The 60,417-nt window shown below is 37.3% G+C and overlaps 1 protein-coding gene, 1 non-coding gene and 1 pseudogene across 4 annotated transcripts; all 3 read right to left on the bottom strand.

Annotated features, from left to right (window-relative positions):
* Positions 1-10,021: 10,021 nt before the first annotated feature.
* LOC104889373 (protein PLASTID TRANSCRIPTIONALLY ACTIVE 14) lies at positions 10,022-43,984 on the bottom strand. Of its 3 annotated transcripts, XM_010674572.4 has the most exons (13): positions 43,808-43,977; positions 43,309-43,542; positions 43,096-43,233; positions 41,626-41,751; positions 40,961-41,089; positions 37,057-37,146; positions 36,800-36,950; positions 36,505-36,614; positions 24,206-24,277; positions 21,272-21,377; positions 20,984-21,181; positions 10,913-10,955; positions 10,022-10,550 (listed from the first exon to the last, which is right to left on the bottom strand). In XM_010674572.4, the coding sequence occupies exons 1-13, from the start codon at positions 43,829-43,831 to the stop codon at positions 10,472-10,474; spliced, it is 1,500 nt and encodes a 499-aa protein (XP_010672874.2). In that variant the 5' UTR covers positions 43,832-43,977; the 3' UTR covers positions 10,022-10,471. The 3 variants fall into 3 exon arrangements, with proteins under 3 accessions (XP_010672874.2, XP_057249144.1, XP_048497586.2); XM_057393161.1 differs by lacking the exons at positions 10,022-10,550; positions 10,913-10,955 and adding an exon at positions 12,695-13,558 and having other exon boundaries at positions 43,808-43,982; XM_048641629.2 differs by lacking the exons at positions 10,022-10,550; positions 10,913-10,955; positions 24,206-24,277 and adding an exon at positions 12,695-13,558 and having other exon boundaries at positions 43,808-43,984.
* Positions 17,458-17,571, bottom strand: LOC125496167 (small nucleolar RNA R71; annotated as a pseudogene).
* On the bottom strand, positions 26,779-26,885 carry LOC125496162 (small nucleolar RNA R71). Its single transcript, XR_007272864.1, has one exon. It is a non-coding gene; the product is annotated as a small nucleolar RNA R71 (small nucleolar RNA).
* Positions 43,985-60,417: the final 16,433 nt, after the last annotated feature.

The raw sequence follows: 60,417 nt of genomic DNA, 5'->3' as shown, positions 1-60,417 counted from the left end.
CCCAAACCCAGCCACCATATAACCCCACCCCTACCCCCCACCCAGAAAATTCCAGCCCCCAAACCCAAACAAACACCAACCTAGCAACCCTCGGTGGTGCTAAATCCTTTAAACAAGCCATTGTCTCTAGCCCTTTGGTAGGTAAGGAGATTTCTATGTCGGAAATGGCCGAATTACCGCCGCTAAGCCTGCCTTTTGCGACTTCCCGTGAAAACCTGAAGGAAGGGGTGGAAATCTTCATCCCAATTTCAGAACAAGAGTATAAAAACATAGCGCAGCCATGGGAGGTAGCAATTATAGTCAAGGTTTTGGGAAGATCATTCTCAAAGGATTACTTAAAACAGGAACTCCAAAGGTTGTGGGTGTGGAAGGATAACTTGGAGATGATAACCCTGGGGAGAGGGTTCTACAGTATTCAATGTCCAAGCCAAGCAAAGAGGTCCGAAATTCTTACAGGTGGGCCATGGACAGTGCTAGGGAGTCACATTTGGGTTCAACGATGGAAAGCGGGATTCCGACCGTCAATGGCGGAAATCACCGAGTACCCTAGGTGGGTGGCATTGCCAGAACTACCCATAGAGTTTTTCAATAAGTTAATCCTTGAGAGAGTGGGAAACCACCTTGGTAAAACCCTGAAGATTGATGCACACACGTTAACCGGAGAGAGAAAAAGATATGCAGCCTTGTGTGTATTAATGGAAAAAGAAAAACCCTTGCCGGAAGGAGCATGGATTGGAGGAACATTCCAGCCCCTCATATTCTGTGAAGGGCCTTGGTTCTGTGGAGTATGCAATAAATTCGGTCATCAAAGCAAGAATTGTGGGCAGTCACCAAAGAATCTTGATCAGGGAATAATCGATGGTCAGTTGAAGGAGGGAGACAAGGTCAGCCATGGTAATAAATGGGAGAAAGTCAACAGGATGGAGATGGGGAAGAATTTCAGTGCGGGCCCTCAACGCCCAAGAACCCGCTGGACCCCTAAAAAACACATGGAATTTGAAAGCACACATAAGCATAAAAAAGGAGCTGAGGAGATTTCAGAAAAAGAAAAGGAAGTGAGAGAAAATCCCTCCTCCCTTGACTTGGGGAAAAACAATTACACACTTTCCAACTCTTTTAGCTCGCTTCAGGGATTGGGGGATTTGGAAGGATTTCCTTCCTCTGCAAAGGACACTTGTCCAGCCGAGGACTGTCAAGCCTCCCCTAAGACGAAAAGTGGCAGGGCTATATCCCCTACAAACCCCACCATGTCCCATCAATCTACTTTGGGTATGTCTTGTACCAAGGAAAAGGAAACATGCCCCCAAATTTCAAACACAACATTTCGAACAGAAAATAGTGCAAGTTTTGTTTCTCTCTCTGAAAATGGAAATCCCAGTAGAAATTTACCCCTCATCCCCACCACCATCATCACCCCCATCTCCCCCATCACCCCCATCTCCACCAAAAATCCTAGCCACCCGTTACGATCACCCAGTTCACTACAATCGCCCGGTCCGGCCAGTGATGGCCGAATTCAACCTCGGATATGCCGATTACCTGATACCAGAGGGAGAGGAGGGGCTATTCACAGACTTGACGTGGAACGAAGTCAAAGCCCTGGTCCTAAACCCGTTTCCGAGCCCAGAAATTTTCAACAATATCTTCCTCTACGTGAACTCAGACATTGCACCGATGCACATCCCTCAACTTCAGGATGCGTGGCATCTCCCAAAGAAAATATTCCTGTTTTTGAAGTGGCTACTAGAGAGAGAGGAAGGAGTAGAGAAACAAGAGAGGGATCTCTTCCAAAACATGGGACAGTGGCTCGACCCTGCCCCGGTTCTACCCCCGACCCGAACAATGATCATGATGAGGAACGAACCGGTGCGGCTCCAAGCCATGAGCAACACCGATGCGTTACTCCTAGCACGTGTAAGCAGGCCCTTAAGGCAGGTGGGAGTAACCCTGAGCTAGGTCGAGGCAAAAGAGTTAAGGTTCCCATGCGAGGCCGAGGTATGTCTTCACCCCCACATGAGTCATATAACAGACGTGGAAACGGGAAAGGAAATTCAGCCACGGGCACCGGGCAACGTCGCAGCGTTAGCCAAGTTTCTCGGAAAACCTCTCCTGCCGAATAATATGACGATACTGTTCTGGAACGTAAGGGGGCTGGGGAGGCCCTCTTTTAAACCAAATCTCCGAATGCTAGTTAAACAACATAACCCTGACATGGTAATCCTGGTCGAAACCCGTATCTGCCGCCAAGCCACCACCAAAATCCTTGAAACCGTGGGTTATGATTCCTGGCATATTGTGGAACCGAGGGGTTTCGCGGGGGGCATTGTCCTCCTGTGGTACGAAACAAACATAAAGTTTCATGTGGTTGGAGGCAATGCTCAAGGCGTGCATGGAGTGGTCGAGGTATGTCATTCTACTAACTCTTTTGTTTTGTCTGCAATTTATGCAAGTCCCAAGTATGTTAATAGAAAGCTTTTATGGAAAGATTTATGTAATATGGCCGGTTCTATTACTTGTCCTTGGTTAGTTGTAGCCTTGTAGGCGACTTTAATGAAATGATTAGCCAAGACGAAAAATTTGGGGGCCAACCAATCAAGAAAAATCGTGCTAGTCTTTATGCATCAACTATGAACTCATGTAATTTGTTAGATATGGGTTACCATGGTCAGAAGTTCACTTGGTCTAATATGCGGAAAACAACGCCAATTTTCGAAAGGCTTGATAGGGGGTGGGTGAACCCGGAATGGATGACCTTGTTCCCCAATTCGAACCTATGGAACTTACCCCGGGTAACGTCCGACCATTGTCCTCTACTTATCCACTTTGATAACCCTACCCCAAGACTAGGAAGTAAGCCTTTCCGTTTTGAACCCATGTGGTTATTAGATAGTACGTTCAAAGATAATGTAGGAAAAACATGGCCCGAAGGTGGGGGGGATATAGGACCGACTCTAAGAGAAATGCAACATGTCCTAACCGACTGGAATCTTAATAATTTTGGGAATATATACCAAAGGAAACGTAGGGCGCTGGCAAGGTTGGAGGGATCCCAGAAAGCTCTACAAACCAAACCTCATTCACAATTTCTTCATAATCTGGAAAGTGAGTTGCGTGCTGAAATAGTAGATATTTTAATGCAAGAAGTGTTATGGGCCATAAAAAGCAAAATGGAGAGAATTAAAGATGGGGAACGAAACACTAGATTTTTTCATCGGAGTGTAATGATAAAAAGAAATGCGAGCAGAATTATGTCTATGAGAAATGAAGTAGGAGCAGATATTCAGGACCCCTGCCAAATAAGGACGCACATTTCGGAGTTTTTTCACTCTTTATACACTACGGACCAGATGAATTGCAGCTGGACCCCTAGTATAAGCCAGCACTTAATCGAAATTGCCTACACTCCGTCAAACGAGGAAATAAAAAAGGCCCTGAATCAAATGAAACCCATGAAAGCCCCGGGGCCTGATGGATACCATCCGGTTTTCTTCCAAAAAATGTGGGATATTGTGGGGGAGGACGTGTGTCAAAACATTAGGTCGTGGTTTAGTCAAAGGAAGTTACCTAAGGAGATGTGCCATGCTGTCATTTGCTTGATTCCTAAACAACACCCGCCTGAAACAGTGAAACACATGAGACCTATTAGTCTTTGTAATACCCTCTATAAACTGGCCACAAAAGTGTTAGTTAACCGACTGAAACCCCTAATTCCCTACTGGATTTCACCAAATCAAAACAGTTTTATAAAAGGGAGGGGGCCGGAGGTTAACATTGTGGTAGCATCAGAAATCCTCCATTCAATGAGAAGGAAAAAAGGTAAAATGGGGTGGTTTGCCCTAAAAATCGATCTCGAAAAGGCATACGATAGAATTGAATGGAGCTTTGTTAGGAAGTGTCTTCAGAATCTGGACCTCAGTGATGCTTCCATTGAATTAATCATGAGCTGTGTGTCACAATCCTCGTCCTCTATCTTAATTAATGGTCGGAAAACTGAAAGTTTCAATCATTCGCGAGGGCTCAGACAAGGTGATCCCATGTCACCATACCTTTTTAATATATGTCTGGAGGCTCTTTCCCAAATGATTAATCAAGCAACATTAGACAAGAAATGGACTCCGTTTTGGGTAGGCAAAGACAAAGTCCCCGTATCCCACCTAATGTTCGCTGATGATCTGCTGATATATGGGAAAGTAGATGAGGATACGGCCTTTGAAGTCAGGAAAACATTACAAGAATTCTGCCGTATTTCGGGACAGAAAATCAATGAAAGTAAGAGCCGCCTCATATTTTCTCCCAACACACCAAGGGACCACAAAGAATTATTCCAGCACACCTTGAACATCGAGGAGAATGAGGACCTGGGGACTTATTTAGGTCTCCCGCTATCACACAAAAGGCCATCACGTAGTCAAGTCCAGTTTGTGGTAGATAAAGTTAAAAAGAAACTCGCAAATTGGAAAACCAAGTTTTTGTCTAGGGCGGGGCGCCTATGTTTGATTACTTCTACGCTTGCCACCATTCCCGCATATTACATGCAAGCCACGTTCCTTCCTGCAACGACACTTCAAGATTTAGATAGAGTGTGTAACAACTTTCTATGGGGGGGGTCAGGATGGCGAGAATAAGATTCACTTAGTGGGGAAGGAGAAAACCTTCACACCGAAAGAGCATGGAGGTTTAGGAATTCGTAACCAAACGTTAATGAACAAAGCCTACATGGCCAAACTAGGATGGAAGCTGTCCCAAGGTCCGGACAATCTTGCACAGAAGTGTATTATATCTAAGTATGTCCATAAAAACTATGTCACTTCCTTCAGGAAAGGTTCGCCATTATGGCAGAGTGTTGGGAAAGGATGGGAGTTACTAGCTAATAATAGCCAATGGATCCTAGGAAATGGAGAGAATATTAACTTTTGGGGGGATGATTGGCTAGGGATAGGTCCCATTAGAGAGGTATGTGAGGGACCACTAAACAAGCATGAAAGTGAGCTCAAAGTGAAAAACGTAAGTATCGACGGGAACTGGAATTTATAAAAGTTATCTATTAAACTCCCCGATAGTATTATAAATAGGATCCTAGACTTAGAGGCCCCAAAGGAGCAAGATCAACAAGATACCCTCACCCCCCTCTTCCTATCTCCAGAAGGTTTCTCTCTTTCCACCGCTTATAAAGCTCAAATCCTTGGCAGCGGTACCCCGGACATTGCTTGGGTATGGGACATCCACACATCCCCGAAAATCCAGTTCTTCTTCTGGCTTGTTTGCCAAGACCGGCTACCACATGGCCAACTCCTCAGTGATCGTCACATTAACATCTCAAATCAATGCACTAGGTGCACCCAAGAGATCGAAAACTCTCATCATATTCTTCGCACATGCCCTCACTCTCTTGAGGTATGGGCGCTCGTGCCACCCTGTACTAATCAAAGGAATATGAATTCATCCCAATGGATAAAATCAAATCTGGGAGGAAACTTGGAATTCCGAAACATAGCTTGGCCCATCCTCTTCCCCTTCTTGTGTTATGAGATTTGGAAAAGCCGAAACCATAGGGTCTTTAATCCGAATGTACCACCACTATCGGCCGCGACAGTGGTTGCTCAGGCTTGCCGAAATGCAAGAGACTTTGTACAAGCGAATTCTTCTAGTCGCCAACGAAAAAAGGAAACCCGAGGACCAAGTTTAATGGACCACACGCCTAATTCCTGGACCATGCTCAACGTCGACGCATCATTTCATAGCCACCTGAAACCTTCGGGGATGGGGGGAGTTTTTCGCAACAACATAGGAGAATGGTGATTAGGCTATACAAAAAATACATATGCTAGGGACGCCCTATTGGCTGAATTAAAGGGTATCCAGGCGGGGCTATCAACCGCCCTTGATCACGGCTTTAAAAATCTGGTGTTGTTTTCCGATTGCAAAAAGGCCACCCAACTTCTAGACCAAGTAGTAACCCATGCTAACATATATGCTAATGTGATTGGTAAATGCAGGGAACTAAGCACGAAATTTGATAATCTCAAGGTCCTTCACTGCAGCAGGAAGCACAACCAGCTTGCGGACATGATGGCCAAACATTGTAGTAAATCATTGGAATTGGCGCCATATAGCGGAGCAACCGAGTTTTTCACTTCACCACCTTCCTATTGTATGAACAAATATTTAGCGGAATGTATTATTAGGGAGCCAAGTATGGCTAGTTCTTATGAGATGTATGACTCTATTGCTTAATTATTAATGTAATTCCCCTTTTCACCAAAAAAAAAAAAAAGAAAAGTTATTGTAAAATGATCACCAAATTATTCCATGACCACGATCACCACATGGATATAATACACCTCAGCTTAGTACCTCACCTCCTTAAATTTTCATCAAAATAGTACTTCACTACTCAATATCACCACTCCATCTGTCTCCTGATTCCTCCATAAATAATTTAAAATAAAAAAAAAAGTTTCCTTCAACAAAATAGATCAACACATTTCTTTCCACCAAATATATCAATTTAAATCCCGCAACATATAAAAGCTTCCTACTTCTTCCGTTTCATGTTACTTCCTCCGTTTTTTTTTATTTGCTACATTTTGGTTTACACAAGAATTTAGGAGATGTCATTTTCATTCTTTTTTAGTGTACTTTTTGACCCCTTTTTACAATTAAATAGGGTGGGAAAAGAGAAAAAAGTAGTACTTTTTGGTGGAAAAAGAGGAAAAACAAATATAATACTATTACTTTTTGGTGGACCAAGTCTCCTAATAAGGAAATGTAGCAAATAAAAAAAAAGCAACCATTTTTGGAAAATGTAGCAAATAAATAAAAGCAGAGGGAGTACTTGCTACACTTTTCAATTCACGGACTCCTAGGCAATTTTTGGAAAAGATAGAGGTAGAAAGTAAAAAGAAAAGGGATCCATGTGAGAGGAGAGAAATAGAGAGGGGTCGTTTGGTTCAAGATATGAAATGGAAAGGAAATGGATACAAATAGAGGAGGGAAATGGTTACCTTTATTGAGTGTTTGGTTCAAGCCAAGGAATGGAAATGAAGGGTAACCATTAACTTCAAGTAATGAATTTTGTTACTTGAGGGAGAGGGAAGGTAACAAATTGAGGGAATACATTACCATCAAGTAATGGTAAGGGATTGATGAAGGGTTGAACCAAACAAGAAGAAAGAAAATTAGTAATTGATTCCGTTTCTTGAAACCCAAATATAGTGAACCAAACAACCCCAAAGAGTTTATTGCCCAAAAAAAAAGTGTAGCGAATAATGTGAAACTTCCCACAATGAAAAGTATATCAAGTATTATAAAACGGAGGAAGTATCTACTTTAGTGATACTAAAATGAAACAATTGAGGAATAAAATTGGTGACGGTCTTGAAGGCAATAATGAGGCCTTGATCGGGGTTAGACCTGCAATTCTACAACCGCCTCAACAACGACGATAAATAATCTCTTGTAGTACCATTGGGCTTACATATATAACAGTGGACAACCCTCCATCGGATAGCAACGGATTGGTTAGGCCACCAACATGTACCGAGTCATTATCATTCGACTCGTTCGCAAATGTTCTCCGCTGAAATGTTTCGTCGATCGAGTATGATTGTAATACGAGTCTGCAATCCGAACACACCGTATCACCCGTCGAGTGATAGAAAACCACATGTGTATCCTTCTTACAGTCGCACAAAACGCATCCCTCATTCCTTCCTCTGTTTTTTCTCCCCGAAAAATTGTCAAATTAAAACCTTAGCAATTCAGTAATTCAACAATTGAGCATGAATTATTCAATTGATTTGATTCAATTGTTTCGATTCGATTGAATTACGAATTATAGGGTTGTTCAGAGTGCGGTCTGGACCTCACCAAATCGCAACCCAAACCATTTTTTCACGGTTTGGGTTGGTTTGCGGTTTTAAAATTGCGGTTTGGGTTATGATTTCAAGCAAACAGTAGTTTGCGGATTGGGTTGGGTTTTAATTTTTGTAAACCAAAACCACACCGCAAATCGCAATTCTATATGTTTTTTTTAAAAAAAAAATTTAAATACACTTGACAAGGTGTCATATAAGTATAAAACTGAAAAAAGAAGTTTGAGGTAAAGAATTTTAACACTTTTGATAAATCATTATTTATGTTTAATTATGAAGTAAACTTCATATCCATTGGGACTCTTATTAACATTTTTTTTTACTATTAGATTACAAAAATAATATCGCGGAACAAAAAAATGGTTAAACCGCAAACCAAACCGCACCAAACCGTTTTCCGCGGTTTGGTTTGGGCAAAAGTGCAGTGCGCTTTGTTTTAAAAAATATTTGCGGTTTGGGTTGAGTTACATCCCAAACCGCACTAACCCAAACCGCGAATACCCCTAATGAATTATGAATGATTTTCTTGGTTTTTATTTTTCTCTCTCTAAAATCGGTTTTCTAGGGTGGGAAAATGGGAAAAAATGGAGGCATAACCTGGAAATTGAACGGGGTAATGGGGTACTTATAGAGGGAGCAGTCAGGAGATGGTGTGGGATTGGTTGGTTTGTTGGGTAGTTAGGAAAGTCACGAGAAATTAATGTGTGTACAAAAATTTTTACTTCCTCTGAATCATTTTAATGGTTACACTTTAAATTCTATCACTATTCACAAATTTATGTTTGACTATCATTTGTCATTAATGGGTAAGGAAAAATCTAGTCACGTAAGATCTTGTTTGATTCGAGTTGATATGTACTTTTGGAATATCAACTTTTTGTAATTTTTACAAATGCAAATTTAGAGATATTAATGTTTAATCATTTACATTGACAAGCGTGAAAAGGTAAAGGGTAACTATTAAGAAGAAAAGGAGAGAGTATTAACAAGACGAATATCCTCTCTCTCGAAAGAAAGGATAAGACCTTCCTCGAAAGAAAGGCCAACCTATACCTAGGTGTTCTTTTATTGGGCCTAATGGACGGTGACCTGCTGGAAAAGTGTCAAAATTTATGTATCAATGAAGCGGACAACAAAATTCTAGACACCAGAGAAATTAATTCTAGGAAAGATACTAAACAAGTTTCTCTTTTACTTGTTAACATGTTGGAAGATTGGCGATTGAAAAAAACTTTAATGTTGATGCATTCAAACGTACAATTACTCAAGCATGGACGTTCTTGAAGAGGCTAGTTATTCAAATGATTGGTGCCAATCTCTTTGCCTTTCAATTCTTCCATTGGAAAGATAAAGAAAGAGTTTTAGAGGGATGACCATGTTGTTTGATGATCAATTGCTTTATTCTTAATGCAATTTCTAAAAACGAGCAACCAACGGAGGTAATCTTTTCTCACTCACCTTTTTGGGTGCGTATTAATCTCATCCACCTCTTATTTTTAAGTGAAATATTCAGCGCCAAGTATAAGGGAGACACGTGTTGCATCCACATTTCAAGCCCTACGGGCTCTCGTGTGATTGGCATGATAGAGTATAAAACTATTCCAGTGGAACTCCAACCATATCAGACAGTTGCCAATTCAAGTAGCGCCCTTCCTTACTCTCTTGAGTAAGCAAGTCAACTACATTCATCAGTTTAAGCTTTCGATTAAGTTGGTCATTTGACATGTCGAAATATTACATGACACTGAAAGATGAAAGCATTTATTAGTATAAGGAAAAAAAATTGTACCAATCTAAAGATGTGTTAGTTAAGAATTTAAGATCCATAATATATTTGTGCACTATTCCTCATATACATAATTTTTTTATAAAGGTAAGACAAAGAAAATTAGGAGACCTTCAACACGACGGAAACTCCTAAATCCTAATTGATCATTTACAAGGATATTATTAAGATAAGAAACTTTACAAACATCAATATAACAAACAGGAAGTAACTAAGTATCCAACATTTAGCTATTCAATCCACTGCTTTGTTGGATTCGCGATAAATATGCTTTGATGGACCATGAATGAAAGTGACCGAGATATATTGTATGTCTAAAATAATATTTGCTATTTGCCTTGGAGAAGACCAGATTCCTTGATTGTGTTAATAACTAACATGTTGATATATTAAAAGGTGTCAAATATTATTTTGTATATTATACACATACTATTACATAGTAACACTAGTCTTACCCTTTGCACCGTACCTAATACACATACCATTAGGAATTCTAGAGTATTACCCTTTTCTTCACAACCCCATTTCGCATGGCAAGATACTTTCCCTCATCAACACAACTGCAACCAAGAATCCCTGCAGCTCACATTAAAAGTACCATTCGAACCCCCAACGCTTAGTGTGCCTAATCAAGTTTCTGATGTATCATAATAGCGAATGGCACATAGAAGCCCTGCTAGCTTATTCGATGGCTAGTGCCAATGCTCCCCAAACAATTTCTTCCTACAATAGAGAAACTCTTTTGTATGATGTCTATATGTTAGCACCAAGTAGAAAAAGCTCTTACCAAAGCTTTATCAAAATTGACAACTTAAAACAATATTCTTCCCTGATAAATCTCCAAAGCATCAATGACCTTCTCTATAAACAATTTTCTATGCAAACGGTACCTACGATCAACAAGATTCACTTAGTATGAAGTATACAAGATATTGCTAGACGTATTTCAGACAGCTTTGTGAGGACTTCGGACCACAAGTGTAAGTTTATTCAAAATTTACAAATCATCGGGTAACGGCAAAAGTAAAGTGTGTATGTGCGAGTTTATAGTGATGTATCATGACAATGTCAACATTTATATTTCCCCACCTCTATGTATATGTTTTTTCATTAATTTCCTATACAACCTATCACAATTTTAGAGGTGGCATCAACTGCTGATAGAAATTGATTTTAGATAGAATGATAGTATGCAGTTGACATTTGGCTGAGATAAAATTTAAAGCTTTTAAAAACAACTAACAAAACATACTTGATTGCAACTTCCAGTGTTCTGCGAGGATCCGTTGTAGTATCTGTGTCATTTGTAAATAATGTTAGAACTCAACCCTAACTATTAACAAAAGTCGATTGCAATTGTCAGAATGATAAATGAAGCATTATATTGCCTAAACTTCTTCGCGTTGCTCTCAAGGCGTATGTTAAGGTGAAAGTTATCGTGTGCTAATAGACCTCAATGGGTCGAAAGAAGAAGTCGGCGGCGCCGATATCTAGTTCTCGGGGACCGGAAAAACCTGGGATGAGATTCGTAGCAATGAGAAGGCAACCCAAGCAAGTGTTAGTGAGAATCGCAATCATACAGTAACTTCTAGAGCTGAAATCCCAGAAATTTGTCCTACTACTCCGATTGCCGAAGCGGTTGTAAATGATGCTATGCAGAAATGGTACTCTTTCACCTCTCATAGTAGAATCTCTGACAAAGGTATGAGACTTAAACTCATTGCTCCTGTCTTGTTGGATGGTCAACCTATTGCTAAGCTAGATAAGGCTGAAGTTTCTAAACTTAGTGATATCTGGATTAACTCGATCATTGTGTATGTAGTTGGCCAAAATCCTACATAGCTACATTAACAGCTATGAAGTCTTATATAAAAAGCCCAATGGAATTTATCAGTTGCACCTAAATTCTTCAAACATGAAGAAGGGTATTTTGTTGTTAAAATAGAATCTGGGGAGGATAGAGATGCCATTCTTTTTGCTTGACCTCACATGTTTATTAGGAAGCCTATAATAGTGAAACAATGGTCACCTAGTTTTAATTTTCACAATATCTGAAGATCATTCCCATCTGGGTAAAGTTTCCTAATCTTCCTCTGCATTGTTGGAGTAGTGACTCTCTTAGTAGGATTGGTAGCCTCTTAGGAGTACCAATTTATGCACATGAATGCACATCTAAGGCTCTTAGGGTCTCTTTTGCTCGGGTGTTGCTTGAGATGGATGTAACTAAGAATGTTCCTTGGGAAATCCATATTGAAGAGCCTAATGGTACTACTTTCACTTAGAAAGTATCTTATGATTGGTTGCCTCCATATAGTGCAAATGTCTAAAGGTGGGTCATAAACTACTACTGGACACTACTAGTAGATGCTCGGGTAACCAGTAATCCTAGTATAATTGTAGTATATCCAAGTAGTGATATGACTCTTGTAGCTACTCTTGAGTTGTGCAGTGCAAAATGTTACCCAACCTATTGATGAAGAAGAGGATTGGAAAGTGGTTACTAGGAAATCAAAAGACAAAAGGGAAACAAATAGCTTTTCAAAATGCAAGGGCTGTTAGTTTCTATCATAGTGGTCAAGCTCAGGTGCTCCTGATGTATAGTTTCATATAGAGTTTTCTCCCCTATTTATAAGCTAAAAAGGATGTCAATGGTGCTCTTAGGAGCTATTTTGTGCTAACTTTCTCCATCTAGTTGTGGTTTTCTATTTTGTGTTGAATTGCAGGTTTTAGGAAATTATTTCCCTATTTTCTATTATTATATGACCACTACTGATACATAAAGACTTAGACAACCAGAGCATTCAAAATTGAAAAGAACAAAGGATAGAACAATTGTATCAAACCGGTTCGAATGAACGAACAACCACCACTTCCACATTCCAATGTACCACCAATCAAGACTAAAACTATAACAGTAAGCTTCTAGTTTAAGTGTACTTTGAGTTTTAATCACTAATTCAACGTTTAGATGATCAAATTAAAAAGACCTTAAGAGTTGGTCGAAACTGACCAAAAGTTACACTAGGCACTCAGCTTAGTAAACTTAGCATAAAAGTTCCAATATTCACTGGAATGATCTGCTTCCAAAAGCATTACAAACTAGACATATAAGGTTACAACATGTCCAAAAATCAGCCCAAAAGGGCGTCATTTGCTATCCTAACTAAAGCAATAAAATAAGAGAAACGGAAAAGAAAACTGTTTCACCACACCTTCTAACGATTAGCTAAGCTATTCTAGAAGACGTTGCAAATCAGAAAATTAGCCTACAGGAAATAAAAGTACATATCTTAAACAAAATATCTTCACAATTCATTTGCAGAAGGGAAAAGTATTGCCCAAAACTGAAGAAAAGAAGGGTACTGGGACGCCTAAAACTGCAGAATAGCTTAGCATTCTGCACCATGAAGCTCTCCTTTCTCATTTGTTGCTGCTTTCACGCCCATATGAAGTTCATATGACCTTACTAGTCATCCATGAGGTCACATTTAAGCATGAGATGACCTTGAATTTTCAGAATTAAGCTTCCTTTAAGGCCTTACAAAAATCAGATCATGAAGGAGCAAAAACAACTTTGCCTTAATCAAGATTAGCTAAACTAATTACCTTAATTAAGCTAATTAATCACCAACTAAACTTGATTAACAATACTTAATGATGATTAGAGTATTATAAGCATTAATTAACCTTGCTTAAAGGGAGATCAAGAAAGAAATAGCCTAATCAAGGTGTTTAACAAGTGGTTTAGGAAAAACCGTGCTTGTTAAGCTTATGAATTGAACTTCTTTCACCATTTGCTCTTGATTGTCATGTTGAACGAGAAGACCTTGGTGTATAATAGATGCTCCTGCATCATTCTCTCCAGGTTCGTAAAGGTCTTCTTGTATTTCAGATTCATCTGCAACATAGGGAGCTTAATCACCAACATTGAATGTTGCATAGATGTTTCCCATTTCATCTGACAATTCTATCTTGTAGGCATTGTTGTTGATCTTCTCTAGTACTTTCAAAGGACCGTCACTTCTAGGCATTAGCTTGTTCTTTCTTTTGGGTGGAATTACTTGAGTCCTTTGATTTGGTTTCAAAATATAAAACTAGAGTTTCTAACATTGTTGCAGATGCTTTATCAAGGAGGCATTCTATGCTTTCTTTAATGGAGGCTCGTGTTCTTGGCTTTAGTCATCTTAAAGAGTTATATTATGAAGATCCATATTTCTCTCTATTATTAGAAGCATGTAAAGATGAATCTCATGGAGCTTATACACTTCAAGATGGCTTTCTTTTTCAAAACAACAAGCTATGCATTCCTCGGTGTTCATTAAGGGATTTGCTTATCAAGGAGGTTCATGGAGGACTAGCAGGACACTATGGCATTAACAAAACTGTTGATGTATTGCAGGAACATTTCTATTGGCCGAAACTTGCAGGAGATGTTCATTCAGTTCTAGCTCGATGTTCTATTTGTCAAAAGGCTAAAAGTTCCTTTCATCAAGGACTTTACACACCTCCTCTTGTTCCAGTTCAACCATGGGAAGATGTGAGCATGGATTTCATAGTGGCTCTACCTAGAACTCAACGTCAGAAAGATGCACTTATGGTGGTGGTAGACAGATTTTCAAAGATAGCTCACTTTATTGCTTGCAACAAAACAGATGATGCAATTCATGTAGCTGATTTGTTCTTCAAAGAGATCATTAGACTTCATGGAGTGCCAAAATCTATTGTATCTGATAAAGATGTCAAGTTACTAATGATGCAGGAGCATCTACTATACACCAAGGTATTCTCGTTCAACATGACAATCAAGAGCAAATGGTGAACAAACACGGTTTTTCCTAAAACACTTCTTAAGCACCTTGATTAGGCTAATCATTAGGTGTGCTGAAATAATTTTCATCAAGTTTAGTTAATTAATGCTAATGATACTCTAATCATCATTAAGTATTATTCATCAAGTTTAGTTGGTGATTAATTAGCTTAATTAGGGTAATTAGTTAAGCTAATCTTGATTATGGCAAAACTGTTTTTGTTCCTTCATCATTCGATTTTTGTAAGGCCTTAAAAGAAGCTTAATTCTGAAAATTCAAGGTCATCTCATGCTTAAATGTGACCTCATAGATGACTAGTAAGTTCATATGAACTTCACATGGGCGTGGAAGCAACAACAAATGAGAACGGAGAGCTTCATGGTGCAGAATGCTAAGCTGCAGTTTTAGGCGTCCCAGCAACCTTCTTTTCTTTAGTTTTGGGCAATACTATTCCCTTATGCAAATATCTTGAAATTGTGAAGATATTTTGTTTAAGATATGTATTTTTATTTCCTATAGGCTGATATTCTGTTTTGCAACGTCCTATTGAGTAGCTTAGCTAGTCATTAGGTGTGCTGAAATAATTTTCTTTTTCGTATCTCTTATTTTATTGCTTTAGTTAGGATGGCAAATGACGCCCTTTTGGGCTGATTTTTGGACATACAGTAGCATTACATGTCTAGTTTGTAATGCTTTTGGAAGCAGATAATTCCAGTAAATATTGAAAATTTTATGCTACGTTTACTAAGTTGTGTGCCTAGTGTAACTTTTGGTCAGTTTCGACCAACTCTTAAATCTTTGTAATTTTGATCATCTAAACGTTGAATTAGTGATTAAAACTCAAAGTAGAGTTAAACTAGAAGCTTATTGTTATAATTTTAGTCTTGATTGGTGGTACATTGGATTTGGAAGTGGTGGTTGTTCGTTCGTTCGAACCGGTTTGATACAATTGTTATATCATTTGTTCTTTTCAAATTTGAATGCTCTTGTTGTCTAAGTCTTTATGTATCAACTACACTAGATTAGGGAGGTTTGGTGCTGAGTTCCAAGGTCTCGAGGACACCTCCTGGACCCTTGAGCAAAAGAAGAGTTGACGTCTTGACACTTGGAGTCAAGAACGAAGAAAAGTGGTCAGGCGTGGTCCATCGGGCGGCCTAGCCCGATCAGGCGCCCACGAGAGACAGCAATCAGTTTGGTTGCAAACCCGATCGGGTGCTTTCGCCCTGTCATTATTTGTTATTGAAGCCCGATCAGGCAGTTCGGCCCGATCCCATCGGGTGTGCTTGAGAGTACTGATGTTTGCGCTGGTGAGGACAGTTAGGCGGCCCGATGACATTGGACCCCGGTCATTTTGGGCGGTGATGCGTTTATTGATCCCGATTTCTTCGGGCATGCTTATCCCGATCGAGCGGTTGACCCGACACGCATTTAATAATTTCTGAGCTATTTTTATAATACTTTTTTTAATTGTTTTAGGTGTAGTATACATAGCAAAATCAGAATATCTTTTATTCATCTTTGTTTTAGCCCTTGTTTTTCATAATCTTCTCTAGAGAGTAATTTAAGAACCCTAGTTTATTGCTTTTCGGTTTGGATTCAAGATCAAACCTTTGGATTATTCGCAAGTTCAATATAGTTCTTCAGTTTGGTAATCTTCTTTTATTGCTTTCTCTATTATCGATTAGATTAATCTCTTAGTTAATTGCAATTATTTCCAAGTATGAATTTTTATATTGATTTTGTTATTGTTTTCATAAATATGAGTGAGTAGTTCTATTTCTAGGATTGTGAGGATCTATGTATGCAATGAAGGATTGATAGATTAGTCTAATTGCCTTGTATTTCAATTGTTTCATGTGGTTGAATTGTTCATGCTAGATGTATAAATTTGGCCTGATTTCTATTTTTAATATCGCAGAATCTGCTTCGAGAGGAGAGATACCATATAGACTTTCAATCATTAGACAGAGTGATCCTTGACCATACGAGAGAGGTTAGTTGATCTTTGAGGGAGGTAATGTTCGAGAGAAATTACATGGACCCTAGATAAATTGACTTATTAGGTAGTTGTTATTCATCCGTGATTTCTCGAATTGTATGCATAGTGATCCATAATCCTAGTTCTTTATTAATTGATTCATTCCCTCGTATTTAATTCTGTTATTTGCTTAGTTTAGTAATACAACCATTTTCATCTAATTTAGTTAGTTTAGTATTATAATTCAGATACGATAGTATAACTTTCTCCGTGTAGATTCGGTCCTGACTTCCCTGAATACTAATTAGTGGACCTTAGGTTATTTTTGATTAGGTGATACGACTTTCGTCTGTCAAATTTTGGCGTTGTCGGGGAGACGTTTTTTTTTTTTTTGTCTGAATTATAGTATTACACTAACCTCTACTTTGAAAAACACGTGTTCTTTGGAGCATCTCATGTTTGCTTTAGTGTTTTTGGTGTACGAGCAGGAAACTGAAAGCCCTAAATCTCATTCCATTTGATCCGGAGATTGAAAAGACCGCTCGTAGACTCAAAAATAAAACTAAGCAAGCAAAGTTGTATGCAAGGACACCCACCCAAAAGACACCTTCTCCACTATCTTCACCACAACAAGAATTCTCCGTTCCACCTATTACTCTTAAAATGGGTGACGAAGTTAAACTAACCTTCAGAGATTATGCACAACCATCTCCTGATAATGTGTCCACTGGGGTACGGATGCCCACTATCGGTACAACGAATTATTCGAAGACCCAAATCAACACATGCAACGGTTTTTACAATGTTGTGCTATTCAAAAACAAGCTAGTTACTGTTGTTGAGATGAAACTCATCTTATTTGATGAAACTCATCTTATTTGATGAAACTCATCTTATTTGGCTTCGATCTGTGTGACAAAGCTCTGTTTTGGTATAATAAGCTGCCTTCCACCATCACCACCTCGCCAGAACTATCACAGATCTTTCTCATCAAGTGGTACCCTTACCAAAAGACTGCAGATATGTGTCATGCCATAGTAACTTTCACCCAAGATCCTAGCGAGTCATGTATGAAGCTTAGGAGAGGTTTAAGGATCAGCAACGTCTTTGTCCTCATCATGGTTTGGACCAATGGTATTTCTGTCAGATTTTCTACATTCGAGTTAGATGCGGATACAAGGCGGGTAATTTATGGTGCCTCTGGTCGGTTCTTCATGAATAAGGCCATTGATGAAGGCTATGAACTTCTGGAGAAACTCGCTTCTAATCAAGCATCTACTATTCGTTCCTCTATGAGAAAGGGAGGTAAACATGATGTTGAGGCCATTTCTTTACTGTCCGGGTAACTAGTTGCTCTAACCAGAAGATGGATTCTTCGAAGTTAGGTAATGACCCCTCCCACATGAGTGTTAACGCGATAATTAATGCTTCTAATTACCATATTCTAACACTTACAACCTAAATTATCCAAACCTCTCATATAGGAGCAATAATGTGTTGAATCCTCAACCTCAACAACCATATGTGCTTTAAAATCAAGTTCAACAATATCAACCTCAACCACTAGCTCCTCCGAGGCTTATAGAGAAACAAGCTCTTACAACCGACCCAACCATGAGAGAGTTGAAGAACATGATGTTTCAGATGGAAAAAGGTTTTAATGCTTTTCAAGCAGACACAAAAGCGGAAAAATTTAGGTACACATAACAAGATGTTGGAGACTAACGAGCTCAATTGGCTAGTTCTTCTGCTGGGCCACCTGGGTCATTAGCTTTACAACGAATGCAACTAAGATATACTGCCAATGCTATCACTCTAAGGATGTCATCTTCATGTCGGAAGAGCAGCGCGAAAAGCTTCAACGCCTAAAGGGCGCGAGGTAAGTCCTACCCATTTTCTTGATATTCAATTTTCAAGTAAATTGAGTATTTCATCTGAATTTAAAGATTTCATGAAAATCATAGGGATAGAATCATTTTTTTCCCGTGCATGTTAATACCTACCAGGTGCTTTTTTATGAATTCTATAATAATCTAGCGGTCACCAAACCCTGCACTAGACCCGTCTCCTATGTGTCGTATAGATTGCTTAATTAAGACTTCCGCCTAAACCTCCCGGAATTTGCAAGAATCCTCCGAGTCCAATGTCGGGGGAGATTGGGCAATCCTCTAACTACCACCACCGTGATACCTACTATGCTATCACGGGTGATGAAAATGACTTCACCTTCCAACATTGTAACGCCAAATTCATCCACCAACCCATCTTCAATTTGGGTAAGGTTCATATCTGAGCCACTGTTTGGGCAGGTGGAAGGGCAATTGATCTGGGGGACAAACTGTACTTAATAAGAAGATATATGCTTAGAGGGATACGTCGCCGATTTCAATATAACATCCCTCACCATGTTGCGCTTCAAATGGAACGTATTGCTACCGCATTCCCTAAGAGACGAGCCGATATACCTTGACCTCTCGTGTCGTAATGAATGGGGGGTTGGTGACTCTTTTTGCTAGGAAAGTCCCTGGGTTTTGATGAGACCCGCTACCAACCGGTCATAGGACCTACCCTCATGGACTATGCTTACCTAGATTGCCTTTAGTGGTTAAAGTGGTTAAAGCGGGTTGCGGGCTGGGGACACATACCAGTCCATTGAGTTGCCTAATCCAGTAGCAAAAATCAGACCCGGACAACCATATTACCACCTTCCCATTGCCGGTACTGATTTTCCCTCCCCCATCCCAAAGATACACCCAGTGCACCTTTCACCGCCGCCCACCCCATTCTGATGATATTGCCTATACTTCTGATGCTCCCCCTCCCCCATATTCTGTTGTTCTTCCTTCTTTTGATTTTCGGGATATGATGAGCATGCTCCAACGAATGGAGTCTGGCATTATTGCCAGCTTTGCAGCCATCCAGAGCATCGTCCAGCGCGAGCTCTCCAGAGCATTAGCCAACGTGTTGATACATTTTCTTATCATGCCATTTCTTTGTGTTTAAATTGTGTTTACCATAACCCTTTCCATAACAAAACAGTTCACGTGTATATCATATGAAAAAGCAGGATTATGCTCTTTAAAAGGTTGACAACTAGACATTCAACCCAGGATCAAAGTCCCCTATACTTAAGCCTCTAGCGCCACTAAAAAACATACTCAGTCGCATAACTGCTTGATCTCTGTCCACATTCCACAAACACCAATATACCACAACATAATTGAACCCTCCTCTACCCGACATTTCTTTCCACCCCTACCACCTAATTGATATATATGGATTATGGACTTTATACTTCGCTATCACGAGGCGACTGAGGGAAGTATATGAAGATGTACATTAAACAAGAATAATAGAAACACTATATACTCCCTTTGTTTTATATTAACTTGTTTTACTTTGGTTTTTCATGTTTGCCAATGCATAACCTTGACCTTTAATATCTTTAATGTTCTATTAGTAAAGAAGTCGAAAATTTAGATGTTTGAAGATAAAAATTATGGAAAGGAAAAACTGATAAGGTCGGTCCCAACTAATGGTAAGGTTCATATTTGATCCTCATAGGAAAATTGCTACACTGAACATAAGACAACTTTCAGTGGAATTATAACTTAGGTGCCATTTTTAAGCAAAAAGACTAATGTGAAATATTTTATATAACCATAACCTAAAGCCTATGTTCCATGGATTTGGGTACTCGTAGAAAAAACAGTATGTATCTAAGTGTACGCCTCAGTTATTCTATGAAAGGATTCCATGATTTTGGCCCAAAATTAAGTGTTAAAGTATCAATACCTATGTTGAAGTGTCGAGGATCCAATACGGGTACCTAAGGTTAAATGAAGAGTCGAAGTGTCGAAGTACATAGTAAAAGTATAATCTTAGTACTATGACGACAATATATAACTAAATTGTAATACTTCCTAAATGCCTATTATAACTCATATAGGAAGAATAAGGTGAGGAACTATTCCTTGAGCCCACGAGCCATTACCAAAAAAATTTAATTCATAATTCTCTGGTAAAGGTCCTATAATCCTTTTCTCTTGACTTTGGACTTAGAAATCTATGGTTGGGTGCGGATCATAAAGTCTATTGTTTTCCACCCATTGAAAGTGGAACTTCACCTTTGAACAAAAGAAAGTATAAGATCCACTAGACGTCCACAACCGATAACCAAGAGGATGATGAATAACAGAAGTCTATATGCATATGCTTCATATGAATAATATCATATTAGGCCCAAAAAAACATCATGAGCCTACATTCCAAACAGTCAAACAGAACATCCCAGAGATCTGATTCTTTCACTCAACAGAATATTAAGAAGTTTAAGAATGAACAGGATGTAGTTTAGAGTACACATAACATTCACCAAACTTAATACAGAGCTGTTTCGGCTTATCACAATAGTAAATTTAATTGCATTGCTTGTTTTTACCTAATCTCCTTTACTGCCTTTTTCTACACTCGAATGGTAGAAAATCAATTTCAATAAACACACTGGGATTAGGAGATAATTTGAGTAGAAAGTTACCTAGAATCCGTTGATCCTGCTTCGATGTTGTCGGATATTTGGCCAGGCATTCTTGGCATTGTTCCTGTAACTCCTTTGCTGCCTTTCTTTCTATGCTAGGAATTATAGGCACATCTCCATCTGACCAAGTGGGCAATGTTCTGGCTGCAGCTATGACGGCTCCATCAACAAAATTATCTCCTCCTTTTGCTAATTGACCTGTTTGAGACAGAATATACAGTACTGAGATCGCATAAGTCCGAAATATGCACAGTATGATTTTCCACAATTAGAGTCTTAAAATCTTACTACTATGATAATATTCTTCTCGAAGACCGGTAATATTGAAGACAGACAAGAATGTATCCAAATGTATCCGGGAATCACCAGAGAAAGACAAATCATCCCAGGGATTCTGGAAATGATAAAAACAATGTTAAGGCCACATTAATATGGTTAAAGTGTAAGTGTTCTATGATTGATGCATGCGAAATTCATTTTACTTTACAAAATCCAGAAAGAGCCTTTGAATGAGACAAAGTATATGCCAAAGTACAATATATTGACGATGACATTACATTAATTTGAACTCAATTGTCATGCAAATTTGCAAACACCTTGCAAATGACTGTTGCATATAAGATCCAGGTGTGACAAGAAATCGACTTAGAAGATATGGAACACAAACATTTCAATTTAGTGGCTGTCCAATATATTGGAACAGTTATACATTTAAAAGAATCAAAAGAAAAATGAAAACCCCGCCTAAATCTCCTTAGACAATGAGAGACAAAGAGAGGAGCTAGGTAATGTCCTCATTACCAAAGGGCCAACATGTAAAAATTATAAAGTGAGGGAACAATAGCAGAACTACGACACATGGTAAGGCAGCATAATTCTCACATTTCCTCTTCATCATGCTATTGAGTTGATACATCCTCTTCATCATGCTATTGAGTTGATATATCCTCTTTATTATGCTACAAATTCCCAGCTTGCAACTCTTATTGCAGGAAAAAGTAAAAGGAAAAAAGGACTACCCAACCTCACTAAGGAAAGATTTCAAATCACATTTTAGTTGCTAGCAATCAAATGATCATATTCTTTATATTGCTTACGAGAAGACGAAATAGTCTCAAGTGGCAAAAGTCACTAGCTCATTAACCTATCTAGAATTACCTCTCATGTGAAAAGAATTTTTTCTCAATTGATTCACTAGGTACAAACTACAAAGTGAATGAGTGAGAATAGTAGCACTAAAAACAGAAAACAAGCAACCAAATAAATGAAAAGCTTATGAAAAAGGAAACACCATATTTAAACGAGAATTGCATGTTCAAACATGAATCCAGACTCTCAGAGGCTCCAATTTAAAACTTGTTTCCCTTGTCTCTGATACTTCGAGTTTCAATTTGCTTCTAAGCAACTGTCATGTGTTGTTCGGCTTTTGAGGAGCCTTGACGAGTTCAGTTGCTAGTTTAGTGGCGTCGATTTTAGATTACGTAACTTCAGCTTGTTAATTCCTTTCTTAGTACCCAAATTTACAGCACCTAGTCAGGGTTGGAACGTAAATACATATGGGGACCTGGACTGAAAATGGCCAATCTAGAAATTCTAGAAACAATTACTAGGAAACGAAGAAAATTTTAATCATTTACATAAAAAGTACATATTTGAATCTACATAAGTGTCCAAAAGTAGTATGTAGCAACTAATATGATATTTCCATTTTAGGGAAATGTAGCAAGTAAAAAAAAAAGAAATATATAAGTAGCTCCTACAACTTAAAGCAATCTCTAAGCATCAATAAATAGAATACATCATTCATTGTCAACACCCTCGAAAATCAAGTCGCCCTCCAACACCCTCAGAAACATAAATCAGTTATGAGGGGACAAGCAATTGAGAGTTTGAGGAAGTTAGAGAACTAGAGAGTCGAGAAGAAGCGGAGGAAGAGTTCCCCAAAGCCCCTAGGTTTAAGTTAGCTGCTGACTACACTTATCCTCTTTTCTTTCTTTCTTTAAGAAAATATGGTTATATAGGTTGAGGACGCACATGATGCTCAGCTGTCCCAAAGAAGTAAACTGCTGTCTCCGCGACATTTTAGAGATGTTTCAGGGAAGTCTCCATGCCATCCCCTCCCTAGTCATCCCTGGTATGTGTGCGAGGCTGCGGAGCACCTACTAGGCACCCGCATGCTTCATAGCTTAGGACACTAACCACATAATACCAAAATCAAATCCATTAGGTTTTACATGTGGGCTATTGGTTTATAAAAGCCAAATAATGCTATTTAAGGTTCACCGCAGTTTGCTTCGTTGATTATTTGTTGTTAGAAGGTTGTGAGGAGTCCACATGAAAGAAGTCATGAGGCCGGTTGTGTTAGTATGATGAACAATATAGGATCACACTCATTTACGCTACTATGATATTGAATACAAAAAATAGGTGTCTTTATTAGTGATTCACAAACCTCATGGAGTAGTTACTTTATGTTCTTTATATGGATTTGCTCCTTTATTAGTTCCGTAGTATTCTCTTAAGTAAAATCAAGATCCAAGCGATGTAAATGCTTAGAATTTGAATTTGTCTGTTAAATTTCTCTTCTGCATTTCCCCTCAAGTACCCAAGATCTAATCTTTATTTGAGAAAACCTAGTTTTTCAGAAAGCTTCATCGAAGGGCTAACCAAGATCCAGATCAACATGGCACCACAGCTTGAGATTCCAGCTAAGAAGACCAGCCAAAAACTTGCTGCACCAGTTCTGCGCTATGCTAAAAAAAATTCATTGATTATATTGGTGTTGTTTGATTCAAGGTCTAAACTTGTGTTTTGGGATCTAAAGTGTGGGGGAATCAGTAGAGTTCCTTAGCATAACTTGCTGGCAGTAAGGCAAAGTGTTTTTGGCAGCCTTTGTTAGACAATCCTATCATTCATGGAAAGAGTTCAGCTTGTTGTATCTCTGATTGGGTACACCAAGATAGTTTAAGTATATCTATCAATTCCTCACAAATTTCAGAGCAACAGCTAAGTATCTTTGTTTTCAAAATAATTCTGAACGTTGACAGTAAAGAATACCATACATCTTAAAATCATCTAATTTCAGCATCTTTTAGTGATTTAGTGTAAGGCTTATAGTGTTAAATATATATATATATATATATATATCCAGGCACAAATAATTGCAGCAGAAACACCAGAAAGTCAATGAATCAATGGACTGGTAAAGATTTCAGAATTTACCACAGGTGAGGAGAATCCATATCTTTGCATAAGCATACTGTTCTGCTGTCCACCCAAGTAGCTCACCGTCATCTATAACGATAACCCACAGCATACATTATCCTATATTTTGGAATTGTACAGATAAGCACCAAAATGAATGAAGAGATTTCTAGGAACAGTAGACAAAATAGGATGATTAGGATTGGTTAATATCACATCCATACAGGTGTATGGTACTATTGCACTTTACATGTATTGATGATGAAATCTAAAGGAATACTTTTTAAAGCAAAAACTCAGGTCATTTTGCTATCCAAAATTCTTAGAGACAGCATAGGATAAAGGGTAATTACATCCTATAAGCTAAAAGCATATGGAGATAAAAAGAACCTTATATCTATATAGTTGCTACATCCATCCCACTTTTTTAGTCCACTTTGAAAGATTTGACTCTTATATATCTAGTGAATCACAAATTTATTAGTTAGAGTGAGAAAATGGGATGGAGGGATTATAATGCTACATTGTTACAATATCCAACCAATCATGATACCCACATTTCTATCCTTGGATATTGATGTGTTCATTATTCATCGATTATTTACTCCAATCCCCTTAGTTTGATAGTCGATTTGGGCTCTTTTGAGCTCGTTTCTTCTGGATTTGATGTCTTTGGAGCTCTTGTCGTGTTTTGCAGGTTTTGAGGCAGAATAGGCACTTTTTACCTTTATCTAAGTCGCGACACGAAAGTCCAACAATCCACAAGGTCCAAGGAGTATCCGCGAGACCGCACAAGCATTTCGGTTGGATTGCGCGAAGAAAAAGACAAGGAAATACATTCGCCCGGTCGACCGAGCGGTGTGGCCCGACCAGGAGAACCACCAACTTGAGTTGCTGCTGCATCTTCACTTCGCCCGGCCAACCGGGTGATCAAAGAGAGAAAAGTGTTTACGCGCCCGACCGGGCGGATCAAAAACTCCCATTCTCCAGCACTCATTTCGCAAAGAGGAAAACTTGCTTACGCGCTAGACCGGGCGGTTTTGCTTCTTTGTCGTACTTTCTAAATCACCGTCGCCCGATTGGGCGGTTTCTCGGGACGCGTTTTTTTCGATTTTTTTAGCCGGTTTTGTAAAAAGTATAAATAGGTTTTTAGTATTTTCGATTAGACGATCTTATTTTCTACGTTTTTAGGGCTGAATACTTAGTTTTTCTCTCTGGAGTTTTGTTTGAACTTTTACATTACAAGATTATAAAGATCGTTGATTTCCTTTTCATTGTTCTTCAATCATTCGGTATTCTTCTTTACTTTCTTTAATTTAATGAATTCTTTTACTTTGATCATGTTTATTGAGTTTATTATTATCATGAGTGAGTAGTCTATTTCTAGGGCTTAGAGAGGGAAGCCATGTTTATACCTTTTTGATTGTGGTTTGATATTCTTTGATATTTGGATTGAATTAGAATAATTCCTGTTGATTTGTCATACTTGTTTAATTCATGTAGTTGCGCAATATCATGAGTTATGTTTAGCTAATAAGAATTAGAATCGAAAGATCGTATTCATTAGAGGCTTGTTACAATAGGTAGATTTGATTATGTTGAGCGACCGTATTGGCATATGTTAATCTAAGAGTTGTTAATACCTGACCAAGGATTAACAAAATACTTTATTTATTCGAACCTCAATCCAAATATTGTTGAACTATATTATATTGATTAAATTGGTATAAGCATGGTGAACCGATCGATTGCCCTAGACTTTTAATTATTTGATAAATTTCCATCTTTCAGCGTTCTATTTTATATATATTCTAGTTTAGTTATTAATTATTCAATCATTTCCTCTCTTGAAGTAGTTAGATAATTGAGCACAAATCTGTAGAACTCCTCTCCATGTGGATCGACCCGTATTTGTCTGCTAAACAGACACCGTGCACTTGCGGTATATTTTAAAACTCATCAAGTTTTTGGCGCCGTTGCCGGTGACACGGCTAGTTTCTATAGCTTTCTGATTAATTATTTGATTATTTCTGCTGTCTCATTGGAACTTCAAGTTCTAATTGAGGCCATCTCACTACACATTTTTCTTTGTTTCTTTTATGCCCAGGTCTAAAAGAACAGGTACTCCAGTTCCGACTGATCCTGATCTTGAGAAAACCATTCAGCAGCTCAAGAAGACACAAAAGAACTAATCAGGAAAAACCCACGAAAGAACCAACAGAACCAATCATGCCTCTAAGTCATTGAAGTCTTATGGGGTACCTTCTCTTAGCAATATTCCTAGAGGCCCTACTATGCCTGATATACAAGCAGCCAACTTCGAAATCAAGCCTGCCCTCATTAATATGATCCAGCAGAATCAGTTTGGTGGGCATCCATCTGAAGACCCTGTAAATCATTTACAACGGTTTCAACAACTCTGTCGTACCGTTAAGCACCAAAGGGTCACTCCTGATCAGTTGAAGGTCATGGTCTTCAAATTTTCATTAAAGGACAAGGCACAGAAGTGGCTGAACGATGTCAATGAAACTGAGTGGAGTGCTATATCTGAAGCATTCCTGAAAGAGTACTACCCTCCCACCAAGACTGCAGAAATAAGACATAAGTTTGCCACCTTCCAACAAGAACCCGATGAAACACTGAAGGAAGCATGGAATAGGCTCAATGATTTGCAGAGAGAATGCCCACACCACAATCTGGATAAGTGGTTCATCACCCACGCATTCTACAATGGTCTACAACCTCATATCAAGAGCACGATTGATTCATCTGCAGGGGGTGTATTCGTAGATAAGGGGGTAGATGAAGGATACGATTTTCTGGCCAACTTAGCACCGAATGATCATAGTTCCTCCAGGACTATTACAAAGAAAAAGTTGGATGCTGATGCATATGCCTTGTTGTCTTCACAAGTAGCACAGTTGAGCATGAAGATGGACTCACTGAAATCTTCGCAGTCTAGTATTCCTCCCATGAGTATTAATGCGATGTCTTCCATGGCTCCTATTACTTCCTCCTTTTGTGAAGTGTGTGGTGTTCAAGGCCACTTTGGTCATGGTTGTTGCTACAGTCAACCTAATCCGAATCAGATAGAGCATGCAAATGCTTTTGAGCAGAGACCACACAACCCCTACTCTAACACTTACAACCCAGGTTGGAGAGATCACCCCAATTTTCCTATAAGAACAACAATGTTCAGAATCCTCCACAATCTTCCTACCAACCACCACATCAAAACCCACCACAACAAGCTGCTAGACAACCGTATTATCAAGGGGCTCCTCAGAACCCCCCTCCTGGTTTCAATAGGCCTTCACACCAAGGCTATCAGCAGCAAGCTCCTCATAATACCAGCTCTCAAGAGCATACTATGTCTGATCTAATGAAAATGATGGTTTCTATGCAGAAAAATCATGAGGAGAGCATCAAGGAGCTGAAGAACACCACCAAGCATTTGGAGACTCAACTTGCTCAGGTGGCGGGAAATAATGCACAGAGGCAACTAGGTCATCTGCCGGCGCAACCAATTCCTAAAGAAACTGCTAATGTTGTCACTCTTCGAAGCGGTACACAATATGATGCCCCACCTATGCCTACTGATGATTCAGTACCTCCTGTTTAGAATGATGATGTGGATGACAATGAAGGTGAGGATAGCTCCACAACTGAAATTGAGCACGGGAAAGTGGATGACGCAGAGAAACGCAAGGAGAAGTTTACTGATTCTCCTACTCCACCACTACCTTTCCCCCATAGGATGCAAAAATCAAAGGTCGATCAACAACTTGGTAAATTTATGTCTATGGTCAAAAATCTTGAGGTAACAGTTCCTTTCACTGATTTAATTTCTCAAGTACCTGTGTATGCCAAATTTCTGAAAAATATATGATCACTAAAAGAGAGATTTTGGTGGGTCTGAATGGTGGCTTGACCGAGCTCAAGACGGCCCATCTGTGAGGTAAGGGACTGCTGTCCCTGCTCAATGCGGGTAAGGGCGGCCATCATAGGGTCTACAGGGGAGCGGAGGAAGAGGCTTCCCCAGCGGACTGCCTATGGTAGGTCCTCAAAGGTCGTCTGGCAATGGGCTCCTGACCCCGCAAAGGAAGTAGGTATGAACCTACACCAGGCTCAAGGCGCGTCTGGGCACGGTCAGGAAGAAGGATGGACTCCTTGGCAATGTACCACCTAAACTTATTGGCCGATTGGACAGTTATCCACTTGGCATTGATCATATAATCGATGCCAATCTCTGTAGGGCCAGCTACTGTAATGTTGATGTCAGACACTTAACCAAAATGAACAGCTATAGTAGTGATAAGGCCACCTAAAACGATAGGTTGTCCCCTAACACTACCATCCTCAAATGTGGCAGGCAAACTAGTTGCAGTCCGTTTGAGCTGGGAGACAAATAAGTAGGGCAGGCACAAAGCACAGTCCAACGCGGGAAACAAATAGCTCTGATACATATTGATTAAGCATTCAAGAGCATTCAAAGAAAGAAACAAGAACAAAGAAAGAGAACATAAAAGTTTGTATCAAACCGGTTCAAACAAGTTGAACAACCACCACTTTCACTACCCAAATACCACCAATCTAAGATCAAGTTATAACAATAAGCCTCTAACTTGCATCTACTTTGAGTTTCATCCACCAATTCAACGATTAAGTGAAAGAATTAAGCAAAGATTTGAGAATGGTCTAAACTGACCGGAAATACAATAAGCACACAGCTTAGTGTTTCAAGCATAAAAGCTTCAATTTTCATTCAAATGACTTAATTCCAAAAAGAGTACAAAGCTAACTTATATATCTACCTTGTGTCCAAATTTCAGCTGATTTGGACTTCATTTGCCACGCCAACTAAGCTAATAAACTACAAGACACAAATATTACAAACTGTTCAGCACACTTTCTAAAAACTAGCTTAATTCCCTATTGGAAGTTACAAATCAGACGAACTACCAATGGAATACTAAAGTAAACATATTAAACTATAACTCCTCAAAAGCTTGTACCATTTGCAGCTCAAATGATTGCTGCCCAAAACAGAAGAAAAGAAGCTATGAGGGACGCAGGAGCTGGCAGCAGCTTTCCTTAGCATGAAGCATCCTCATTTCACTTGTTAAGGCTTCTTTCACCCATGTGAACTTCATGTGGGCTTCTCCTCTTCCCTAAGTCTTCAATTCAGTAGGAGGTGGCACCAAAATGCAGCAAAAATACCTTCCTAAGCTTGCTTAGAACCGGATTACAATGAAGCTAAACTAGCTTAGCTCTTAAAACATGATTAACTTAACTTAAGTATGTAATTAGACTACTAATCACTTACTAAACTTGATTACCAATACATAATGATGATTAAGGTGTCATTAAGTATTAACTAATCTTGCTTAAGTAGAGATTAACATAGGATTAGCCTAATCAAGGTGCTTAAGTAAGGTTTTAGAATAAACCGAGCTAGTTAGACTAAGAAACTGAACCTCTTTCACCATGTTCTTCTTTTGATCATGTAGAAGAAGACCTTGATTGTTTAAGCTAGATGCTCCTGCATCAAGCTCCCCACCAGAAAAATCTCCTGTGTTTGACAGGAGTGGGGCTCAGCTCGTCCAAAAAGTGTGCATCCAAGAAATCGCTCCGAGTAGCGAAGACTGGGAAAGTGTAAGTGGTCAGCAGACATGTGTTGGGTGTTGACTTCATCTTCACCCGTAAAGGCTGCCCACAATGTGTTTATGCGAAGGTCGGGAGGGTGGCGATGTTCTCCAGTGAGGGATAGGCCACAAATAGCAGCTAATTAGCCTAGTGTAAGTTCTCGATCCTCATTCATGAGGCGAAAACGAAGAACCTGATTTTGGTTCCCTATTTCTAGGGAACTCATAAATTCAAGGGCTAGGTGCCTAAAGGTCCAAAAGAACATGCCAAACATAGTTCCTAATCCCAGCTTCTCAAATAAAGTCTTGGTATCAGCAAATATACCCAATGTATGCAAAGATTGTGAATCAACAAAACGAGTGGGAATTATATTGCGGAATTTCAACTTTTGAAATTTTTCTTTTTGCTCTAAAGTTTTGAAAATTACCTCAGGGAAGATTGAATCCGATGGAATTTGATTGCTTGATTCCCCACGTGAGCTGTGCCTCCTTTTGCTTGGTCTTGACATGGTGAAATTGGATGAGAAGGTGAATTGAAGTGAGTGGGAGAAAAGATGAAAATTGTCTGATTTTTTTGTGAGAAAGATGAAGAAAAAGAAGAAGGGTGGAGAAAATTTGAAGGAGAAGATGAAATTGGTGAGAGAAGAAAGGTAGGAGAAGGTATGGATATGGAGGTAGTGAGGAGAGAGAAAACAAGGGTTTTGAAAAGGATGGAGAATTGAGAGAGAGTGAAAAGAGCTAATGAAGAAAAGGGGGAGTTTGGGCGAAAATATAATCTGTCGGGGGTACCGCCCAGTCGGGCCAGCCCGCGCGGTTTTACCGAGCGAAAAGATTTTTTCAGGATTTGCTGTTTTTGCTCAAAGTTGGGCGTTTGCGAGCGAAGGAAAACCGCCCGGTCAACCGGGCGTAATCTAGTGTGTGCGGTGAGGAGAGTGTGTGCGGTGAGGAGAGTGTACCCGATCAACCTCCTTCAAATTTTCTCCACCCTTCTTCTTTTTCTTCATCTTTCTCACAAAAAAATCAGACAATTTTCATCTTTTCTCCCACTCACTTCAATTCACCTTCTCATCCAATTTCACCATGTCAAGACCAAGCAAAATGAGGCACAGCTCACGTGGGGAATCAAGCAATCAAATTCCATCGGATTCAACCTTCCCCGAGGTAATTTTCAAAACTTCAGAGCAAAAAGAAAAATTTCAAAAGTTGAAATTCCGCAATATAATTCCCACTCGTTTTGTTGATTCACAATCTTTGCATACCTTGGGTATATTTGCTGATATTAAGACTTTATTTGAGAAGTTGGGCTTAGGAACTATGTTTGGCATGTTCTTTTGGACCTTTAGGCACCTAACCCTTGAATTTCTGAATTCCCTAGAAGTAGGGAACAAAAATCAATGAATGAGGATCGAGAACTTACACTAGGCCAATCAGCTGCTATTTTTGGCCTATCCCTCACTAAAGAACATCGCCACCCTCCCGACCTTCGCATAAACACATTGTGGGCAGCCTTTACGGGTGAAGATGAAGTCAACACCCAACACATGTCTGCTGACCACTTACACTTTCCCAGTCTTCGCTACTCGGAGCGATTTCTTGGATGCACACTTTTTGGACGAGCTGAGCCCCACTCCTGTCAAACACAGGAGATTTTTCTGGTGGGGAGCTATTTGTTTCCCGCGTTGGACTGTGCTTTGTGCCTGCCCTACTTATTTGTCTCCCAGCTCAAACGGACTGCAACTAGTTTGCCTGCCACATTTGAGGATGGTAGTGTTAGGGGACAACCTATCGTTTTAGGTGGCTTATCACTACTATAGTGTTCATTTTGGTTAAGTGTCTGACATCAACATTACAGTAGCTGGCCCTGCAGAGATTGGCATCGATTATATGATCAATGCCAAGTGGATAACTGTCCAATCGGCCAATAAGTTTAGGTAGTACATTGCCAAGAAGGAGTTCATCCTTCTTCCTGACCGTGCCCAGGCGCGCCTTGAGCCTGGTGTAGGTTCATATCTACTTCCTTTGCGGGGTCAGGAGCCCATTGCCAGACGACCTTTGAGGACCTACCATAGGCAGTCCGCGGGGGAAGCCTCTTCCTCCGCTTCTGTAGACCCTATGATGGCCGCCCTTACCCGCATTGAGCAGGGATAGCATTCTCTTACCTCACAGATGGGCCGTCTTGAGTTCGGTCAAGCCACCATTCAGACCAACCTGACCACCCACCCATCCGTCTTGGTATACGCCACACGTACCTGACCCCACTGACCATGTGGGGGCGGATACTTTTGGCAATGCTGTTTTTGGTGCTGGAGGTATTTCTGGTAGCGGTTTTACTGCGGAGATGTCTGATGTGAGACGTGAGTCCTCTCTCTTTCCCTCTTGCTGCAATGAGGTCATTGCCGAGTTCAGCTTGGGGGAGATTTGCTGTAAGTACACCCCCTCCCTTTATTGCTTTTTAGTGTAGTCAGTTTAGTTAGTCTGTTTGTCATAGTTTAGTTTCATTGCTTTCCCAACCAAAAAAAAAAAAAAAGAACAAAAACTAGAAAAAAAATCATATATTGCTGAAAAAACATCAAAAATACGATTTGACTGGATTGGTGTGATTGCTTCCTTGTGCCCCATGATATTCTTTGAAAGTGTATTTGGGCTATTTATCTGGATAGTTGGGACTTGAGATTGTGATGCTGGAATGTGAACTCTAAATGCCTTGACCTCAATGATTTTTGAGATAAAAGCGCTTATCTTGACTCATACTTGAATTGGTTAGACTGTGAGGATTCATTCTTGCCAATGGATTCATCTTGCCAATGGATTCATTTCTATATCCATTCTGTTTTCTTGTGTGTTAGTTCCTCATTAGCTGATTGATCTTGACTTTGACAACGTACTCATTGATATCTAATGACTTGGGGCAATTGTTGTGATAGAGGCGTTCTTTTGTCTGATTCTTGAGCCTAAAGTGATTTTTGTGATATACTATTATCCTCCTTAGCCCCGCTGAGCCTAATGACTATTTCATGTTACTAAACCTCATTACATCCCATGGCCCTTGTTTGATATTAATCCAAGCCTAGCTTGGGGGAGCTAGTTGAGTTAGTATCTGAGATGTTTTTATGAGTTACTTTAGATGGAGATGATTGTATTAAGGTACAAAAGTTGAGAAAAAGAAAAGAATGAACAAAGTGAAATACATGTGATTATTGGATTGGAAAAATGCAAAGAGAAAGAAAAAGAAAGATTGAAAAAAAATGAACAAAAAGTTAAAATTCTTTCTTTCACAAGTGCTTGCAAAGAAAAGAATTCATCACACTACTTCAAGGACGAGTTTATTGAAAATATTGTGATTTATAGAAATGGGACATGTTATTGGCTATATTCAGGTTGATACTTCTAGTGACTTGTGCTCCCTATTCTTGGTTTTTCCACCACATTTCCCATACATAATCCATACCCATACCTAAGCCCCATTACAACCCTGAAAAAGTCCTCTTGAGCTTGTGCTTACATTGTTTATTGGATTGAGTGGAGTCAGTTTGTCAAGGTTAAAGAATACGTTCGCAACTTGAGTCGACATGATTAGGTTGAGTGGCATTATTACCTTTCTAAACACATGAGTGTGTGAGTGGGAAGGGTTATTATGGTTGGAATGGTGAGTGATCGGGCACATCTTTTGCCTGCCACAAAAATGTCGAGAGGAGTGACACCCTAGTGAGTGCCTTTTCGAGATTTGTATGTCATATAAGGCAGCTGCATTTGATTGCTTATTTGGGCGATGGGTAAATAGAAAAAGCTGAACAGTTGAACTTGAATTGTGCCTGCTTGAATGATTTATGAGCCTTTTAAAAGATTTTGATCTCAATTTTCATATATAAAGGAATGAGGCAATCATATTCTTGTTCATGTCATGATTTTGCTTAGGGACAAGCAAAAGGTTAGCTTGGGGAATTTTGATGTATTCATTATTCATCGATTATTTACTCCAATCCCTTAGTTTGATAGTCGATTTGGCCTCTTTTGAGCTCGTTTCTTGTGGATTTGATGTGTTTGGAGCTCTTGTCGTGTTTTACAAGTTTTGAGGCAGATTAGGCACTTTTTGCCTTTATCTAAGTCGCGACACGAAAGTCCGGCAATCACACAAGGTCCAAGGAGTATCCGGGAGACCGCACGAGCATTTCGGTTGGATTGCGCGAAGAAAAAGACAAGGAAATACATTCGCCCGGTCGACCGGCCGGTGTGGCCTGACCGGGCGAACCACTAACTTGAGCTGCTGCTACATCTTCACTTCACCCGGCCAACCGGACGATCAAAGGGAGAAAAGTGTTTACGCGCCCGACCGGGCGGGCGGATCAAAAACTCCCATTCTCCAGCACTCATTTCGCAAAGGGGAAAACTTGCTTACGCGCCCGACCGGGCAGACTCTCCCGGTTGACCGGGCGGTTTTGCTTCTTTGTCGTACTTTCTAAATCACCGTCGCCCGACCTGGCGGTTTCTCGGGACGCGTTTTTTCGGTTTTTTTAGCCGGTTTTGTAAAAAGTATAAATAGATTTTTAGTATTTTCGATTAGACGATCTTATTTTCTACGCTTTTAGGGCTGAATACTTAGTTTTTCTCTATGGAGTTTTGTATGAACTTTTACATTACAAGATTATAGAGATCGTTGATTTCCTTTTCATTGTTCTTCAATCATTCGGTATTCTTTTTTACTTTCTTTAATTTAATGAATTCTTTTACTTTGATCATGTTTATTGAATTTATTATTATCATGAGTGAGTAGTCGATTTCTAAGGCTTAGAGAGGGAAGCCATGTTTATACCTTTTTTATTGTGGTTTGATGTTCTTTGATATTTGGATTGAATTAGAATAATTCCTGTTGATTTGTCATACTTGTTTATTTCAGGTAGTTGGGCAATATCATGAGTTATGTTTAGCTAATAAGAATTAGAATCGAAAGATCGTATTCATTAGAGGCTTGTCACAATATGTAGATTTGATTATGTTGAGCGACCGTACTGGCACAATGATTAACAAAATACTTTATTTATTCGAACCTCAATCCAAGTATTGTTGAACTATATTATATTGATTAAATTGGCATAAGCATGGTAAACCGGTCGATTGCCCTAGACTTTTAATTATTTGATAAATTTCCATCTTTCTGCGTTCTAGTTTATATATATTCTAGTTTAGTTATTAATTATTCAATCATTTCCTCTCTTGAAGTAGTTAGATAATTGAGCACAAATCTGTAGAACTCCTCTCCTTGTGGATCAACCCGTATTTGCCAGTTTCTGCTAAACAGACACCGTGCACTTGCGGTATATTTTAAAACTCGTCAGATATCGCCGAATAAAGTTTTGTCACTGGACATCCCTATATAAGGTTCAGTGACAAAGATAAAGTTTCTTAAATTTTTAAGTCCCTGTGATGTGACACCCTTAATTCTAACCTAAAAATACAAAATCCAAAAAAAAAAAAAAATTGTGATAAGACTCAGAATTCGAATATAAACACTAATGATTTGTAAGATTATAGCCCTTAAACTAGTCAAACAACCAGTCATTAGTTTTTGCAGAAGCCTAATTGGACAAAATTTGTGAGAAGAAAAGCCATTGCCAAGAACAAACCAAATTTTTAGAAGGTCGGGGTCTATATCAGTCAGGGGTAAAAACCAATACCAACAGTGACTAAGATTCATTGCCTCTTGACTCCCCAAATTGTTGACAAACTAGAGATAGTATCCTTAAGGAGGTTTTATACAAGGCCTAGGAGTATAAATAGACTACCTGGTTAAAAGTGCTTCTCTTATCATAAAGATGTGCATGCCTAAACAAATATAATTAAAGATACAGCCATATTTTCATATAGCCTTACATTTCTGATTTTCATACATCATACATGTCCCATCAGTCTAGTGCACAATACTGTTACCATCTTCGAGAATTGATAGTACATGATTTGAAGAAGAGGATCTAACTTAAGTTCTTTCTCCACATCAATTTCACTAACTTTCCCCAAGTCATGCCAATCTCCTACTAAAAAAATTATTGGTTACTTTTCAACTACAATTAACATTATTATATTAAATATAATTAAAGTCATCAGTAATTGATAATCTAGGGGAACTTACAAATGCTATTAGTATTATCATTTATTACTGATTAAATTTATTACCCTAAGCTAAGGCTTATTTTTTTCATTTCACCCATCACTTACCTGTAACCACTATTGCCTCAAAGAATGCCTCATAAGCTTAAGCCTCTTAGCATCACAACCACTCGATAACCAAAGAATCTCCAAAAGAGTAAACGGAGTTTCTAGTGTTGAGTGGCTAGAGTTTCCTCATGAATTGGGATCCCATTATTCCCTTCATCTTATAAAGGTTGTGCCTCCTCTAGCCAAAAATTTTCTCATCAATAAAAAAAATTGAAACAGAACACGCATAAAGGAATATATGAAAGTGGGAAGCTTCTACTACTACATTTAATACCATTAAGAACTATATTTCTGCTTTATGTTTTCTGTTTTGCAAATCCACTTAAATATTTCCGACCAAGTTTAAACATACAGTAAAAAAATCTGTTGGCACTCTGCACGCATAAATGCAACAATGAATTAATCAATAAAATTAACTTAAAAACTGCAGAACGGGGTCTCCTTAGCTTTAAAAAAACTTACCTCCTCCCCTTTCTTTATCTTTCTTCCAGGATTTATCATAACCTCAAGCATCCGGTCTTTAAAACGCCAATGGAAAAAACAATTTGGCTGAAAAGAATGGTTTAACATGTCTGCAATGCATAAAACACGCTAACTTAAACACAAAATACACAACCATAAGAACAACTAAATTAACAAGAGAGAGTAAGAAACAAAGGATATCTTAATAAGCAATAGAATAGGGCCTGTCACAGATCATTTGGCCAAAAAGGCTTCAAATGGAGAAAAAACCAAAATTTTAATGTCGTTAACTCACCAGCATAAGGAACCAACATATTTGCATTCTGTATCAAGGCCCCAACCCTCATCTGCAAGTTTGTGCAACGCGATTGAGCGATAGCAACAGCCCACATAAATCTCTTAGGATCACGTGCCAAACGCTTTATTTTGAGGGGTGCAGCAGAATGCTGAGGAAAATTAAAAATTTCAGAGAAGTAACAGAAGACGTATTAGTCGTCAATGATTACAGTAACAACAAAAGAAAGGCACGAGAAGAAACCAAGTAGTAAGTACCCAGTTCTTTTCCCAGAACTCCAGACAACGATTTTGTTGCTCTTTCATCGTTAAATACAAACTTTGGTCCTGCAACTCCAAAAGGTCCTCCTATGGCAGGTAAAGGACATGTAAGTTTTGGCGGTTCATATCGTCACAGCAGAACAATTGATATAAAGGTTTAGTAAGTAATAACTGATTAATTAATTAATCAAGCCCAGAGTCTAGGGCAGCTCATGATTGCTAGTATAAGGGAGCACTATAAACAAGTACTGAGCCTATTATGGATCAGTATCCAGATTTCAACTATTAGCTCTACACGATCATTCACAGAATAGTATTCAATGCCAAGGTAAATCCACCAATATGTATCTAGCCATAACAAAGAAAGTCACACAAAAGAAACCAAATAGAAATGGGAATAATGCAACTTCAATATGTAAGAAACGTCGGTTGGGGAAATCTTAATTATAATGATTTAAGGAAAAATTGGACCAAAGGATTATTGATGTCTGAAAATAATATAAACTCAAACCAACTACTTACGGAGAAAAGAGAATACATATAGAGAGAAAACTTACCTTCCAAATTTTAAAATTAAATTATTGCAGTTTGGTTGCATTTACCCAGCGATTAAAATCGTCATATTAAGTTCTTAATTTGGTAGTGCGACCCACCAACTGGTTCATGATGGGGGATAAGGGTGTGAGGCACTCTGTCATCCTCAAGGGCATCTTTTAATTGTTCCCTCATCACTCCTTCCAAAAGAATAAATTGTGCGACATCCCCAAGCCATTCTCAAGCGTTCCAATCTATGTTACTTGGACTCTTCACTATATCTCTAAGTACCCATGTCGAATCATCGATATTCTGACATGGATGGGACACTTTCACACTTCATTTTGGGCCATAAATTATGTATATTTTTTATAAAATAGCTAAGTAAGACCCTTGGAGATGTACCGATGTCCGACACGAGTACCCGAATATAAGAAACACGGATCCCCATCAAGAAAATTTCAGAGACTAAGAACACTACCCTTTTGCCATTCCATGCTTCATACCCTATATATTTTGGATTTCATGTAAATATAGATAAATTGTTGATGTTAATTATTCCACGTAAGCCATTTAAGTCCCTAGTTATTGGAAAAGCCGCAAGCTAACCTCCTACCAAATTACATTATTGAACACACCAGATAACCTAATAGTGTGTTCCTGTCTTCAATGATTTATTTTAACCCTAACCATTATTCTATCCCAAATATTTGACCCTATGGCAAGAGGGTGAATTAAGGTGGTAATAAGAGAAGATAAGGAAAAGGAACACCTATCAACTCCTGTGCCAAAGAAACTACTAGGCTTATTATCGAAGATGTGTACCAAAAAGAACAATTTGCCCTTTGCTTGCGTTATGTGTACGATTTCTTGATGTTGTACATGTTCATAACTCCATTACCTTGTCACTTAGTGTAATTGTGACTTTGCTTATGGCTCATTCACTAAATGAGTCTAGAATCCATGGACAAGATTATACCGGGGCTAGCAATATGAGTGGTGAGATAAATGGCCTTATAACTTGGATCATGGATGTTAAAAATTATGTTTACTCTATACATTGCTTTGCTCATCAACTCCACCTGTTCTTTGCATGTATTGTTTGTTAAAGACACTGATATGGTTATTTTTGGCTTTTTGAACAACTTGGGGTTTTGTTGAATGCCATTAGAGTTTCCATTAAACGTAAAGAAATGCTTAACGGTAATTTAGAAAGTCATAGAAGCAATAGAATCTAACAAAATTGAAAGTAGATAAGGGTTGAACCAAAAGCTTGGTTTGGAAAGGCCAAGTAACTAGTTAAGGGTCACACTAAAAACACAAATGTGAATATCATTTATTTGTATTCTATAATTACGGAAGTGCTTGGGATGATTTATATAAAGTGCCTCCAAGAAGGAAGATCGTGTGAAAGCGCATGGAATTATTGCTACATTTGGGTCATTATGTTCATTTTCATAACAAATTTGATGATAGATTTATTTGGGGTTGTGGATGCATTATTTCAAGCCTTGCAAAGAATGGATCAAGATATGTCTTTTTCTTTACTAAGGAGGGATTGCAACTAGTGACGGATGATGGATGGGGTAGTTTTTCCGATATCTTGTCTTCTATTTGTGCTACATGACAATGAAGAATTGAAGATTCTAACATGATGATATGTATGTTCCTTGTCGAAGATCCAAGCTTTCATTGCAAAAGTCACGAATCCCCACCACTTTCATGTTGAATGTTCCTAAGTGTCATTGATTTGCAACTTCAAGAGCTTAAGAATAGGTTTGATGATATGAAGATGTTTACCTATATGGCTTGAGTCTGATCAAATCTTTTGCTTTTGAAAAGCAAAAGTTGCTTTTACAACATATCCAATTTGCTTCTCATGTAACAATATGATAAGGCTTGATCTACAAATTGATTCTATTTGCCAATGGTATGCTAACTTGCTAAGGAATGAAAGGTTTCAAGACGTAAAGGATCCTATTGGGGTTTTCATAATGCTTGTTAAAAAATATAAGAAAAGAATGGTTATAAACTACTCTACTTTCTCCTAAGACTAGTTTGTTCCTTCCAATAGTCACCACGTGGAAAGGTTATTTTCCTCATGACCTATGTGAAGCGTAAGTTGCGCAACAATGTGGGCGATTAGAATGATAATTCAGTCATTTTTACTTAAAGAAAAATATATGTATATCTTTCCTTTCAAGTTAGTGATATTGATGTAATAGATACTTCCAAAAACACGAAAACTCGTCTGAGTACATTTGTAATTTATATTCTAATCTAATTGCATCTCCTTTTTAGGAGTTACAATTTTCAATTTGGACTAAGGTACTGTAGTTTATGTCATAGATAATCGATTTTAAGTGTGTTATGTAGAATATCTAGAGTATGAACCTAGGTAAAGTTTCTAAATCTACCACTCATTACCCCAAGAGAGATAGGGGATTTACTATTTAGGTTTTGGAGAACAATTACCCTCCTTTAAAAGATAAGAATTGTCCTACCCCATCTTCTTCCTACAACCACCACCTCCATGCATCTTCCTTTTCATCAAATTCTCTTATAGCCATCTTGATTATTTAAACTCACCCCCCCCCCCCATCCAAGTATATCCTCAATCATATCCTCAGTGACCAATTTGGTAAGTGGCCATAAATGGATAATAGCATTAATATATTTTATTATAGATTTATACAAAAATTCTTAGGTCAATATTTATAATGATGCTACTTCACCACAAAACATCTAATTCTGCCCTAAATTTCCATTAAGATTCATTACCACTTGGGAATGTGGTATTAGATGGTAATGGAATTTTATGAAGAAAAAAACATGTATGAGGATTAAGTTTCATTACCATAGATATTGACATGAGATTTTCTTAACAATTCATGAGCACCTACCATACGGGTTGTAAGGGGTCAACATTATGGATTATACTACAAAGGTGTTCGAGTTCCCACACCTAGGTATTAGCACCGCTATTTTCGCAGGAGTAGTAGTAGACTATATCTAATCAAATCAAACGCCGAAACAAATTAACGACGCAAAAATAAAGAGGTGGATGGCACATCCTTCCTAATGCTTATACAAGTTTACCATGTTATGTTATGGCAATGAATCATCATATAAACCTAAAAAAGTAATTTATTAGCCAGAATTAAGGCTCAAAACTTGATAAAATTTTGTCACCTCTAGTATAAGATGGATTTGGCACTGATATTCTTAAGAGTAATATATGAGACACTAAAAAAAGATTAGCTTAAATTTTAACTCCCTATACTAAAGTTGTTAAGAATTTAATTATGAGGACACAAAATGAAGATCCGCTAAGACGAGTGATTTCATTTTAAGATCTTAATCGTACCTCTGTTGCTAGAAGCAAGCTAGTGCATTCATCAGCGCTTGGTAAGAAATCGCCATATAATTGCCAAAAGTTGTCCTCTTGATCGAAAGCAAGCAAAAGAAGGCATGCCAACCTCAAGTCCCAGTCTGTCTGTAAGCACAATCGATCAATCAGCATAAAACATGAAGAGGTTTCAAGGAAAATCTGACAATAAATGCATAAACTTCAGGTCATAATATAGAGGACGGCTTAAACATTATACACTCTCACAGTCGCAAAAGGAAGGAAGAACAAATAAAAAAAGTACATCTTCATTTTTGCAGGAATTTTCAAGGTGGCCATGTCGGTAAAACATCTTATCCTCCTTACAAATTTGCCCTATTAAAAGCATTTATTACTCCAGGCCACCAATAATTGAAGGGATATATTTGAGAATACAAATAAACTTATTACCTTGAATATGAAAGAGGAACTTGAAAGCTCTAATGGAAAAAAAATTGGGACAGATGGGGTATAAATCCTATATGCTTTTCTTAACCAGCCTAAACTTGAACAACATGAAATACAAAACACAAGAAAACTCATAAGAGTTGCAATCATAGAGCTAGTGAGTGCAGGAAGTAAAAGTATAAAACAGACATATAAAGTGCAGGATATCAATTAGCATAAATTTAAAGTAAAAGTACCTCAGGATTGGTGGAATTTATAATATCGAATATGGGATGACCAACTGGCACAATATCTGGAAAGAACATCCAGGGGAGCCTTTCGCTTATTGTTAACATAAGCTCCAATGGAATCTCCATGATCATCTGGAATATCGAGTAGAAGACGAGGTGTAATTGATCCATATCACACAAAATGAACCCCAAAAAAGTATTAAATGGATTACTTCTTCAGTTCATAAACGTGTAATGAAAAGCTAAATAAATTGTGTCTACCTGAAATGATGATTAGTATGAGGATTGGCGGTAGCTTATAGCACAAAATAAAAATAAAAAAATAAGTATGTACCCTACCCTAGTTTGTAGCTCTGAATAAGATTAAAGTGGCACTATCAACCAAAGTTGTTAAAATCACAAATCGGAAGTTCAAGATTTCCCAAAACCTAAAGATAATTTAGAAATCAGCAAACAAAATAAAGGTTTTCAATGTATTACTACACCAATTATCTGTCAACATTTCAAAAAGTAATGCTCGGCATTATTATAGTAGCTAACAAACACTACACTAGCAAACACCTAATGAAACAGATTCCACCAAAAAAAAAAAAAAAAGGTTCAACATACAATGCTATATTGCAATTCAAGATCTACAGCTTTGAAGCCCAGGGAAGCATGTTTTCAACTAAATATAAGAATTAAGATGAAGCCGAATACTTTCAGTTTTCTTAAAGATAATAAGAAATTTGAATACTAAGAGCTTCACCTAGTGGCACTACTTGATTTTGTTAAGAGTAGATATATCCTGTACTTGCATGTTGAAGTAAGTTGAACGGCAATACTTCCTTTGTGTCCAGAAATAATAGTCATAAAACTAGGTTGTAAATTCAGAATAAAGTATCCGCCCCCTAGGATACTACTCCATGTATTACGACGGAGTCGTAATTTCTAAAGTAATATGTATAGCTTAACTGATAGAGTTTGGGACAGAGTGACTATAATTCCAAACACATGGTTGTACACGGTGACAGCACATGACTGATCGCTAACTAATGAAACTTTAATGAGCTTTGCCTAGTTCCTAGTGGATAGAAAATTAGAAAATTTTCCCCCCAACATTATTGTAACTTTATTTTGATCCAAAACATTGTACATTAAATCACCACGATAGCATATTGAATCAAAAATATTGCGGGTACAAAACTATCTAAACTAGTTGGTATGTGATAGATTTGATATATAGCATCCGTCATCTAACATACTTCCCCCGTTCCAAAATAAATGAAACATTTCGCTCTTTCAGGTGAGAAACCTTTCATTTATTTCACAACGGAGGAAGTACAACCTTTGCATATACACACAACATTTAAAGTTGAACATACATAATAAAATGAACACTCCTAACCTTTTGGCAGCTACGAAATTTATCAACTCCAATAGCATTATGATTTGCAAACTACTCAAAAACAACAGAAGAATCGAAGAGTAACTCACCCGGGCACGTCGAAGAGGTTCCACATCTTTAGCAGCAAAGACACCAAACCCATTAGGTCCCTCTCTAAACTCAACACCATAAGCTCTAAAACTTCGAACATATCCTATCTTATAAAAGTCTGGGTCTGCTAAATCCATCTAAAAACCACAGAAAATTTCAACACACAGTAACAAAAAAAGCATGAAATAGAACAAGGAAGTAGGAGGAATTACCTCAGAAGGAGTTTCATTGTTTTGAGGCTGTTGAAACAGCGGAAATGAAGATGTCTCAACCAAAGCTTTGATGGGTTTAACAATGTTTCCTGCCCTATGAATTACGGAGTACGGCTTTCTTACAGGTAAGAAGCCATTGTTAAAATCAGGCCCGTTCCTGAGCCACGGCACGAGGGGAGGTCTCCCTAGGCTCAGGGATAAGAGGTCATTCATTCCAGATTTCCAGTCACAACACTACAAAAATTGATTTGATGAAGAACATGTAAATTATCCCGAAAAACATGCAATAAATTCATGATACGCACAATAACAACCTCATAAAATCAATCAATCAATCAATATTCAATCCCATGAATATGAATAATCACATTAAGTATGTAAGTATGAAAATTTTGTTAAATGACCATCTAAATTTTGTGTTTACAAAGTAGATTCTAAAAAACGCAAGAAACATGAAAATTCGCAACAAAAGTAAGGGGAAAAGAAAGAAAAAAAAAACCTGGAACGAGCTTGCAAGAACCATTCGAGCCTGAGTTCCGTATAGGTATGTGTGACAGTGTGAGGGAAGCTGAGAGGTTTCTAAAGCTTATAGCTGCTCAGGGTTTAGGCAGGGTCTTATCTATACTCCATATTACTCCATAACGTAGTTTAGGATTTTGATTTTGTGTTGCATATGCCATATGGGACAAAAATGTTGGACAAGGCGATAAGGGTATTCGTATTAATATTATCATCACTTATTCACTAGTCTAATATGTACATGATTAAGCCTGATTTAATCGGTCGGATTGATACGTGTAATATGTAAATTGAACCATTATAGGTCATTTTATTACATTTGAATAAAGGGTCGTGTCATAGTAGGTTGCACGTCGGTAATGATGAGTCGATAAACAAACAAAGCAAAGAGATGGAGAAAATAGTCATAGGTAAGTATGAGTAAATGCTCGACTTTGTGTTACTTTTTTTACCGTTTTCTTTTAATTTTACAAAAATTATTATGTTATTATTTTGACTTGTAACAATCCTCTCTAATAAAAACCATATTTATTAAGGACCATGTCCATTAAGAGCCCTTTTTATTTGACTGTATTCTTTATTCAAATGGTTACTGTGTACAAATTACAATAAGCAAGTTTACATGTGATGTTTGTGAAAACAAATACAAAGTTCATTTGCGTAATAACGTGTACGAAAAATTTGTGCTCAAAGTTCATTGTATCTTTTTCTATTTTTTAAAAACCAATAATATGTTGTAAATGTTTTTGTTAACTGAGAGTATAATGGTAAAATAGGGTGGACACTTAGTCCTCCCCTCTTCCAATACATGATAGGGATCCGTCTTATATGTACATGATGTAATTATATAATCACTTTAAGAGACAATAACAAATATAAATTGAATTCTAATATTGTTTTTCTCACTTTTATCTGTGTCAAGTGGTAGATAAAAACTCCAAAAGGTACTTTGATATATAGTAAGAAATAAATTGAGTATTAATAGTATAAAAAATATGAGTTACCATAAGTCCATAATTACAACATGATGATAATAAATAACCAATATTTAGTCATTCATACTCCATATGATATAATACTCCGAGAAAATACTACAATAACGTTGAAAAGGTACTACAAAGGACATATGAATATCATCTTCAGTAAATATTTATCTATCTATCTTAAATAAAGATAAAACAAACTAAAACCTAAATCGCATAAAGTGTGAAATTTATATTTGATGATGACTAAAAAAAAGGATCTCAAAAGCTCTAATGGAGAAGCTGAGGACATTCGAAAGAGATGAACACTGATGGATCTAGCTAGATAAGTTTAGGTTACCCATCAATCAAATAGTCCCTCCGTTTGTTTTTGTTATTCTTGTTTGAAATCTTGACACTATTTACAATTAGAGAAATCTTATAAATAATGTTCAACATATGAGAAAAAATATATTCATGTGGGGTCTTGTTTGATTCGTTGCAATGAGTACTTTATTAATATTCAATTATTATAAATGTAAGTAATCGATAATGATAAAACAAACTATAAATAAGTATATAGTAAATGTAGGCACATAAATGTGTCCCCCCATTTAAGTAATCGATAATGATACATACCGTGGTATTAATTGGTTCGTTCCAAAGGGGGGCAATCCAAAAAGTTAGGCCCAAAACCTTTCTTAAAATAATAAACCATATGTATCTATTTTAAATATTCGAAATCCAATTTTAAAACCCAATTAATTATTTCCGATAACTAATTGTCTCTTGAGCTTATATTTAATTATATTGAGCTCAATTATTTGAAAAATTCAATTAATTGTTAATGATAATCAATTGTATTTATTAATTAATACTATTTTTAAATATAAAATAAAGGCTTTATTAAAATCAAATTTTATCTCTTTCAATATAGATGATTTTTTGATTTAAAGTGATAATAGTCGGTAAAGATATAAAGAATCATTAAAAGACCAAATTTAATATAAAAAAACCGGTTAGATCTACTTGCGTTTGACACAACGTATTGCGTGCGCGCAAACACGAAGCCACAAACAAACTTGAAAAATGCATAGGACGTGTGCCTAGCGCACAACACTTGACGCATAGGACATGTGTTAGTTGTGCGCAATGCCTACGCGTGTCGTCGGTCGTGTGGTCGACGTCGGTGCTAGCGTAAGTGAGATCAGAAAGAGATGGGAGAGAGAAGGAAGATTCAACTTTTGTAACCCTTTCTCTTGTCCAACCATGTAGCACCCCAATAATTTTCTATCTTCCAAAATACCTTTTTAATATAAATTTTAGAAAATCATCAAAGCATTATCTCCCGTGTAATAATGTATCGGCTTATTCAGAATTTTGCAGCGAAAATAATAACTTTGAAAATAAAACTTAGTCAACCAAAAGTCAACTCCAAAAGTCAAACCAACACAAAGTTAAAGTCAACTATAAAGTAAAAGTCAAGTACAAAATAATAAAGTCAACACAAACTCTCCATGATTTCGCGAACCCAAGATGCGTCATCTTCAAACTTGAAATGCACGATACTCTACTAATCTCGAGAGATTGTTCACCAAATGGGTCATCACATGATCAATAAGGCATAACCATCATCAACACATACACACAAAGCACGTAATAAGCAAAGTTGAGTACTACATAGTAAATAAATATAAAACCTAACATGATACTAATAAACAATAAACATGGATAAATAATAATATAATAACATAACATACTATTTTTAATAAACTAAACTCCATAAATAATATATTAATTAATTTAGATGGAATTGGCAATGGAAAGAGTTATCCGAACCAAACCAGTCTTCAATTTAGAAGACAAAATACGGGTGCGACTCCGTACTCCCCTGACTTGCGATATCGCAAATAATATAATCATGAAAGATACGTAAACTTTCATTTTTATTTTAGGATTATAAGGTGATCATCAACTTAACAATCCAAGAATAATTTCAATATTAACTTCCAATACCATTATTTATTTGTTGATCCAAGTCAACAACCAACCAACCTTTCATTGGTGAATAACCAACTTACCAAATAAGGTCGTCGGTCCTTATAAAGTAATTAAATAATCCAAAGGGAAGAACAACATGATTCAATACCAACATAATTATTAATTCCTCATGTGAAATATTAAAATAAAGTTCCCAATCCATATGCTTGCATCAATCATCCATACAAACATAATATAATCAACAAAGTTTCACACAAGGGCGTAAAACATGTAATTTCACTTGAATATAAATCACATATGAACTAGTTCCCCATTCATGATACTACATAAACTGATACTAAAACCCACACATAAGTATGTACGTACCTTGTGTAGACAATGTTCGAGGCCACTTTAACAAGCATAAAAGTCGTCCAAAGATAATTCTTTGCCTACCGTAATCAACATAAAGACAAATCAATACTCTAATGTATTTCCATCAATATTAAAATACTTTAAACCCTTTTTAAAAGTGTTTAAAAACCTTTTCCATCATCAAAACTTCAATTATTAATACTTCATATAACATAGTACTATACTAGTTATTAAAAACCCTTAAAAACTCATACTTTGACAATTAAACTCCATCATAGTCTTACTAATAAATTTCCTAGAAACTTATAATGTATTAAAAACCTTTCAAAACATACTTAAACATAATCAAAATCATAAGAGTACTCAAAATCGTAAATTATGATATACTATTACGATTCTCCAACTCATAAAACCCTAAAAATTCATGGTTTGATACTTAAAACCTTAAGTTAACATAATAAATAAATCTGAAAATTAATTACTTCATTACATAAACTACATAAATTTAGATTTATATTTAAATCATCAAACTATAACTTTAAACATAAACATATTAAAACATACCTTAAATATATAAACTTTGCATTAAATATAAGTTGAGGAAGAAATAACCACAAAAAGAGAAAGGAGCAAAGTCACGACAAGGAGCAAGGGCAGCGTTGCTGATGCCGGTGACGGTGGCGGTCGGCCAATGGTGGTGGCTGCCGGTGCTGCTGGCCGAAGAAGACCGATGGAGGAGGAAGAGAAAATCGGGGAAGAGGGAGATAAAAAAGAAGAGAGAGGCCGAAAGAAAAGAGGAGAAAGAAGAGAGAGAAAATAAGTGTGTGTGGAAAAATTTATGGGGTTTATATAGTTACCTCTTTTGGGTTTAGAAAAAGGTATTTGGACTTAAATAATATTTTTATGGTTGGGTGATTTGAGTAGTTTGGTTCCTCTAACCCAATTTAAAATCCTTTTTGCTAAACCAAAATGTGTATTAAGCTATTTAAATTTTCAAAGTATGACTAAAATTATTAAATAATTATTTTGTCTTTCAAATAGTCAACCTTTTAAGAAACAAATCACTTAAACATTAAAATATATATAATATACATTAAAATGCATTTATAAAATTCATAAAATTACGGAGGATTACAAACCAAACATATTGTCTAACCTTTAATTACTTTATTCATTTCTCTCTCCCTCCCCCTTTCCCTTTCCCTTTCCCCTCTTCCAACCAAACGCACTAAATAATTTCATTGGTGGAGCACAAAACTATATAAAGAATAACACGAAACATAAACAATGACTATAATAATACATAACCATCTAAATTGTTTTTTTTCTTTTGTATGATTGTGGTGTTTTTCTTATAGAATTTTGTGTTTAATGAAGATAATTAACTCTAAAATTATATAATTAATTAAAATTCTGATTAAATTTCATCATTAATGTCAGGATATATAGAAAGTCTATAATACAGGGTCACTTTATAAGAAAAAAATATTTTTTTGATTACCAAATATAAATTGCCAAATTAAAATACAAGGTTACTAACTAAAATTTGCCTAAGAAATACTTCATCCATTTTAAATAGTTGCACCATTTAGCATTTGATCACTATTCATCAACCACTTTTGACAAATTTTCTCTCACTATTATATAAGACACAACATAGTCAAGGGGAATCTTGTTAAATTTGTCCCAATGCGAAGATTATATCAACTCACTAGCTGGAAAAAGCCCATCCGATTCGGTCAAAACTGAGCCTACATATGCGGTTTGGACCAGATCGGGTGGGCCCTAGTTGTTGACGAATTTTAACTGGCCAACCTTAACTAACCATTTATTGATATGATTTTAAGGTGAGAATCAGATCAATTATTTGTTAACTGATCCGGTTTCCATGTTATAACTGGATCAATTGCCTGTATTTTGTGTAAAAAAAATGGAGCCTGGCTACATGCTATACAAGCGAGTAGACAGTAGCTACTGCAGCTGGCCTGTATTTTGTATTTTGTGCCACCCATTAAACAATTCTAAAAAACTAAACAAAATAAATTCAACAACCAACAACAATAAATTACTTCTGAACTACAATCTTTATACTTCATCCATTTCGAATTAAATGCAACAAATCCACTTTTATGCATGCCGATGTATTATTTTGACCACAAATATCTATAATTACATATAAGTAAAAATTATAAAAATTACGTTTTATAAAAGTACGTCACGAGACAAATCTAACAAGATCTCACTTGACTATGTTTTTCATTATGTATAAATCATAAATCTTAGTGAAAGTGAAAAGTGTGAATAGTGAAAAAGTGGAATTGTTGCATTTAATTCGGAACGGAGAAAGTATAATAAATGAAAAATCGCAATCAAACGAACTGTTATATTACATCTGAACTACAATAAATGAAAAAAAGCTATATCAACTTACACACAACAATAATTGAAAAAAATATATATATTACTGAATTACAAACTTTATACACTCTTAGAAATTACATCTGAACTAAAAAATCAAAGAATAAATCGCATCTAATTTCTAATTCTAAACCCTAAAAACGAGAAAATGAAATCATGTCTAAACAATAATTCTAAACCCTAAAAAAAGAAAATCGAATTGAAATCGCATCTAACTATCATCACTAAGGGAAAAAAAAGGAAGGGTTGCGGAGGAAGGGCTGCGCTTTTGATAAAAGCGCAGCCCTACTAGTGAAGGGCTGCGCTTTTATACAAAAGCACAACCCTACATAACAGAAGGGCTGCGCTTTCGACTTTTATTCTTACTTCAGAAGGGCTGCGCTTTTCCTAAAAGCGCAACCCTACTAAGTGAAGGGCTGCGCTTTTATAAAAAGCGCAGCCCTTCTGACTAAGTAGGGCTGCGCTTTTGAAGAAAAGCGCAGCCCTTCTTAAAAAAATTTGAAATAAAAAAATCGCGGGCTTTGAAATATTGAGCGGGCTTCAGATATATTATCCCTCCTTCTCTCTCCTCTCTCATGTCCCTCATCCATTTTTCTCCTTCTCTCTCCTCTCTCACAACCCTCCTCCCTTTCCTCCTTCTCTCTCATCCTCTCTTCTCTCTCATCCTCTCTTCTCTCTCAAAAACTCCCAGAAAATGCGACAAACGCGACAAAAAGCCTGAAATGATTTGCACGAATCATGCCGACGGAGTCCGATTGCCTATTGTGATACCTTTTCGGAAGCGGAACGGGACAACGAGTCAAACTCACAGCTTTGCTGTGATGTTTAGGCTTTTTAAGCCATCCGAGTTCGTTTAAGCCTCCAAATAGGCATTTTAAGTTTTTTCGAATTTTTTTTCCTTAATTATGTATTAGGGTTTGTTTTATGTATTTAAACATTATTAGGTTAATGTTTGGAGGTAGTTCTTGTATTTTTAGATCTATAATTTCTCAATCTTTGTTTTGATTAATGTTCTTGTATACTTCTCTTTGTTTTGATTAATGTTCTTGTATACTTCTCTTTGTTTTGATTTAATGTTCTTGTATACTTCTCTTTGTTTTGATTAATGTTCTTGTATTTTCATTTTCGTTTTGATTAATGTTCTTGTATTTTCAAATCTATAATTTCTTCTCTTCTGTATACTTCCTCCGTTCTATAATAAGTGAAACACTTACTATTTTAGAACGTTTCAAAATAAGTGAAACATACCTTAATGGATAAAAGAAAGTGACAAAATGACAAGAGTACCCATCACAAACTTGTGTGGTTTGCTTTTCTCTCTCCTCCTTTTGATAATAAAAAGGGTATTTTATGACTTTTTGGCTTTTGAAAGTGATGTTTATTAAATCTTGTGCCCAATCCCTATGTTTCACTTATTATGGAACGGAGGAAGTATTAGTTTTTGTTCATTTTTTTTTCATTTTCGTTTCATTCTTTTTTTTTTGTTTTGGGTTTATTTTCGTTTCTCTTCTCTTCTGTATAATTACAGAAAATGTGAGATTATGAGTAAAAAATGTCAAAAGAAATTTTTTTTTTATTTTTTCTTTTTGGTAGGAAGGGCTGCGCTTTTCTAGCGCAACCCTACTTAAAATGTGAAGGGCTGCTATTGAAAAGGCTGCTGTCAAAAAGCACAACCCTACAGGCCTTTTTCAGCGCAGTCCTTCTTCATTTTTCCACTAGTGCATCCTAAACCCTGTAAAAAAGGAAAAAAAGATATTTGGATGTTGGACCTGTCATTTTGGGTCGCAACTGATCCGGTTGGGAAAAATCGGATCATGATAAATGATTCGATTTTCCTCCCAACTGGACCAATTAATTGACCCAAAATTTAGCGTCCATAATTTGGTGGATTTACTTATCCGGTTTTGAGAAAATCAGATCAATTTTACTGTGTCATATAAGGTTTTTTCCATTAGTGGCTTTATGATTTATAATAAGACTTAATTAGAGATATTAACATTTTAAAAAAATATCGACAAATGCATAAATTCAAATAATTGCAATTCTTATGAAACGGAGGAATTATGCTATATAACCTTTATTTGTTTGATAAAAAAAATTAAAAAATTGTCTCTTCTGCTAAATGCACTTCGAATTGTGGACCATTTGATAGTTATTACATCTATGCAAATGCAACTATCCAAGTGTGCAAGTGCAACACTGCAGTGTAGAATGTTAGTCACGTGATGCAACAAGTTCACAACATGCATGTATTATAAGTCTTATATTACATTATTACCCAACTTGCAATTAAATCCGAATGTTAAAGAGCTCTGTCATTCTTATTCAACATTATCCAAGTATTGAAGTACTTAAATAATCTGCACTTCCCCTGCAATTTTTAGTGAGTGATGGTAATTAAAAGGAATCCTAGGAAGATAATCTAATTATCTAAAGTTTCAATAATACTGGGCTAATTAAGCTCGTTCAGTACTTACTGAAATTCTTTTGGATTTGCATGAACAACAATTATGATACTTCTACATTACAAACCTTGAGGATTATTTTATGACCTATCTTTCTTTTTTGCAAGTCATTCCATTGGTCAGATTAGAGAGTGGCTTAATATTTTAACTTTAGCAACACAAATGGTGAATGGTTATCATCATTACCATGAATACATTATACATCAAACCGAAAAAATTCTTTTTTTTTTTTGGTGTCAAATCGTTATATATCACTTGAGTTATTATTTGTGAGGTTTAAGAACCCATTACCAAGTCCCAAGTTCAACCATCACTATGTTTATGAATTAATGCACACTAGAAAAGAATAAGAGTGTAATTGACTTGGTTAGAAGTAAAACATATTAAATAGTCACAGATTGAGGGTTCAAGTATTACAATTGTTAGAATTAGTGGCATACTCAATTACGTATTCGCAAGCAATAATAACGCGTAATTAACACAAGAAAATTTAACATGCAAATCCGAGAACCGGGAGAAAAATCATGAACCAATGCACTAGGACTATTACAATGATGTGTATGAAACAGTGAATTACAAGGCTTTCAAGATCTCCCTGATCTAACCTAATCATTCGAACCTGTGTTTACCCAAACACGTCACATTTTGGCTTTTTCTCTTTCCAACCCTTATGCTTAGATTGACAATGAATAAACGACTTCAATAACATATTTATACTAGGATAACAATAAGGAATCCTAGTTGAAGAAGGAAAACTAATTAATCAAGAAAATGTATACAAGAGCTGTGACAGAAGCCCGCGCTTTCGCTCACCATCCCGCGGGGGCGGGAGGCTAGCTGCGGCCATCAACGTAAAGCTTGCGGGAGCGGGCACCAACCTTCAGGGTGGCAGTTTCTCCCGACGTTCGACCTACCTTGGTTGCGGGCGCGGGGAATCACGAGCTTCCATTGTCTATGGGCTAGTGCGGGTTGCTCGTAGATGATACGTACCCTCGTCCATGCTTCATCATGCTACACAGACACACCCACACACATCTCGCAACACACACAACCATCTTTTACAATCTCCACATTGTACCCAACAATCTCCCACCTAGAGATCGGTAAAAGTGAAGAGCACACCTCCTCCCCCTAATATATATGTAGCCTCAAATCATCACATCCGCCTAGCCATTCAACTTGATCACAAGTCAAGACAACACGAGTCATGGGACTCAACATCGTACTCGGAGCATATGATCACTCATCTCCAACGACAATTCATCTAATCTTGTTGCACCGCCACCACGGGACACACTGCTAACACCAATTTGGAAGACTTTCGACACAAGAGATTAAGCACAAACTTCTAGTCATGAGATCACACACTATCTTCACGCTCCCACTTGCACAAATACCCATTAACAGACTCGATTTCTCACTATACAACACCCGTGTATACATTCCTTCACCATGTTTGTTTTTCCAAAGTCACCAAATTAAACTCCTGAGAGACTCTCGACTTTACTACATGGTTCTCTACCAAGGCTTACTACCCGCCCAAGTTCCGACCAAAACCACGAATTTCTATTATGAAAACGTCGAACCAAACAATACCTAGTCATTGTTGTTTGTTCTACCAGGGATACTTCCACTCTTCTACCCTCATTGTTTCCATTCTCTTGTCAACAAACCATTATTACTTGTCCAACATGATCTAGCCAACATGTCGTAAACGTTCGTCCAAGTAATTGATGCAAAAGCTTCAAGAGACTCTCTTATCGAAATCGATCACCCTAGCAATGTTGCCTTCATCTCGATCTTATAGCCAAAACACAATACGAACCTCTAACAATAACGAAACCAATCCCGGCTCTAATACCAATTGTTAGGATGAGTGGCATACTCAATTATGTATTCGCAAGCAATAATAACGCATAATTAACACAAGAAACAACAATAAGGATCACACAAGAAGATTTAACGTAAAAACCCGAGAAATGGGAGAAAAACCACGAATCACTAGGACCTTCAACAATGTGTACGATACGTTGAATTACAAGGCTTCCAATATCTTCCCTTTCTAGCCTAATCACCTGAACCCGTATTTACCCAACAACCTTACATCTTGGCTTTTTCTCTATCTAACCCTTATGCTTAGATTGACAATGAATAAACGGCTTCAATAACATATTTATACTAGGGTAACAATTAGGAATCCTAGTTGAACAAGGAAAACTAATTAATCAAGAAAACGTGTACAAGAGCTGTGACAAAACCCACTCTTGGACGCACAATCTTGCGGGCGCGGGAGGCTAGCTGCGACTATCGGCGTAAAGCATGCGAGTACGAGCACCAGCTTGCGGGCTAACAGTTTCTCCCAACCTTCGACCCACCTTGGCTGCGGGTGTTGGGAATCACGAGCTTCTATTGTATGCGGGCTGCTGCAGGCTGCTCGTAGATGATGTTGCACGTCCACGCTTCATCATGCCCCACACACACACATACATCTCGCAACACACACAACCATCTTTTACAATCTCCATACTATACCCAACAACAATGAACTGTTTAGTCATATTAATTTGTTCTTAACGAAATAGTAATAAAATTACTAGGAAATTTGTCAGAAACAACCATTTAAATACAAGTTTTTGCAAGAAACAACAATTTTTTTAAAAAAATGGCAAAATAAGACCTTAAGAAGAAAATATTTTGCGAGAAATAACCTCGACCCATTTTTCGGCATTGATCAAGCATTTTTCAATGTTGACTCGTTAAACCAAACATGTGGAGGACACTTAAACTGCATCTCTTATGTTTCAACTCTGTTTTTCTCCGTTTTTCAACATTGACCAAATATTTTCCGACATTGAATTCATCAATATATGGAGGGAAATGGGGTTGAAACATAAGAAATATGGATTACGTGCCTTTCCATGTTTGGTTTTAGTGAATCGAAGCCGCAAAATACTTGGTCAACACCCAAAAAATGGGTTAAGGTTGTTCCTCGCAAAAACTTTTAAGTTCTTATTTTGTCATATTTTTTTTAAAAGGTTATTTCTCGCAAAAATTTGTATTTAAAAGGTTGATTCTGGCAAATGTCCAATTTACTATAATCACTTGTAAATTGGATTTTAATAGGGAGGAGAGCCGGATGATATTATGTGCAGACCTTTTTTTTTTTTTTTGATAAGGAAAAAAGACTATGTGCAGACTTTATAGACAACACCTTTTATATGTATGGACATACATCATATATGTAACATGTAAGTTTTATTGTTGAAACATACTTGGATAGAAATAATTCGAATAACTTGGGTCATAAAACAAAATAATCCCAAAATTACAGCCCTCAAAATGATTCCAGACTTGCGATGATTGATGAGCTAATGATAGCAAAATTAGTTTCATTTGCTTCTTTGATCCATTAGTAGAACTCTTACAATTAGATAACTGACTCCTTCCCAACCCCTCATTCCCTCCATTAACAAACCTATTACATGGATCAAAAGGGTTTCTTTTTATCTCTAGGACTTTATGCAAAAGTATCATAAATTTAATTTGTCCATCCATATGACAACATAACAAATTTGAGATTATTATCGGAGTTTATTAGATTTTTACTTAATTTTTGTTAAAATATGGAATAATTCGTGTCAAATTTCTATGAATTCAATTTTTCATGTGTAAAAAATAAACGGTAAAAAAATCTTCATATGGGAAAATTTTATTTGCAAAGTCACACTCATATGGTAAAAAAAACTTCTTCATAGGCCTTCATCCTAAAACTAATCATTAATAGGTTGAAATGCTCACTAATCTTATATACTACTAGTTATTCTCTCTTTATTTTCTTTGATGTGGGACAACTAATCTCAACTCACATATATATGAGCTATACTCTAAAGTCTTAACATTCAATTATATTTTTCACTCTAAAAACTTTACCAACTAAGCTAATTATAACTACAACGTAAATCTCTTATAGATTTATATCGTTATAATAGGCATTATCCCTACCGACCTACGTTTGGTTTCAATATTGATTTTGGTGTTATTAGATATGCTAAAAAATAGGCTATTTTGGGACAAAGGATTTCTCAAGTGTGGCTAGTAGGCTAGTAGCTCTAAAAACTTGGGGCATTGTGCATATGAGAAAAAAGAGTGCTTGTTGGTCACAACTCACAAAGTCACAAGTTGTGAATATGTGCACTTAAGTACTTATTTCCAAGTTCGTAGAGCCGTAGAGGCCATTCCCCCATTATGTTCAATCTTCCTTTGAACTTACAAACAAACCACATGTACATGTGCTCAGATTCTTATCCAACTCGACCTCCCTTCACGTTGTGGCATATAATTTCGGTTTCCATATTCCCTCACTTTCTGCTGCTTAATTCTTTATATTCGTATGCCAATTGACAAATTAACATTATTGTAATTATTTTGTATAATGATTAGGAGTAGGGATGGCAACGGGTCAGACTTGTACCAGATTATGCATAATTCGTCTCCGATCGTACAAGAAGTGTGATTTCAAATATGAGCACGACTTAAAATCTGAATTCAATCCGACTTAAAACCTAACATCCGACTCCGATCCGATTTTTTTATCACCCCATTTCTTAAAAAAAAATCTTCTATAATACAAATAATCTAATTATTTTTTCTAATAATCATATGAAAATCGTATATAGTATAAATAATCTAAACATTACTATTATTTTTAACAATCATTTATTCAATAGAAAAATCTTTAAAGGTAATTGCCTTACCGTACTAGTCAGATTATACACATGTACATTAATATAAATAAAAAAGATTAATTGTCCTAAAGTCGGAGTCGGATTCAGACGTGAGATTGTGTTTATAAGATCTGAGTCAGTCCGGTACAAAACAAGCTAATTTAAAACGCAAGCAGCTCAGTCTTTAGATAATGTTATACTTTATAAAATGAAGACATTGACATGGAACATGGTTTTCTACTTGTGTTAAGTTGGCCGACTGTTAAAATACATCTCCTACTTTGGTCAAATATTGCTACTCTAATGTAGATTGTAAAATCTACCGTCCTACACCCCCTCCCTAAAGCCTATAGTACACCTTAATTGAAAATTTTGCCAAACATTAATTGCTAGTGTGAAAGGAGTAAAAGCAATAGTATCTTGTAGTAGTATAAATAGGAGTGTTATTTGCTTGGAGCAATGTGTGCCCAACAAGCTTTGTAAGCTAGCCGTGAGTTTCATTTGTAAAATTGAAACAAAAAGAGTTAGAGAGTATTCATGTAGTTGTGTTCTACTATTATATAATAGTAGTTGGTTTCAATATTTTGTTCTCCCTCTAACAATACGTCAACACAACTTCACCCATATAATATTTCTATTTGTTAGTCTTCCACAAATTACCCCAAATTATCTTACACCAACTTCTTATCCCCAATGGCATTAGGATTTAAGCATAAGAAGAACTCAGTTTGATTTTTCAACCCAGACAACACAAAAGATTCCATAATAATAAAGCATGACAAGTATAAAGCCTCAACAATAGCTGCAACTGCAAAGGGAAAGCTTGCACCTCACCTCCTCAATGCAATACAAGTCGTGATTCTAAGCTTTCTTCTTCTGCTCAGTATAATCAGAGTCATTGGTGTAATCAAATATGCGTTTGTCATCAACCACAATAGCATTCCTATTGAACTGATCAAATAGCTCAAAGTGTACCGACAACCGTAAGAACTGTGAAGGGCATACTGATTAGATCATCGCTTAGGCAGTGTTTCTCCTCTAGGCAGATAATCTCAGATGTCCAGCGGATCGTTTGTAGACATCAAAAGACTGACCAAGGCCATTAGTGACCCAAATTCTACCATAAATTGCCAAAGTTTTGTGTCCATTGTCAGATAAACTCATAAAAGTAACCGAAATACATGACCTCAAATAGAGGTGCATGTCGAAATGACATGTTGGTTAACGGAAAACTGATTGTCTCTAAAATTCTGACAAAAAAACTCTTTGTCTCTAGAATTGTGATTTCTCAAGGTTGTATTCTTACTCTTAAAAAGGATGTCATCATCATTCCCAACTTGAAACGCGAATTGACATTTACTAGTGGGATTGTGGGAACAAAAACCTGGTAATCCTTAAGAAATCCTTGTGTATGAGATTGAACATCATTGTCAATTTACATAATTAAGGTCACACCTATGTATCAATTAGTAGTATATCACACATCAATATACAGAATCTAGCTAAAACTAAGCAATGAAGGTCCTAATAAATTATTCCAAAGTTTAGGAACTTGTGTCTTGAATTTGGTCAAAAGTGGGTTTCGTCGGCTCACTTGGTCTAGTCAGGCAGGCAGGTTCGCCCAACCGGGCGGGGTCGCTCGTTTCAGTAGGGACATAAAAGTAAGGCGGGCCCGCCCGATCAGACCCCCTTAGCGAACTATATTATGATCGGACGACTAACGATTGATCAGGCCCGAGACATCAGCAGGCTTGAAGAAAGGGACCGCCTGATCGGGCAGATGTCGCCCGACCTGATCGAGCGGATGTCAATTTGACGTGGGATGCGCAATTTTCTTTTGGGGTTATTATTATATTATACTTAGGTCTTTTAGTGTGAAAGATACATCTGTAATATGGAATTCCTTAAGATCAATAAAACTTTTATCTTTCTTGCCCGTGGACGTAACCAACACATTGTTGGTGAACCACGTAAATCTGTATGTTCTATTTCGTTTTCTGCATTCCAATATTTGTTCTTTCTCACATCTATTATAACAAATTGGTATCAAGAGCTTTGGTTTTGATATGAATGAAAGAGATATTTGGGATGAATGTGAAAATCGATAAATTCACCGGGAGAAATAGTTTTGGTTTGTGGCAAAGCAAGATGCGGGCTTTACTGAAGCAACAAGGGTTGTGGGCACCGTTGGCAAAGAAGTTATCGGATTCGGTTCAGGAGAAGGCACATTCAACGTTCATGTTGTGTCTTGCTGACGACATCATCACTGAAGTCGCGAGGAGGAAACTTCACCTGGTCTATGGTTGAAATTAGAGAGTTTGTACATGGCAAAAAATCTAACCAACAAGTTTCTTCTGAAGCAACGTCTATTCAGTCTACGCATGAATGAAGGTACACCTCTTAGGGATCATCTTGATCTATTAAATATGATTTTGGTAGAATTGCGTAATATTGATGTTAAGGTGGAGGATGAGGATGCTACTTTAATTCTGCTTATTTCTTTACCATTTTCATATGAGAATTTTGTGCAGTCTTTTTTTGTTGGTAAAGATTATGTGTCCTTAGAAGATGTTAGATTATCTCTTCATACTAAGAAATTGCGCCATAAGGCATCTGGTAGTACAAGTACAGTGGATTAGTAGCCAGTAGTAGTAAGGGACATGGAAATTCTGGGAAAAAGAATATCAGGATGTCTGGAAAATCCAAAGGGGGTCCTAAACCTAATGATGTCTGTAATTACTATAAGGATAAGGGACATTGGAAGAAGGAATGTCCTAAGAAGAATCATTGGAAAAATAAATATGGGTCTGATCTTGCTGTTGTTGCAGCAGAGTGTTCGAATTCTGAGGATGATATGGCTTTAGTTGCTAATGAACAATCACATTGTAATGATGTGTGGATTCTTAATTATGGAGCGTCGTATCATACGAGTCCTCGTATGGAGTGGTTCACTACTTATGAGTAAGTAGATATGTTGCTTCATCTCTCAGGTTTCACACTCAAGGTTCTACTCTCTCAGGTTTATATGTTGTTGCTTCATCTGAAATTGAGAAGGAGGATATGACCAAACTATGACACATTAGACTTGAGCATATGAGTGAGAAAGGAATGCAAATCCTCTCCAAGACAGATTTTCTAGGTGGCCACAAGACGAAAAACCTCGAGTTTTGCAAGCATTGTGTTTTTGGGAAACTACATCGTAGAAAGTTCATAAGGGCATTCATAGAACAAAAGGTACTCTTGATTATATCCACTCCGATTGTTGGAGTCCTTCACGTGTCGAGTCTTTGGGAGGTCATAGGTAATTGATGATTTTTCAAGGATGGCTTGGGTGATCATAATGAATTTAAAAGGTGAAACTTTCAAGAATTTCAAGCAATGGAAGGCTTTGGTGGAGAATCAAACTCGTATAAAGATTAAAAGGCTATGAACTGATAATGTTATGGAGTTCTATTTGTCTGGGTTCGATGAATAATTCTGCAAGAATGAAGGGATTGTTAGGCATCATACTGTCAAGGATACACCACAGCAGAATGGTGTAGCTGAATGAATGAATCAGATACTTCTGGAGAGAGCTCGGTGCATGCTCTTTAATGCTGGGATGACAAGAAGGTTTTGGGGAGAAGTTGTCAGTACATCATGTTATCTGATCAACCGTAGACCTCA

This window comes from Beta vulgaris, chromosome 3 (genome assembly GCF_026745355.1).
Source record: "Beta vulgaris subsp. vulgaris cultivar EL10 chromosome 3, EL10.2, whole genome shotgun sequence".
Lineage (NCBI taxonomy): Eukaryota > Viridiplantae > Streptophyta > Magnoliopsida > Caryophyllales > Amaranthaceae > Beta > Beta vulgaris.
This window is presented reverse-complemented; position numbering and strand designations above follow the sequence as displayed.

Bases quoted from the DNA above. Each gene is read 5' to 3' on its own strand.
- LOC104889373 (XM_057393161.1), bottom strand. From the start codon at position 43,831: ATGGTTCTTGCAAGCTCGTTCCAG. The intron at 36,951-37,056 runs GTACTTACTACT...AATTTTCCTCAG, and splicing joins AGTTCTGGGAAAAGAACTGG to CATTCTGCTGCACCCCTCAA. The intron at 21,182-21,271 runs GTAAGATTTTAA...TGTCTCAAACAG, and splicing joins AGAAGAATATTATCATAGTA to GTCAATTAGCAAAAGGAGGA.